Consider the following 72089-nt stretch of genomic DNA (forward strand, 5'->3'; position numbering starts at 1 on the left):
GTCAAACTTTAAACTCAGATTTTGATTTTTAAAAAAAGGTAAAATGCTAGTAAATACCACTGTTATTAGAGCTTAAGATATAGTTAATACAGTAGCTCATCTATGTATGTAAAAATGAATATTTTTATATTTATACTTATGTTATACTCCGTTGACTCCTATACCATTCAACCAATTGCGACGAAACCTTTAAGAGTAATTGTATACATGCTCGCGGTGGTTTCTGTAAAAATGGGAACGGGAACAAAAAGGTGCATAAAACTCTTTTCATATTATGATAGTTTTGTCTCACTATTTTGAAATTTTTAGAGTAATAGAATCTCTATTAAATATAATATTGGTATTTACTTGTTGAAAAAAAAAATGGAAAGATATCGTAGTCATACAAGAGAAAGTGACCAAGTGCATTTCTTACAAAAACGTGATCATTGACTATTTGATATCTTACAAGCTTTATATTGCCCTGAAAAAAAATCCCAAAGGATCTTAAACTTGGAAATATAATATATTGACTTGTTAAAAATTATGTTTTTGTTTGTAAATTTTCTTGTCAAGCAAAAGTGACTTAAATGGCTCTCCTGAACATTTACGTTTTGTTAGTTGGTCACTTTCTCCTGTATGACTACGATATTGTCACATTATAAATACAAAAAAACTAAACTAAACTCTTGCTAGTTGCGCTTCCAGAATGGAAACAGATGTAATAGAAAGGGTACATACGAGGGTACGTACATAAAGGGTACGAAATAAATATCTGGGCTGTTGGCTTAGTGTCCGATGGGACGGTGCCCAAGGGATTAAAGTCAGGCTAGAGGCTAAAAACTGCTTCTTCAAAATACGCTAACTCTTTAGTAATAGAAACTTCTACTGAAAATGTAATTAATCATGAAGAATAAATTCATATTATTCATTGAAGTAAGATAGACAAATAAATCACTTGTAATGGTAGAATTTTGATTGTGGAATGAAAAGAAGTTAACACGTTTGGTGTGGCGTACGCACTAAGCGCGTGTAACTAACATTTCCCCGGTGCGGAATACGCGCTTAGCGCGCATGGCTTATAAGTCATAATTTTGAGTAAAATGGGTTTAAAGTATCACTGCGTAGTTTAAATATACCCTTACAGTGTTCACACAATATTTTTGTCAGTGTGTAATAAATAAAAATATAAAAAAATTGTCGGGTTGTGGTCATGTAGTTAGTTTCGCGGAATCTTGAGCAAGAGTTACTGGGTTTTGTAAATAATATTTTTTTAAAAAAACACGGATATATTTATTTTTTAAAACGTTCATGTATTCATGTTATCCCGCAATTTTGTCCGCCTCCGTAGTGTAATGGTCAGCACGCTCGGCTACCGTTCTGGAGGTCCCGGGTTCGATTCCCAAGGGGAGTAAAATAAATATAAGTGATTTTTCACTGTAATATTTATTCAATATTACCCTGGACTGGTACCTGAAGCGGAAGGCTGATCACCTTTCTTTCATGTGTAAATGATCAAGATAACACTGCGTTTATATGACGCAGTGCCCTATGCACCATTGGGGTGCGGAGAAGGGTTTATTATTATTATATTATTAATTATTGTTTTATCTGAATTAAAATTTTAAAAAAATACTTATTTTAGCGTTTTGGTTGACTGTAAATCCAGATATCCTCTCTGTGTTTAATACAGAGAAATACAAAGCTGAAATTCAGAGAGCACTGAAAGATAATGGTATCGATTTTCAGGATGTTAAATATATATATATATATATATATATATATATATATATATATATATATATATATATATATATATATATATATATATATATATACAAATATATATATATATATATATATATATATATATATATATATATATATATATATATATATATATATATATATAAATATATATATATATATATATATATATATATATATATATATATATATATATATATATATATATATATATATATATATATATATATATGTGTATTTATATTTCATTTACTATTATTCTGGATTAAATTATTATAAATCATACCGTTGTGTTTATTATGCTATATTAAAAACCCACGTAAAGGCTTTGCCTACGTAGGATTTTTATTTTTGTTTGACTTATAAATAAATGAAAACATGTGCCATGACATGATGAGAAATGGAATGCAAAAAATAGTAAAAATAAATAAAAGGTAAGACATTCTCATCGTTTTTTTAGAGATTTTTTCTGTATGTAAAAAATTAAAATATGTATATATTTTTTGGCTTCATAACTTGATGGTTCAAAGATTTTTATGAAATATTTTTAACGTGAATTCTCCGAAAAAATATGTCACCACATAGAAAACTTCAAGCCCACGCATTCACGCAGTCGAGCGAACTTTCCTCGATTATTTACTTTGCGTATGAAAAGAGACGTGTTCGGTCCAATTACGGTGAGTACAAGATTAACAAGTAGAGAGAAAATTTTGTTACTTGATATTTAATCACCTTTAATGTTGAATCCATACATATATAATTATTAGATGAAAACAAAATTTTAACGAAATACAGATATTAAAAGTTTAAAAATAAAACACTTGTTTAAGATCATGTATGAGTTTTTTTATGTAAATAAAAATATAAATGAAATCAAAAATTTTTTCTTTTACAGAAATAAACTCAAAAATTGTCTTTCGTAAGGTCATTTTAAATTAAAAATCACTGTTTTTCCTCAAAGTCAAAGTCAATTTTATTACTGCTAACGAATCAAATAAAACTCTTAAATAAAATTGAGTTAATTAAGAGAAAAATATATATTTTTAAAATGTATACACCGCTATTTTTGTGATTCAGTTTCGTAAAATCCCCTTCTTATAAAAACCAAACAAAAATATGATGGTTTTACTACTTAAAAAAATGAATGTTAGTTGATGTTGGTTACATTTCTCTATGGAAACAAGAAAAAAATATACATGATATCGATCAGTTTAATTCGAAATAAAAACATGGGTCAAGTGTGTGTTTTTGAAAAAACTAAATAAATATTGTGATATTTTGTATTACAAAATAACTTTGAAATAAAACCACCATATATCTTATATTGTATAATATAGGCCGTGAGCAATTAAGTAAACAGCTTTTTTCCTGATGTCTAATTAATACTACTTTAAGAGAGAGGCTGTTTGCTTTAAAACCAATCTACAATAAAATAAATATGGATATTTATATATATATATATATATATATATATATATATATATATATATATATAGATATATATATATATATATATATATATATATATATATATATATATATATATATATATATATGTATATATATGTATTATATATATATATATATATATATATATATATATATATATATATATATATATATATATATATATATATATATATATATATATATATATATATATATATATATATATATGTATATATATGTATATATATATATATATATATATATATATATATATATATATATATATATATATATATATATATATATATATATATATATATATATATATATATATATATATATATATATATATATCTATATATATATATATATATATATATATATATATATATATATATATATATATATATATATATTTATATATATATATATCTATACATTTTTTTGTACAATGTTTTTGTTTTAATACATCTAATGTTTCATAATCCATTTCCAATTAACAAAATTGTCGTTTTATAACGTGGTAATATTTTTCTTTTGTAAATTGCGTGTAAATAATATGTAAAGTGGGTGTATAATAATAAAATAAACAATGTGTTGCTTTGTAATTAAAGTTTATTCTTAATTTATCTTTATAATAATTTTATATCTATCTATCTCTCTATCTATCTATCTGATTCTGACAGTCAATAATATTATCGGAAGTCTTTTGTTTTATTCTGAGCGACGCATGCGGCATCTGGTGGTAGAACTGTTTTATGTAGGTACTTTTTGTAAGTACTTAATAAAATGTATAGGTAGGTACCTAGTTATTTTATTACATATATACATATACATATACAAATATATATATATATATATATATATATATATATATATATATATATATATATATATATATATATATATGTATATGTATATGTATATATATATGTATATATATATATATATATATATATATATATATATATATATATATATATATATATATATATATATATATATATATATATATATATATATATATATATATATATATATATATATATATATATATGCGAAGACAAAGATTTCAACGTATTTTTTTGCAAGTTAATCGAAGATTATCTGTACCTAGGTACTAAGTAATTTTCCCATTTTCCAATATCTCAATATCTAAGTCGTTGTTCAATCCTACCCAATGTGCATTGTTGTAGAAAATAGCAGTAAATTTTCAGCAGTATATTTTATCCTGAATAACCTTCAACCTATTCTTAATCCTTTGGCGTCCTGTCTCAGTGCTTCCATTCCGGTAAGTACATATAGAAGCGAAGGCAAACGACTTAGTTAAACGGGTCACGTAAACACAACTGTGTATTTAAGCTCCTTGGTTTATCTTTTAACTCTTTTTACACGAGGATTCTCTTGCAAAGTGCGTGGGCTTTTATTTTTCTTTCGCGAATGGTTCCGATTGAATACGAGATGTACGAGCTGAATTGCTGAATACAATAAACTTGTTTTCAAAGACTTTTTGGAAATATAAGCCCTCGAGAACATGTTGAAATGGGTTATTTACAGCATGCATCAAAATAAATATTCCGCCTTTCGTTCTATACACTTCTTTGGTTGATAAAAAGAAACACACAATAAACTAACAGTTCATCACTCAATCTCGTTTTACTACAAGAAAACATAACACACTTTCCCCTTAAAGAAATTCCTAAGTTGTTTAATATATCTGACAGCGATGTAAGTACAGTAAATTCATCTATGTATTTTATGACAAAATGTGTTACATGTTACAAATTATTTATTTTAAGGGAGTTTCGTATTATATTTTGCAGATATAAAATAAACTTTTAGCCTCTCAATCATGGTTTCATAAACTTTGGTTTAAAATCAATCATTTGATTCTGTTACAAATATTTTTCTAGCACATTATACAGAGAAATATTTTTTTCGTATGAACACATTCATAACATACAAGTAAATCAAGATGGTATCAGTCTCAATATATGATCAAATTTTCTGTGAATGATGCTCATTGATTTTTTACAAATCTAAATTTATTGATTGCCAATTGTTGTTTCTCATGGATAGGAATAATCGTATGAATTTCTATTGATGGCAATCATCTTCTTTAGTGGATATTGTTGTTACTAACTTTCAACATTTTCGTCATAGCTTTTAAGCTTCACGTTTTGATCGTATATATTAAAACAGGAAAGTTTTTTTTAAAGTACAAAAGCAAATATTATGCCCAGTCATGATTTGTTAATCTAGAGCAAATAGTTGAAGTTTTATTTAAAAATTCGTTGGTTCTAAAATTAATTGGATAGCATTGATTTTTTTTAAAGTTATGAATACTCAAAAGAAATCTTTTTAATAAACATAAAATTTTGACGTACCGTGATTTCGCTTATATGATCTAATAAAAACTGACTTTTTACTGATGTATCTTAATAAAAACAGCAATAAAAATACTGTTCGACGGTAAAACATTTATGTCACCTATGATCAATTTATCTACCATATATCGGGCTTAGCTCAAATCATAATAAAAATTGTTTTATTTTATTTAATACGCAAAGAATCTAAAAAATATTATTTAGTATGATCCCTTTTCATAAATTAAAACGTATTATTTCGAATGAATTAAAGTTTTTCTTAACATTTTGTAGATATGTTAAAAAAATTATTTCCTTTCTGTAGTCTGTTTTCATGTTAGTTATTTTTTTGAATAAATTGAAAGTCAGAAAGCGTGATAAACAATTTTCAAATTGTCACATGTCCGAGGAAAGGGTTGTCAAATTTTATTAACCCTTTGTCCTCGCACTCACCGCAAATGTCACTTCTCTACATCCCGAACAAACAAATAAGTAATAAAGATGGAAAACAAAAACAAAATGGTTCAATTAATTACTTATCTGCAATATGTACAGTGAGTTTAATTAAATTCGTAATATTTAAAGGGAAAACAGATTAATTTGAGGTTTCAGTAAAGAATTGAATTCATAAAGAATAGTCGCAAGAGATGACACCATACGTGATTAATGATTTGTATAGTGATGGCCATACATGAATCAGATCGAAAGATATTTCTTTCTAGTGAAACAAGAGGTCTTTTGATATCCGACAACAGTTCGACTTTTACAAGTTTAATGTAATTTTCTTTGATTTTACAAAACTAAATGAGTAGAAGTTCCTCAATTGCACGAGTGTTCCTTTTCAATCGATTACTGCCAGCTAATTCCTCCTTATTATTTTTTTCTTTTTGCTGTATCTTAATTTCATCCAACTATTTTAATTATATTCTTTAGTAAATTACTATCTCAGCGCTAAAATACTTATGTGTCAAAAACAACAGCAATAGCTGTTTTTATTTTATTTAGCGAGGTCTTTGCTAAATAAAAGCTTTCTAAATCCAATCATGGATAATTGTTGTGAACTTAATCAAGAAACGTCATGGGATTGATCATATGTGTATGACTTCTAAGAATTTGAGTAGTGTGGTTGTCAATAATGGGTAAAATGATGAATGTTACACGTTTTTAAAGTGATCACATAACCAGCCTTTGATTGCTAGTACGCCCTGTAAATACCCAGACTTCCATATACTTCTAAATCTATGTCGAGATGTCGAAAATATAAAATAAGTCCAAGAAAAGGAAGAAAAGCAGATTTTAACTGGACGAGGTAAGCTACAGATGGTGAGAACTTGTCTTAAATAACTAATCTTAATTATAAGCTTGAAAAAAAAAGAAAATGATATTTTTTGGCGTTTCTCATGCCTGTGATATGTAATGATTGGACCTCACGCACTAATGAAAGAGTTTCTGCTAAATAAAAAGCTTCTTCTCATCTTACCCATAGATGTCTCTTGTGAAGTTCTAGTGATTCAAGAACAATGTTTCAAAGTTGGTTCATATATATTTAAAACTTCCAAGAATTGGAGTAGTGTGGTTATCAATAATGGGTAGAATTGGTGAATGTTACACGTGTGTAAAGTGATCACTTAAACCAGCCTAAGACGTTCGTCACCCCCGTAAATGCCCAGAATTCCATATTCTTCTTCATCTTTGATGAGATGTCAAAAAATAATATGAAAATAATTCCTGTAATTGGAGATAATCCAGATTTTGTGAACAATTATTTGGGTACACTCAAAATGTTAAAAACTAGTCGTATTTTCAAAATGGAGCTTTCGTTACTTTGTAGGTCAAATAATAACATAATATGTGAATCTGGATATAAATATGTGGAAGTTAAAAATAGTGCACCTCTCACCTTTAAAAAACCTTGGTCTAACATTGGTAACTAAATATAAGGTAGAAAAAATCAGTATTTCCAAGATTTCAGAGGCAGCTGTTAAGTAGTCCAGAGCTGTGGGAAGCAGTTAACGGATTCCGCACACATTCTTCGGGTCATTTATAAGGCAGGGGGTGTGTTGTGTTGGCGGGGTCTGGGGGGGGGGGAGGGAAAGGGGATGAGGGTAGATGAGATTGTTTTATTGTGGTGTATCGTGACAGTCATGTGCCGGATTCCGCCCTAACACGGGTACCAGGAACATGCTAACTTACATAATAATGCTCTTAGCTAAGAGAACAGACGGTATTTCAACACTTAAAATCTCTATTTTTAATAAATGTTTTACTTGGTAAATACCACTATTTCTTAAAATCTACTGTGACACGTGTTTTGACGCATTCCGCATCATTTTCAAACACCGTATGAAAAATGTTTGAAAATGTTGTTTTGAACCGGTGCGGTGTTTGAGAGGGATGCGGAATGCATCGAAACAGGTGTCACAATAGATTTTAAGAAAAAGTGGTATTTACTAATTTTATAATAGTTTTATTTAAAACATTAATTAAAAATGGATAGATTTTATCACAAAGTGACTGCCAAATCAATTAATGAAACTTATAATGTCATTGAATAAAGTAAAATATTCAAAAAATATTTTTTTACATTCCGTTCTACAAGTCCGACAGATGGCAGCATCAACGGACCTCCGCTGTCAATTATTTTTTATTTAAAAAAATGTAAATCTCGAGATGAAGTGTGATAAAGAGTAAAGCCACCCAGAAAACTTATAAAATTGAAGCCTACGAGGGCCATGACAAGCGGCGTTGCATAAGCTGAAGCTAGATTTTAGAGTCACTTGTACGTTAGGCAATTAACTAAAATTGAAGACCTCAAAGGTTTTTATGGGACATACATTGTTATACGAAATTGCACAAACAAAATATAACATTATAAAAATACCTCAAATTTAATTTTAAACCTAATTTATTTCACCTATTAACACATTAGGCAGTACACAACGGAATCGATATGTAGGTGCATGAATGTGGAACAGGCGAAGAATGTTTGCTAAGACAGAGTAGTATTATTTATTGATTCGACATTAACTTTGTGGAATGACATGATTATTTTATTAAAATTAAACACTTGAATAATCCATTTTATCGAGTTTTACTTTTATTTACGACTAGTTTCGAAAACGACAGTTGTTTTCATCTTCTGGTACAAATTAAAACTAACGAATAAAAATATATTTCGGTGTATATATAGGTTAATAAATATAGGGAAGGGGGTTAAGGAACAAGATTTTTAGTAAAAGGAAACATTGATAATAATGGTGACGTATTTTGAAACAATATATTATTAATTATTGTTTTATCTGAATTTAATTTTTTATATATTTCTAAATTTTCTAAATTATTCATGACTTGAATTTTAATTGTAACAGAGTGTAATTATTTAAATGTATGAGAGTCAAATGAGTGGTTAGTTTCCATAATATGATTTGCAAATTCCGAAAAATAATTACTTGTTAGTCCACGACGATGTTCTCTAATTCTAATTCTTAGACTTCTCGCAGTTCGGCCAATAGAGTAGTATGGCGTTCTTTTCTCTCTGCCTACCCCAGCGAGGAAGCGGCGTGATGGTTAGTTGGTTAACTATCAAGGTTTTAAAGAATTTGACGGTGTTTTATATTTGATCAAGATAACAATGCATTATTTTGATTAAAAGTCGTATGCACCATTCGTTAAGGGACAAATACTCGTATGAAATAGAGAAAAGTTATACATAATTGATAATTCGAATGCGATTTTTTTTTGTATTGAACCATATATTATTCCAAATTATATTAGGATTTTATAAAGCTCTTTCTACAACATTCTAGATAAAGTTTTTGTATTTATTTGATAACTGAAAAAGACAGAAAATATATCGTTTCTATTTGTGTACACATTTTTTGAAAGGATCAATTTCTTTGTAATATCTGTCAATTTTGGCTGTCAGTTCCACGAAAAGGGTTATAGATATAAATTTTCAAAGGGAATTGATTCCTAAATATGAAACAATTTAGTGTTTTAATATTTTTTACTTTAAACATTAAACATATTGAAATTCCTAGAAAGAGGGTGTCAGGGTGTGTGGTAAACTCTATAAGTACATTGAAAAGGAGTTATAAATATTACAATTTAACAGTGAGTTTGCTTAGTCCACTTGATCTAACGTTGAAAGCTCACTTCTTGAATTTGAGTGTCTGAAAAACTAAAATGAACGGTAGAATTTGGCTTGTTCTCATGTACAGTAATTATATTATTTATTGATTCTATATTAACTTTGTGGAATGATATGTAGATTGGTTGGAATGTTAGTTTTACTATTCACTTGTAGATGAAACCATCTCTCGTTTTCAAAACTAGTCGTGTGTAATGAAATAAACTCATTAAGTGGTATTATAATACAAGTATTTTTTTTTAAATATGATGAATTGAATTTGATGTACATACAAGGCACGCTTTTTACTTATAAGTGAGCAAAAATTGGATGATATTGGATTGAATGCAGCTGAAATGCGTTTTTCAGACGAATGTACGGCAAAATGATGCATGACAGATGTTCGAGTGGTAATAAAAGGAATATTTGCAAAGCTGTGATAAGCATTGCCAGTTTAGCATAAGCTAAATTGGTAGTACACAATAGAGTCTTGGTACAAACTCTAATTTATGGAAGTGATGCAGTTGACAAAAATATGAAAAAAGGCTGGACGCAGTCGGATTGCGATCTCTCGGACAAATGAGCAGGTAAATGACGTATGATAGATGTTCAAGTGGCGAAATAAGGACAGAGGGCAACATTTGGGCATGTGAATCGAATGATTGAAGAAAAAATAGTAGAAAATATTTATGAGGCACATGAGGTTGGTTATATGAAAACAAAGGAAGACTGAGAAAAACTTGGTATGATCAAGTAATTTAAATACTTGAAAGTTGTCCAGTCAGGATTTGGAATAATCGGTAGTCATGTGTGCGGATATGCATGAATATGAAAGAGACGAAGATAGATTGGTGTGGCGTTCTATTCTCTTTGCCTACCCCTGCGTGGAAGTGGTGCGATGTTCAGTCAATTGGTTAATAATACCTTTTTTCGATTTTTACAATTATTATCTAAATCTGATCATACACTATAAATAAAAACAAGTATCAAATATATAATATATTAGAAGTTTAAATTACGTGTCATTATTTATGTATGAAGAGATGCATGAATATGGAAAAGAAGAAGACAGATTGATGTGGCGTTCTATTCTCTCTGCCTATGCCTGCGGAGAAGTGGCGTGATGTTGAGCCAATCAGTTTTTTCGATTATCATTTTTCGATTTTCACAATTCTTTTTTAAATTTGATCACATAATACAATAGATATCATAGATGTAATAATATATTAGTAGTTTAAACTACGTGTCAATATTTTTGTATGAGTGGATGCATTAATATGGATTGGTGTGGCGTTCTACTCCCACTGCCTACCCCTGCGAGGAAGATGGCGTAGTATTTACTCAATTGGTTAATGTATATGTATTATTTTTTGACATCTCATCAAAGATGAAGAAGAATATGGAAGTCTGGGCATTTAAAGGGCTGACGACCGTCGTAGGCTGGTTTAAGTGATCACTTTACACACGTGTAACATTCACCAACTCTACCCATTATTGACAACCACACTACTGAAATTCATGGAAGTTCTATATATATAAACCAATTTAGAAACCTTGTTCTTGAATCACTAGAACTTCACTAGAGACATCTATTGGACACAATCAAAATGTTGTAAATGTATATGCATTTAAAAAATTTACAATTCTTATCTAAATCTGATCATGTAATATAATAGAGACAGGTATCATATATATAATATATTGGTAGCATAAAATATGCGTCATTTTTTGGTTCTCTAAATCGTTTACCCGAGTAGGAAAGTAGAAAATTCTAGTATAACGGTTGACTCTGTAATGAGCATAAAGGCCTTCGGGCCGAATTACAGAAGCCACTCGTAGGTGTCCCGGCTGGAGTACACGTCCGAATTTGTAAGCAACTAGGAGCGAGTGCCTTTGACTGAGCCGCACTAACGACGTACTAGAGTTTGACCTGGTTTCTGATCCTTCCTCCTTATCTCGGATTACAAGGGTGGCGGAGGATGCCCTTCCGTTTTATTCGCACCTTCATAGACAGATCACAAGTCATTTTTCTTATCCCTCGCAACTTCTTGCTACCTGTTTTGGTTAGGGGCTGTAAGATTCAAGAGATATGATGGAGTAATTAGTAATATTTCAGCGAAATTTGAAAACATTATGATAATCTTAAGAAATAAATACAACGATTTAAAAATGTACGTTCTCAGTTTATTGTATATACAACATTATATGTATATACAATGTAATATTATATTATTTAATATAATATAATATTTTATTTATTTATTATTGTTTATTGTATAAACAATATGCAATATTTTATTATATGTATTAACAACATTTTAAATGTGTTCAAATACTTGTTCACAAATCTGGATTAACTCCAAGAAGTTCATTTTTGTTTCCAAAATGTTGTAAATAAATTGACTGGTCAAATTAAAAGCATATATATATATTTATATATATATATATATATATATATATATATATATATATATATATATATATATATATATATATATTTATATATATATATATATATATATAAATATATATATATATATATATATATATATATATATATATATATATATATATATATATATATATATATATATATATATATATATATATATATATATATATATATATATATATATATATATATATTTATATATATATATATATATATATATATATATATTTATATATATATATATATATATATATATATATATATATATATATATATATATATATATATATATTTATATATATATATATATATATATATATATTATATATATATATATATATATATATATATATATATATATATATGTATATATATATATATTAATATATATATATATATATATATATATATATATATATATATATAATATATATATATATATATATATATATATATATATATATTTTTTTTTTTTTTTTTTTTTAATCATTTCCTCATACCTACACAAATATTATTCTGACTCGTAACCTGGCTGCACCCAAGTATAATAATTGATCACGCCAAGTTTATCTCAATCTACCTCTGCTTCTACTTCCAACCAAATTCGCCACATTACCTCTGATATATCAGTAGCGCGGTTGTCAATCATAGATTTGTAAATGTTACACGTGTTTAAAGCTGTCACTCAAAGCAGCCTCTGAAAGCTCGTAAATACATGTTATTCTTTATATTATATAAATACCTATTTTAGGTGGTGGTCAAAATCTGATACATATATGTATAAACGTGCTTAATTTGCACAAACCCACCCTATTCTTTCAGGCCTCCACCCCATTTTCGTTTTCTCGTTAGCAGTAGTATGAACTTATCAAACTTTGTAATCGGGAACTTCATATCATAAAGGTTCGTCTTGTGTATATTATCACCCGGTTGACAATTTAAGTAAGGGGGGTTTTTGGAAGCCCGTAAATTAATAAGGGTTTCTTCGATAAAAGGGGTACATTACTGTCGAAAGGAAAGGGTAGTTTGTCTGCCAACCCTTATAAGGTGTTTATCAGGTGTTTCTAGCTGAAACCCTCTCTCGTGGTCACAGAGTTTCAACTGAAATTAGGATAATATCATTCAAAAGATATAAAATTTCACTTAGCGTTTCGTAGAATATAGAACAGCGATAATAATTTCAGAAACCTTCCTTGATGAAATAATAATCTAATATAATCATTTATTAATAAGGCCAGAGAGAAGTGTAACGTAATTAACAATACGTTACGATCGAGAGTGGCATATCAAGTTGAGGTCTTATAATACTATTTAAAGGTGTCTAGATATGAAATATGCATTGTTCTTTTTTTTCTGATTTTCCTTGTATTCGTTTACAATGTATGTTATTCATGTACTTATTTTTAATATGGTCACCGTACGTATATGTTGTTTCAATTTAATATTAATTCGTCATTTTAAAGGTGCCTCGAATTGATACGAAATTTGTATCATTGGTTTCTTTTTTATGAAAAAAAGATGGAAGCCTGAGCACCCCAGGGCTTACAATCTGGCATTTAGCTGACTTAAACGATCACTTTACACACTTCGCTCACTCCTTTCAAGAACGTCATAAATCAAAAATCGTCAATTTTCAGTTGTGCATGTTTTTGGAATGCCCAGAAAATGTACTATATCCCAGCAAAAGAGGCATATTTTTAACTTAATATTTACCCGCTACAGGGCAGAAAGTGTTGTTTTTGCATTTTGAAGAAAAGGTATTGTTTAATTATTTTTTTAAATATTCTAAATATTTTTCAAATGGAGAAAAAACCTTCAGGTTTTACCTAAAAAGATCTGTTGCACAGTAAAAAGTTCAAAAAGTGGCTTGATATTTATTTTGAATACATTGCATTATATTTTAAAACTTTAAAAACGATCTCCTGAAAAATCAAGTTTTTTGATTTATGACGTTCTTGAAAGGAGTGAGCGACTTGTGTAACGTTTACCATTATGCCCATTATTGAACATCTATACTGCATAAATTTTTAAAATCTGTATAAGTGTATTAATTTTATATTAATTCGTCACATTAAAGGTGTCTCAAATTGATATGAAATATGTATTATTGTTTTCTTTTTAGAAATCTTAGATCCTTGTGTATACGGGTGAGACTCAGACTTCCATCATCTTTCACATAAAAAGAAAAGTAACGATACATGTTTCATATCAAGTTGTTTTAATTTTAATCAAATAAAGTTGAGACACCTTTAAATTGACATCTCATCCGTAGGGTGAATAATCCAGTGTTTGATTTAATAAAAAATATGACTTTTTTTCTAAAAATACTTACTTATTTCTGTGTCAATTAAATAAAAAGAAAAATAATAAAAAAAAAAATTAAAAAAATCAAATTGTGTAATATCCCTGTTAGGATTCTATGAGAATCGTTAACAATTATTTTTAACATTGTCTTTTAAGAATCTTTCTTTGTGTTATTTGAGGGCATCCATGCAATAGTCAAAGTTTTAACTACGTAGTGTAGATTACATTCTTTCATTTTATTTGTAATGTCTTGCGTTTTTAAACCGATTATCTGTCTGTAATGTCAGCAAATTATTAAAAAAATTACCAAAAAATGTATTTTTTTAGAATGGTTAATATTTTTCGTATAAGGTGATCACTTCAACCACCTTACGACAGTTTGTAAGCTCTGTAAATGTCCATACTTCCATATTCTTTTTCATATATGTTGAGATTTTAATATTTGAATATACATTTTTAAAAAAAATCAAACATTAAAATGATATTTCTAAATGCGGGTACTGAAAAGTTACCAAAAATATAAATCGAGGTACTTTCTATAGAATCATGAATTTAAGATCAGATTATAGAAAGCTTTTATCTGATTAGTGAAGATTTTTTGGAGATAAGCTTTAAGGAATATTCGATTTCAAGGGCAAGTAGTAAAGCTCTCTAGTTTTTATAATGGATAAGCTGAAATTTTAGAATAAATGGACTTTCTACTTTATGAAATACGATTGGTTTTTCAGATAAATTGCTCGCATTCCGTTTTCAATAATCATTTCAACAATTAATCGTGATTTTTTTATCGGGTACTTAACGTGCCCTCTATTAACGCCCTTCATTTTCTCAATAAAGTAAATATATAACACTCTCCTTATCATTTATCGTTGTGTAATACCACTTTAAGACACTTCTTCATGGCTATCGGTTTAGGAATGATCATCCCTACATCCGGTCAAATGTTTCAGTGTACATTATGTATGAATTGATGATAGAATAATTATTTTGAAACCTGCAGTCATGAAGCAGTGTTTCTAAGTGGTATTACATAAAGTGCATCATGAATCATAAGGAGAGTGTTATATAACCATACCAAAAAGTTAACAATTCTTTTAATATGAAAAACAAATTAAATTTAGTTATGTGGGTAAAAATACAAAATTATATCTTCTTCACCAAAATAAGGTCTGCCTTTATGCTCCTTACAAGGGTTGGTACGTCATCGTATATAAGAGCTTAGGGTCTTGAGCAATTTTATATAAAAGTTTACTAAGGGAAATAAAATATTCTGACCTCTGCACGTCCTCGAAATAAGCTCTTACAAAACACATTAAGCTGTAGAGAAGTATTGTAACCTTTTATTACATGGAAATCTGCAATTTCAGAGCTATATTCTAAGACTCACATAACAAGCTAAGAAGTCATTGCATCTTTGATCTTTAGTTATATTCAGGGTTTTTTTTCATATAACTCGGTGGAACGGCGTTCCGGCCACTTTTTTCAGGGATATGTTTTTTTTTAATATTCAAAACTAATTTGAATGTTTATGCTTATGTAACTACAATTTATATTTATGTAATTCGTCAAAATGATTAAATATGGTATTGTAATGATATTTGATTTTTAAGAGTTCCGAGATATTTTCTGGGAGTTTATAAGGGTTTCGAGACCTTTTTTGTTAAAAAAAACCCTTCTTATATAGTAATATATATTAACATTACTTTTTCATAATCTTTCGTGGTATAATAATTTAGATAAAATACATACAGGCACCGTGGCGAAGTTGCATCTAGCGTCAAACGTTCGATTGCCGCCAATTGCAAAATGAATTCTAGAAATATTTATTTCATATTTTTAATATTATTAATATTTTTAAAGCATTTACTATGTTTTTAGTCATGTTTGCTTATTATTTTTTTTACAAAAATGTTAGTAATATTAGTATAACCACTCACCGAGATTTTTATGTCTACCGGTTATGAGACGTACCCGTCTCTTCGTCAGGACAATCACTACCACAGCATGCAAACAATACTACCCTTCACTACCATAGCACTATTATTAAGTACATAACTTAAAAAAAAGTTATACATAACTTATTTTTAAGCACATGACTTTTTAACTGAAAATAGAAATAAATATTATGATAGTGATATTGTGATCTGTTTTTCATATTAATCGTTCTTATCCTTACTATCCTATCTGCATACAAGACTTAGAAATAGAGGCTTTACGGTTTATTAATTTAAATAAGAAAAAAAGCATGATGTCCATGATTTGTAATCGATAAATTCGGCATATTTTTAGTAGTCATGTAATAATTAAATATGCTACCACATACATAAGTGTTTCGACTTAAAAGTGATATTTTAAAAATAAACAAGGAGTTTTTGCTATTTTGAAAATACAAACATGTACTTGGAGTTTTGGAAGGACGTCTGTAGTTTTCAAAACTAGTTGGTTTTAATAATGAACTCCAAAAATGGTATCATAAAAGTGGTAATTTTTTATGTTAAAAATATTATGTTATTCCACAAATTTAATGCCAATCACTGAAAAATATTTGTTTTTTTTTTAATTAAAATATCATTATGTGCGTGTCAAGGTTCGAATTGTAAAAATCAACAATCAACAATCTATTATTGTACCCGTTAGATCTTAAAAGTACTCTGATATAGATCGCTCTGGTTCTCATCCGAAGCTAAACTTGCGAGTATCTAACGAACCCGAGTACTAAGATTAGCAAGAATTTCACGAACGAATGGTTAATTCCTAGCCCTGGGATTCCAAACGGAAGTTAACCTTTTAACATCGCAGTGAAGATAACTTTAACTTAGCTTTTTTGTATTTTTTTTTCTTCTTTTATTTTGGTTAACTTTAATTCCTGACAGAACAGATCTATGGGACGGTTTCAAAAAGCCCATGTCATAAGATATAAAAGTCTGTGTTTGCAAATAATCTTTGCCTCTTCCACATTCCTACATCTCCTTACACATACTCGCCGATTATTCCGACTCTTTATAAATTTAATTAACTTTGTTTTCACCACTTTTTAAAATTAATTAAAAATAGAAAATAAAAGTGGTGTAAGCAAAGTTTATTAATTTTATAAAGATATTATAAAATGTGGCACAAAGTATCTGCGGAAAACATTTAAGAAATTCGCCTCATAAATTCGTTTTACTATTATTTCTTTCCTCATTCGATTCACAAGCCTAAACCATCTCGACACACCTTCCTGAATTTTTTAGGTATATTTTTTTTAACCTTTTCAAGTAATATAAAAGTAATATATTATAGAACGTTTTGTACCGTATACATACATATTTAAAAGTAAACACAATTGAAATCGCGATGATTCTCGTTCACACCTCAGTCAGTATCTCCTCATATAATTTGTATATTAAATGCTTCGTTAATTTTGCGGTATGGTAATATAACAATCCACTTATCATTCACAGTTCACTTTTTGTAATACCACTTAAAAATACTACTGTATGACTACCGACTTCGGAATAATCATTCCATCATCAGTTTACATTTGACCTGAAAATGGAATGATTATTCCGTAACCGGTTGTCATAAAGTAGTATTTTAAGTGATATTACACAAAGTAAACGATGAATGATAAGGAAAGTGTTTTCTATAATTAAAATGTAACTTTGTTTTAAAATGACCATAAATATTTTATTATATCTAACTTAATTATAATGTCTACCGGTTTCGAAGCTAATCGCTTCTTTATCAAGACTGATTAATACTAAAACTCTCTCTATTGTTTAGTAGATAGAGTTTTAGTATTAATCAGTCTTGATAAAGAAGCGGTTAGCTTCGAAACCGGTAGACATTATAATTAAGTGATAATAAAATATTTATGGTGATTTTAAAACAAAGTTACATTTTAATTATAAAATGAAAAATCAAAAAGTAAGTTCTTCAAAAAAAAAATATAGGGTGTTTTCTCTTCATATATTTTGGTATTCGATATTGCCCGTAATATAATATGATAAGTAAGGCTAAGATTACAAATGCAATTATGCAAAGTTGTATTCAGAGTTGCAGAGGACATGCTTTAGTGGCTACCTGTACAGTCGACGGCGCACAGTACAGGGTGTACGGGCATAGCCAGCGTCTGGGAGCAGTCGGCCGGAATGGGCTTGCATTATGACGGAGTTGAAGATTTATCCTTAAACCCCAGATTAGGTAGTGCTATATTATTGTTATGAGCTCAGCGCTTTCAGCGAGGAGAAATAATAGGATTTATCGCCTCAGCTTAATTTTTCCCAAAAAAGCTTATTAATTTATTATACAGTATTTTGAGTGTGTCTAAATCTTTATTCACAAATCTGGGTTTATCTTCCTCTTTTATTTATTTATTTTATGACATACATAATCACAAACTACAAAATATAAAAGGGCCGTCACTGATTTTTCCCGTGGTGAGGATACATTTTATAAAAATTATTTTAAAAATTATAAAGAAAGAAAATTGTTTGTACCAACAACTACAACTTAGGTGAGTTAAACGATCTATTTTAGATCTATCCACTTCCATTATCCATTTATGTATAGATCTTTTATATTCAGTTTATATTTTTAGTTGTAAGTATTTGTCCGCCTCCGTAGTGTAATGGTCAGCACGCTCGGCTACCGTTCTGGAGGTCCCGGGTTCGATTCCCAAGGGGGGTAAAATAAATATAAGTGATTTTTTCACTGTAATATTTATTCAATATTACCATGGTACCTGAAGCGGAGGGGTGATCACCTTTCCTTCATGTGTAAACGATCAAGATAACACTGCGTTTATATGACACAGTGCCCTATGCACCATTGGGGTGCGGATAAGGGTTTTTTATTATTTTTAATTACCTTATGGATAATCGAAGCAGGTTGTACAATTTTATTGCATAAAAGTCCTTTTGACCAAAAGAGGTATGTATTAGATTTTGTTGTTGTTGATATGTGTCTGTGTTTTGAATCGTGTAGTTTTATATACGTCACTAACCTAATCGTGATTTGTGTGCTTTGATGCTAGGTGCTTTATTATGCAAATTAATGTTATAAATATTCTAAGTACGTCCAAATTTTTACTAACAAATTCTGTGTCGATCTCCACTCCAATTATTTATATTAATATCTCAACATAGATGAAGAAATATATGCAAGTCTAAGCATTTGCAGGGCTTACAGCTATGACAGATGTAATCCCTATAAATGCCAAGATTCCCATACACTTTTTTATCTTTATTGACTGAAAAATATATATGTATAAAATATTCAACTTGAAAAATAATCCTCATAATAAGGTTAAAATTTTGACCAGTGTCACTTGTCTGTTTTTGGTTGGTTGGTAGATATTGCTACTTAGCAATAAGCTCGCCAATTTACATATATTCTGAGCAAAATGTTTAAAATATAATTAAAAATAAAATAAGCATAGGCAAAAAAAGTCGTTGGATTTTATCTTTTTTCCCTTTAAGGCATTTTAACCTTGTGAAATTTTTTATGCAATGAAAACAGGATTAATTTTTAAGAAAAATCATAAATTTAATTATTCGAGCTAAATTGTCTCGAAAGCGTTCATTAGCATTTTTACATGCTAATTAATCCGTAAAATTCCAGGCGTCCTTCAGCGTTTAACGTACCATAAAAAGATACGTTAAATTTTGAAGGGATTGACATTTGAAATTACGGCTGAGGAAGCACTTCCGGCCTTTAGTTAAAATAAAAACATTTTTATAATCCGAACGTGTCGAGTGTTGAGTTACGGTAATTATTTACGGGGAAAACGAATTTAATTACGTCATTATTAGAGTAAAGCTGCTTTGTAAATAAATTGGGAGAGTAACGATGATGCTTTCACAAATTCATTGAACAAACAATCATTAATACATTTATTATAAAGCTCAATTAAAATAATTAACTCTTTTATTGACAAAATTCGACCATTGAAATGAAAATATAAGTAAATCAAAAACGAGGAGAAATTATTTATGCATATTTTATTTTTATTTTTATTAATTTACATATTTATTGATCGTTACCACAAACTTGGGGTGAAATTTGCTAGCGTCTAAATTTCAAATGGTATGACTAGATGTATGGATGTGAAGGAAGCTACATAGGAGTGTATGTCAGAACAGACGAATTTGGAGTACCATTGTCTCTGCCTAGTAGTCATTGTAATAGTATGATAAAATCATTATTTTTCGGCATTCACTTTGTGGTATGACATGATTTAATTTAAAACAAATCACTTGTTTTTTATCACTTACGTTTTATATTTTGTTACTGGTAGTTTCGAAAACTACAGATGCTTCCATCTACAGCTATACATATAAACTGTTTATACAAATGTTTATATTTATACATATACGTTTAAACGGAAGCATGTATAGCTTCTAAAACTAGTTCTGATAAAATATAAAAGTAACGTGGAAAAAATCAAATGTTTAACTTTTTATTAGATCATATATTGTAATTTATCGATACTAGAGGTTCATAAAATAAACAGTCAATATGATTAAAAAAATTGAATTTGTAAATACCAATATTTCTTAAAATCTACTATGACACGTGTTTTTTATGCATTTCCGCATCATTTTCAAACACCGTATGATGCGGAATGCATTGAAACACGTGTAACAATAGATTATAAGAAATAGTGGTGTAAACATTAATTAAAATCATTGTATATAAAGGAACAAGTACCGGGTGGGTATACCTATATCTTTTATATAGATAATTGGATATACGTATATCTTTTCTATGGATAATTTCGTTTCTATGGCCCCAGGATATCTGAGCACGTCCTGAAGCTCAGGGTGAGTTTTTATTGGCACCATTAAGCCAATCATAGGCAGTTTGTATTTTTGTTACAGCTCCACCCCCCGAAGTCTAGCTGCACGGAGGGTAGCAGTTAGGGTATGCATGAAGCCGGAACAATGTATTATCTGGAACAACTCACTTGAGATCCCGGTAGAGGTGGCCGGTAGAGGTGGCTCTTGATTGGCAATTGCACGCATTTTGCCTACGAAATAACAGGAAATGAATATTCTTTTCGAATTCTTAAATACTTCCTGGATAAAAATAAAGAGCATTAAATCGAGGATGAATATAAATAGAATAGGGGAAGAAAATGGAAGAAACACGATAATGTTCGATGCTTGAGCAATGAAGTTTAAGATATACTTTCATTGTTTTTTGACGAAATGATGTACTGTTCCTGTTGAAGCAAAAATAATGTTAGGATAAATGCATTTGTACACACCAAATTCATAATAATTTAGTTTTGTATAATAATGTTTATTTCGGCTTAACCAGCTGTATTTTGTGTGCAGGATTTTTTTTATGTAAACATTGATGAAGAAGGAAAAACAATTAGAAATTTTAATTTTTTTACTTATTTATTAAAGTTTACAATAATTTTTTTTTTCAAGCATAAGATTTTTTTAAGTAAGCGAATTTTGCAAACGGATTGTAATCATTCTCCATTTTAATTAGAGAGAATATGTTTTTTAAATATATTTAAAATAAGTAGAGGATGCAAAATACTTTGCGCATGAACGTGGTTGATTTCTAAATATGCTTTAACATTGAATAGTCTCAGTCCGACAGTCTTATTTCTATTACAGAAAAGCAGTTATGTTAAGTAAAGTCCATGCCTTGAAAATATCAGCATACCGATAAGGACGCTTTCCGGAAGTCGAGATACGCAACATTTGTCTCTCTCCGGGAAACTTTTATCGAGCAATCTCGGAACTAAGCATAAGGAAATGATCTCCACAGCTGGTGGCTAATTTTATTGGAATCATTAGCAAAACTCTCATAAAAGTAAATTTAATATCAGCATTAAAACAACGGAAGAGATGAAATGGGTTATATTAAATTCCTTACAGAATAATTAAGAAGCATTGGAATTTTGATAAAAAAGAAATTCATTAAAAAGAAGCACTTATTGATTTTTTTTTAATTACCTAACTTCTAAGTGACCCTAAAATCTAGCTACAGCTTAGGCAACACCGCTTATCATGGCCCTACTTAGGCTTCAACTTTATAAGTTTTATAGTCTATACGTACTTTTGAGTGGATTTGCTTGTTATGTTTAAAGTTACTATAATTTCATATAAATCATGAGTGGAAATTCTAAGCAAAAACACTCGCTCACTTAACTTATTGTAATCGTTTTTATTTAGTTTTGGAAAGGCATTTTTTAAAATAACATCTCCATTATTGTATATGCTTGTACCCACCTCTATATTTTGCTGAATATTTTTTTGCTTGTAAGTTTTTTTTAAATTATCTGTCGATGATAACAACTGTAGTTTTAGAAACTAGTGGTGTGTAATGAAACAAAACTCAAGTGGTATTTATACTGGTGTCAAATTTTTAAATAATTTACTTTTTCCTCATCAAGTAAAATAATAGTTTGTTTTTCTACTACAGTATACATATTTTACATAATTCTCATTTGATTTTTTATTCGCATATTTAATGCTCAATTAGTGGTAACACATATCTCATCCCCTCTTTAGAAGTACGTGAAAACAATATATTTTGTAGTTGTACAAAATGCAGTCGAGAAATGACTTTTTTGAACTTGGTGTCAGACAGCTTTTCCAATTGCCAAAGTAGGTTTGAGTATTCAGTGCGCGTCTTCGTAATTCGTTTCAGCTGTACCGCACACCGGTACGCTAGATCTAAAATTCTTTTACAATGAGAATGTCTTCCTTTTTCTCTATTTTCATTAAACAAAACATACAAATATTGTCCACTGTATTTTTTTTTACCAATGCAAAATACTGCATTACAAATTGACATTTAAAACTTGAGAGAAAATAGTTTTTTAACTGCCAAAAAAAACAGTTATCTGTCGCTAAAAGATCATTGTCGCATACAAAAGAAAATATATAAATATATATATATTTATATCCGCTCTATCGAAAGAGCATATTTACGTTAATAATACAATAGCGATATTTAATTTAATATGGGTTTAAATTATTACAGGGATAAAACAAGATAATATTCTGTAGACTACGAAGATAAAAATAAAAATAAAATATCCTTGCCATTAAATTAAATATTATTCGTCCACCCAGAAATTAATCGGAATTCCACTTCAAGAAACTGAGCAGATGAACGAGAAATAAATTCTACGGAAAAACATTAAACGAAGATAATTATTTTAAATACCTATGAATTTTGTTTAGGAGGGAATTGTTTAATGATTTGTTTGAAAACTCGAAAAATAAAGGTTTTCATTTGCAATAAGTGGAAACAATACAGATTTTAATATCAATAAAATTATAAGTAAGAGATGGGATTGTACTCACCAAAACTACATTTTATTCGCATTTTATTTATTTCTTCATCTTGCCCTCATCCGTTCCCAATGGTCCACAAGGCATTGCATCGAATTGATGCAATGTTAAATTGATCGTTAATTACAGGAAGGCAAGGAAACAGTCTTATCATTCAAGTATCAAGTTCAGGGTGTTTAAAATAAAAATTAACAATTTAAAAACAGTATTTGATATTTATTTTGACTGATGATCATTCTGACCCGATCACCCCATAGTATTTGAAATACTTGAACATGTCAAGTTTTCCTCGGTCTATCTCTACCATGCATCACATTAAATAAAATTTGTATGAATATTATTTTGTACATTGAAAACAGACAAAATATTATACATCTATGTTTACACGAACATATTTACATATATACATTAAGTTACATAAATAAATTTCTTAAAATCGTGCTTCAGATACGGGCAATGTATACTTTTTCATACGTCAATAAGACAATTGAATCCCGTGTTTCTCGAGTAAAAATCTAATCAATTTCATTTTATGTTCTGACTTTCTTTGTTTATTTTCTTCTTAGTTCAAGGATTTAAGCTAAAGTAAAGAAAAAGAAACTTAACTTCCATTGATTGTGCCTCACAATGTAAGCTTTTTCTGGTTCTCTGTCAATAGGGTTAAGAGTCCTCTTCTTTCTAATTAATTACCTACTTACTTAACTTCTAGGAAACAATAAAAATAGTTATAAACGGTGAGCCAACGTTTTTATTAATTACTTAAAAATTACAATTCTCATTTTTTTTTACAGTAGAATCCCTCAGAGGCTCTTCTGGAATAAGAATAATTGATGACCAAGTCACTTAAATTTGATTTGTTTCAAAGTGATTAAAAAAAAATAAAATCCATGAAGTTAATCATCATAGTGAAGTAAATTCATAAATTTAAATGTATATATTATCCGTCACCAAAGTGTAGTGGTCAGCGCGTCTGTCTATTGTGCTGGAGGCCCCGGGTTCGACTCCAGGGCGGGGTCTCAACAATATAAATGTATGTGATTTATCACTCTAATGTTTATTAATGTACCGGGTACCAAAAGGGTAGGGTTGATCACCTTTCCTTTGTATATTATTCGTTCAAGATAACACGGTTTCTCTATGATGAAGTGCCCTATGGATCATTGGATGTATATAAGGGTAATAAGAGGTATATATAGTGCATGCGTGAAAATACGAAGCTGTGATCCTTTTAATTGTTTAATATGATCAAACTTCATGACATATTTGTTTCTATACATGTATTTTAATTCATAAATATGATATTGAAATACTTGTATGATATAATTGTTGAATTTCAAAGTATGTACACCACTTCTATCGAGAATTTCAGATGTTCTCTTCTGCATGTAAAATTAGAAGCTGATTGACGCATATTATATGAAAAGTGGTTTTGAACGGGTATTTTTTTTAACTTTTTTATTTAAATCATGTTTTTTTACAAGGTTAACTTAAAATTTTCCGAATTAATCCTTAATATTTCGTTTTCATTGGTGCTTTAAAAAGATATAAAATAAGTTATTTAAATGTATTTTTTTTATATAGTATGGACATACAATCTATTACGACATATTGTATTAAGGCATTATTTATTAGCGAAACCGTTTATTCCAGATTCGCAGTTGGGCGTCTACTCAACAACGCCACGACGCAAGTCTTGAAACTAATATCAAATTTCTTTAATTTATTCTGGATACTAGCTACTATGGCGTGGGTTGAAAGTGTTACGTTAGAATTGGATAAAAAGTGTAGTTTGGTAAAAAAACATTTTCTACTTACGTTAAGTAATCGCTTTCTCACATTATCGTAAAAATCATCGAACTAAGAACACGCCGGTAATATCTTAAATATTTATTTGAATGGGCCAATGATCAAGAGTGCTTCGATACCTTTAACCTCTTCAGACCTATCGTCAGGAGACCTCTGAAAATATTTAAGACAAAAAAAAATGTTTTAGAAATGAATATTCAACCACATAATAACTTGTATTTTTATTTAATCTATCGTACACTGAATTTCCCTCCCTACGGATAATGTATCAATATATACATATTACAGGTATTTTAACTGGAACGAGGCATCTATTATTGTTTTTATACAAAATAAGGTGGAAGTCTGGGGCTTGCAATGTGGCAATTAGGCTGATTAAGGCTAAAATTTTATGCACTGGTATAACAGTCACCATAATGCCCTATATTGAACATCCATATTACATTTATTGTTGTAAAATGTTTATGGGAACTATTCACATACAAAAAATATTATTCACATGCATTATTAGTCTATCCGAAGATCAAATGCGCTGAGAGTGTATATCATAAGTAGGTCAAGAATCTGTAAGATGGGTTTGCATGCTGATATAGTGAATATACAAACGAGGAAACGAATACATCTCGATAACGTTAGACTTAAGTTTTAAACTAAAAGATTTATTATTTGTTTATAAAATTATATTTTAAAAAGATATTCACTTTTTAAAATGTGTGTTTTCACCATTGGCATTATTGTTCCAGCATGTTGGAAGCGAAAAGTCACATATTTTCAAGATGTTATAGATATCTCAACAGGCACGAAGATGTTTTTTTTTAAAGAGGGAGTATAGAGGTCAGGGTATTTACAAGAATTATATCTAATTAGCTGGTGTAAGTGATTGTTTTATACACTGTGTTACGTTCATCATTCGGACCTTAACTGGATATCCATGTTTATTTTTATTTGTATTTTATTTAACTAGTGACCTGATTTCATCGTTACCGACATCAACTACTTAATTATTTAAGTTCACATACAAAAATCCATTTTATCTCTTCTCAATATTCGTGTTCGGTCTGAAGAGGTTAACATGACGTCACCGGCACATCCCTCGGCGGGGAGACTTGGATAGTGCTGCGCAAAAAGGGGTGAGTTTCTTTGAAATGGTGATTCGCTTAGTGAACTCATCTTCTCTGATACCTTAAATCACTTCCAACTCCGTGGGAGAACGTAACCGTATATTGGCCCCAGCCCACCCTCTCTCGTCCTTACATCCCCGACCAAATTACGTTTGGGATCTAATTTGTATTTTAGCAACCTAGTTTTTCCTACTTTAAATATGTAGGCAAAAGGTACTCGCCATAACTTGGGATCTTCTTGAGAACCGTATTTCTTGGTAGTCATTAGGTTACCTTGCACACTTATACATATATATACATACATAGGTGTACCGCGGTCAAATTCAATATATTTGACATTTTATAATTTTTCATAATGAATAATTGGTACAAAATGACAAAATATTTTTTATAAAATTGTCTATTTTTGAAAACGTAGTAGAGAATAATTACTAAATAATATAATATTTATGCTCCAGGATACGGACCTCATATACAAATATAAGAGACTCTGCTCAAAAAAAATCACTTTCTGCTTCTTCATCTCACCAATAGATGTTTTTAGTGAAAATTCTAGTTATTCTTATACAATGATTCCGAACTGAATCATTTATTTTATATAGAACTTCCAAGAGTTTGAGTAGTGTGGTTGTCTATCATAGGTATAATTGGTGAATGTTACACGTGTGTAAAGTGATTAAACCAGCATATGACGGTCGTAAGCCCCGTAAATGTCCAGATTTACATATTATTCTTCATCTTTGTTGAGATGTCTAAAAAAAATAAAATGTAGTTTTATTCAATGGTCTAAATATTTTAGCCTTTGATATGCAGTAGAATTCTAGGTAAAAAAAATGTATGTCGTAGGTGAGAAAAGGTTGCGGGGCACTGCCCTAATGGAATGGTGTGGAACGTTTTATATAACGTTTTATCGATATTAGAATTTTCGTACATGCAATATCGAAACTGAGCGAATAGAGATTGAAATGTCAAAATAGCTCCAAGCTAAGGCGCAAGTGACATGCGCATGCCTTCATCCGTACGTCAAATATTTCAGAATTAGACAGCGGCACCTATAGTATACACAAACATAACTATGAATTAAGGCGGATTTACATCGAGTAAGTTATTGACGTCAGTACTGGCGCCGAGAGCTGACTTAAACTGTTTACACGTAGTCATCAGTCGAGGTTTTTATTTCTCGGTGCCCACACGCTATCAGAGTCGTGAGGAAAAGAGAAAAAAGAATTCATTCTTGATACGAATCAATTATTTGTCGATAAATGTTTCCTATCTTCTATTATAAGAGTAACAACATTTTGAGTGTGTCCAAATACTTGTTCACAAAATCTGGATTATCTCCAATTACAGGAGTTATTTTCATATTATTTTTTGACATATCATCAAAGATGAAGAAGAATATGGAAGTCTGGGAATTTACGGGGCTAGCGACCGTCATAGGCTGGTTTAAGTGATCACTTTACACACGTGTAACACTTAAACCAGCGTGTATCACTTAATGACGGTCGTCAGCCCCGTAAATGCCCAGACTTCCATATTCTTCTTCATCTTTGATGAGATGTCAAAAAATATTATAAGAGTTCACGAATAGCGAGAGTTCACAGTTAGAAGAAGAGTTATCTTTATCGACCATAAAATGAAAAGAGTTTGGATAAGGAAGTAGATAAACCGTACCGTTGATAAATGATAGCGTTGGACATCCTATAACGCTAAGTCAGCAACTGACAAAATACTGATTTGTTATTTAGACGATGTCAATACTACTTGCATAGGTGGTGGGGGGAGCAGACTGACTTTTAAAATAAACACCGAGAGTATTGAAGTCAGCACTGACGCGACAGCGCTGTACTGACGTGAAATCAATTGATAACTTGCCTTGTATTTAAAGTCAGTTTCTGACCCAATTAAATTTATCTTTTATTTATTGTTTCGGCATTAACTTTGTGGTAAGACATGTTACAATAATTAAAGAAAACACTTCGTTTTTTACCACTTAAGTTTAATTATAGACTACATGTTTCAGAAGCTAAACTTCCATCATTCAGGTCTGTATAATAACTAAAATATAAAATATAAAATTGTTCTATAAATAAGGATAGGGGGAAAGTAAGGGGAAGGGGTTAGTCATTATTACTAGTATTTTAGTTATTATACAGACCTGAATGATGGAAGTTTAGCTTCTGAAACATGTAGTCTATAATTAAACTCAAGTGGTAAAAAACGAAGTGTTTTCTTTAATTATTGTAAATTTATCTTTATTCTAAGAAGGTCAATTATACATGAACTTCCCAGAAGGTTTTAATTATCGATTATTCATGAACTTATATTTCTTTTCATTTTAAAATATATGAGGGGTAGTAATGGGTATATGAAAATTTGAGTTAATATGTTCCAACATGCGAATAATATATATTTCAATTCCCAAACATAACTTGCATTATTTCAATATACCTATTATAATCAATGGATAGTACGAATACAAAAATTATCATGAGCACACGTTTTTAAATAACTCATAAATAAATTAATCTATACTTTCTTTTAATTATAAACAAAAACACTTGTTTTTTACCACTTGGGTATTATATTGTTACAACTAATTTCGGAAGTTAAAAATGCTTCCATCTACGGGTTTGAATATAAACCCATACATATTGGTGTATCCAAACCCATAGATAGAAGCATTTGCAACCTCCAAAACTAGTAAAAATATAATAAGCGAGTGGTAAAAATGTGTGTTTTTTTTAATATAATTTTATCATGTCTTACCACAAACTGAATACCGAAGCAATAAATAACAAACGCTTTATTCTCGATATTATTAATATTTTAAGCATTTACTTTGTGGTTAGTAATTTTTACTTTTATTTATTATTTATTATTATTATTTAATATATATTAATAATATTAGTATATAGAATCAAGTGCATGTTTAACCTCTGCTCGTAACGCATGTTTGTGCATGTTGGTCTTCGGGTCAACCAAAAATCGCATGTGTTAAACATTTTGTGTAGTTTTAAGTTTGTAAAAGGTGCTATGCTGGTGATGGGTGGTATTGTTTGCATGCTGTGGTAGTGATTGTCCTGACGAAGGGACGGGTTCGTCTCGAAACCGGTAGACTTAAAAAATCTCGGTGAGTGGTTAAATACTAATATTATTAACATTTTTGTAAAAAAAAATAAGTAAACATATGCTTTCTTTATTGATACGCGTTTATAGCTTTTAAATGACCCAAAACGATATTAGTAACCAAATCACTCTTTTTCCCGTTAAAACAGGGTGAAATGAAATATTTTAAATTACATCTACAAATTTTGGTTGATATACAATCATAATGTGTATTCAGTTGTACTATTTGATACGTATTTCCCCTCTGAATTGAACTTCCGAATTTATTCATAAGCGTATCATTTCGGAATAATTGTTAGAGGCGTTTATTTAGATAAACAAGTATCATGGATGCGCCACTCCGCCCCTAAATTACATTTCGCTTATTACGGCGAATTTCAAGCTTCTAATTATAATAAAGGGACTGAAGTTATGATATCAAGATGTGGTTAAACTCGAGCAAACGATGATGGAAATCACAATTTATGAACCCAAACAATTATTCAGCCTAAGGGAAGGGTTTTTATTTAAAGTAATTAACCTTAATTAAATGCTATCCAAGAATCTTTCTTTCCTTGTTTTTTATGTAAATATTTTTACTTAACCTCTAGTACTGCTTACCTTTTTATCTTTACTATTATGCTCTTAGATTTACGTGTACAGTTAATTAAATTTTCACTTGTTTATTTGAAATTTAATGAAGTTTTTTTCTTCATTGAATTTCAAATTATCGCGTGAGGAGTAATTTTTTTTTGTTATAGCAAATTTATGATGATAATGAAACTTTTCTTTACTTTATTTAATTGAAAAACATAATTTATTTAATACAGATACTAAAGATATATTTTCCGAACCTAACGAAAAGTGATGTAAGTACAGTATTAAAGATATTTCTATTAATTTCAATGTACAATTTCAATTCTTACAGAAAAATATGAAATCGGTTTGGGTGTATGTACTGTCCGTATTGATGGTGTTTCTATTGTACTTTAATTTTATGAATTTTCATAATGCACTGCCTACACAATTGTATGAAAAATATAGGAAAAAAATAACATAAAAACAGCACAAAGTAAGTTTTTTTAACAACTGTAATTTTAGCAACGTATTACTCTTACTCCTTGCTATTCTTAACGCGAATAGAAGTGGCAATATAGTACAGTGTCCTATGCACCATTAGGTGCAGATCAAGGCAATAAGAATAAGAAATACAAATATTACAACAATAACGTAGTAAACCTAAAAATTATTATTAAGAAAAGTCAACTAAAACATTTTGCAGGAAAAAAAAAATCTTTAAAAAAAACTATAATTAACACTTAAACAATGACTAACGCCACTCCGCTTTTGCATATGTAACATTAATTAAAAAAATAATACAAAAAAATTTAATTTAGAAACAGTTTCTACCCCCTCTTCATCCTCCAACGTCTCAAGGACACAACTCTAAAATTTAGACTTATCTTCACATACGGTGCTTGAAAATGATGCGGAGCGCATCGAAATACGTTTCACTATAGTTTTAAGAAACATTGGTATTTACCAAGTAAAACTTAAATTAAAAAAAATGAAGAAACCATTTGAATATATTTGTAACAAAACTGTTGATTTAAAAAAAATACCGGTAACATTTTAACAGACAGTAAAATGCGTTAGTATGTAATCAAAGGACGTTTATATCACTGGCTCTCCATAAAATGAACATCAAAATGAAAATATGTCGTCGGATTATATAAAACGCGCTATAAATCGCCTTTTATCTTTTTTGAGGGCATTTCTCCGTCTTAACAAACGAATATTATTTTCTTTTCTCGGTAAAATTATTAAGGTGGGTAAGTCTGAATTTCTCTCCTTCGTTCAGATAAAGGGCCTCGCGAGGTAATTCTTCATTCAATCGTTATCATGGAACTAATGCCATTCCGGCCATAATAATTTATGAAGCGAACCGAGGTGAGAGTATCTCATTCAACTTAAATCGAATCAGGACATAGCCGATAAATTTTATTACCTTTAATGCCTGAATGTTTGGACAGCGTCATAAGGAAAAATGTGATGGAATGAGATGACTTCATTATTATATGTACTACTCCCTTGTCACAACTGGCTACTTTATTGATCACTTGTGTGTTATCATTATCGTACATTTTCTCTTTCTTGTAGGTGTAATGATAATACGGATACAAACCAATCCTTGTTATGTATATGCAATCTGTGCAATAGATTTCAACTTCATTGTACAATAAACGTATAGTGTCAAAAATGTTTACTTTCTTGTATTAGTGTGCTATGTGATAGGTAAGATTCTTGTAGGATTATTATTTGTAATATTTTATGTAGATGTATAAATTGTTGAGTTGTCAAATTTGTTTAGTTTAATTTATTTGTATAATTTTGTATGTACTCAGCATCATAATTGTCATATTTCTTGTAGATGTACAATATACGAGAATTAAATCATTCGTGTCATTAATGTGCACTTTCTCATAGATGTATAATATGTAATTCTTTTTAAATTTGATCAGTTTCTTTTAAGAGTATAATTTTGAAATCCGTGTCATAAATTTCTACTTACTTAAAGATGAATGACAAGCAATTGGCCTCATATATGTTCAGTTTCATAAAAATTAATAGGTTCGAATTTTGTGTTGTAAAAGTCATATATTAATAATAATAAAAAAATGATAAAGTAACTAACTAACTAACTAACCATAACGCCGCTTCCCTGCAGGGGTTGATAGCAAGAATAAAACGCCACAAGAATCTGAATTTTCAATCAATATTTGCCTGTACATGTGTAAGTATGAGTTAACATATACAGACATACATTAATTATTGAGTGGATTTAAAAATCTGTCGTTTTCATCAACTCCCGAGGACGTAGCTTGCGGCTTAGCAACGGATTTTATTTATTTATTTGAATGCTTATTTTCTGTCCGATTCGCAGGACAATCGATGGAAAGTAATGGATTCGAGCAAATAAAGCGATCCTTTCTAGGCGACATAACACTTCATTAAAAAAGTTTCACGTATTCGCGCGTCACATCCCCGACGGATAGCGAGGGCGACTACAAATGTCTGCCATTCAGCGCTTCCTCTACAAGTCCACGGGCTGACAATATTATTTCTGAAGCCTTTCTGAACAGCTCAATTGATAATAAAGGTCTTTTGTCACGGCGCTCTCCTCCGACATTCTTCCCTATTCCCGAGCTTTGTGACTGTCGGATAATCCTGGAATACACGACGAGGAGCCAGCCATACAGCAGATAATCCCACATCTATGTACGTACAACTCGCCCCTTATACATTTATTTGTCCAGCAAAAAATAAGTATAGAACACACCCTGTTAATGAACTTTATTTATTATTTTTTGACATCTCATCAAAGATGAAGAAGAATATGGAAGTCTGGGCATTTACGGGGCTTACGACCGTCATAGGCTGGTTTAAGTGATCACTTTACACACGTGTAACATTCACCAATTCTACCCATTATTGACAACCACACTACTCAAATTCTTGGAAGTTCTATATATATGAACTAATTTAGAAACCTTGTTCATGAATTTAATTTATTTTTATTTAAGTTTTACACAGTAAATACTACTATTTCTTAAAATTTATTGTGATACGTGTTGCCGCATCATTTTCAAAAACCGTATGTGATGCTAAATTTTAGAGTTGGGCCCCAGGGACGTTAATGGATGAAGAAGGGGTTGGAGGTGTTTTTTTCTTCATTTCTTCATTCTTTTTTATTTTTTATCAATGGGAACATAGACGAAATAGGGGAGGCTAGTACAATTTTTAATGGATTTAAGTTTTGTACTTATATTTCTTGGTAGAACTGCATTTTATATAATAAAATAACAACCACGAGTATTTAATTTAACCATTTCAAATAAAATATATGTGCAAATAACTTTATGGTTTTTTTTTATTATATTAAATTGATAAAATGATCTCCTTATGCATATTTTAGAACCTCGTTTATTCATTCATGAGAGTTTTATTAAAACTTAATAAACCATCAGAATACCATGGAGAAATACGCATTTTCTTCTGTCAGTCTATTTTATTACACAGTAACAGCTGTTTTATTTTGTAACTTTTCAAATTACTAAAACTTCTATTGGATAAAAATGTAACTTTTATTTTATGTAATTTTTTACATTAGACTAACGTTTTGTGTTTATATTTCTTGATGGAACTACATTTTATGTAATTAAACAACAACTATTTAGTATTTTCCCAAATTTATTTTTGTCACTTTGTGGTAATCATTTCTATTAATTTTAAATTTAAGCTTTACTTGGTAAATACCACTATTTAATGTTATTTACTAAGTTAAACTTAAACTTTATATAAAATCAATTTGTTTGGTATTAGAAAAATAAAAGCTTTCGGATAGATTAGAAAACTGTTTGCTTTTCAAGGAAATGGCGCAAATGATATTTGGGGACAGGGCATTTGACAGTTTAATGTGACGCGTAATGTCGGAAGGCATGTAGTACATAACTTTATCTTCAAATATTCATTTCTACCTGGGATTTTTCACGTCAGGCGAAATCTGTTGGTAATGGCGGCTCCCAGAGCGCTAGAGAGATAAAAATGATTGCGCGACATAAATTGCTTTTTTCATCTCCGCCAACCCGAGGTTTCTTTTATTCATCCGAGGGCACATATCGGATGCCGCGTCTTTAATTCATCGCGAATGAATAAAAATGAGGAATTCGGTCCGGCACGAACTGGAGATACATAATTCAGAGTCCGGGGGTAGTAGAGAACGCGCTGTTCATTGAAATCTCTCAGCTAGTTAACCATTATTCGCCCGAAACATTTCGCCTACATCATAGGTCGGCAAAGTGTGGCTCCGGAGCCGCATGGAACACTTTGACCTTCTAGAGAAGTCTAGTTTTATTAATTGATTTGGCAGTCACTTAGTGGTAAAATCTATCCATTTTAATTTTAGTTATTTTTTTCCTTATAATGGTATGTTTATAATGATAAACATGATACAATAAATGATAATAATAAATAATACAGCGCAACACAAATTGTTTGAATGTTTTTCATCAATTAGATGAGAACACAACGAGCTTATAGAAACAATAAAGGTGCAGGTTAAATACTTTTACTTAGTAAATACCACTATTTCTTAAAATCTACTGTGACACGTGTTTCAATGCATTCCGCATCATTTTCAAACACCGTATAATTACGGTGTCTAAAACACACCGTATAAACACCGTATAGTTATATAAGTAAAAAATTAATTATAAAGGGTCTAGTTTTTTGAAAAGTTCTAATGGTAAGCATTTTATCCTCCCCCCTGGACTCACCCGATTGGTGACATTTTTTTTATTTATCATTTATCATTTTCATTTTCATCACGTCTGTATAAGCACCCTTGAGGTAGTATTTTAAGAAAATGGCACAATATAAATAAATAACTAACTAAATGTTAAGTCAAGTCCACTTTCTTCTTGCGATTTCGAGAAAATATTCTTCTTGCGATTCATTGGTCTTCTTTCTCATTTTCAAAATTTTATTTTTGTATAAATATCAAACCGTAATATTTTCATTTTAGTCACCTGATGATGGAATGATTATTCCGAATTATCGCTTATTAAAGTGGTATAACATAAAGTGAACGATGAATGATGAGGAGAGTGTTATATTGCACAATACCATTGCACAAAGTTAACAATGCTTTTAATATACAATAAGGTTGCCGACCACTGGCCTTCATCGTTAATAATTTTGAGTTGGTAACTGGAATCTATGTAACTAGCCAACTAGCCAACGTACCCATCATACCACTTCTCCGCTGGGGTAGGCAGAAATCTAAATCACTCTCTTTGCAAACATTATTCGCCTCTTCCACATTCACGTATCTCCTCAAATATTCTCACCAACTCCTGACCTCTTTTAAGTTTTTAATGTACCTACTTATTCGTATTAAGTTTTCCTCATACATAAAGTTAAGAAAGGAGCGTTCAGATGGTTTGGGCATGTGAATCAAATGAGTGAAGAAATAATAGTAAAACAAATTTATGAGGCGAATTTGATTAGTAATAAAAGCCAGAAGAAGACCGAGGAAAACTCGGCATGATCAACTTTTTTTAAATACTTGATAGTGATCAGATCAAGGAGTTGGAATAAAAGGTATGTATGAAGAGATGCATGAATGTGGAAGAGGTGAGGATTGCTTGCAAAGATCGATTGTTTTGGCGCTATTTTATCTCTGCCTACCCCCATTGGGAAGCGGCGTGATGGTTACTCAGTTAGTTATTTAAATCTATGATTGTTAGAAGCGTTTCGATGCGGTATTTGATAGTGAATTCATCGAAACACGCGTCACAATAGATTTTTAATAAATAGTGGTATTCACCAAGTAAATAGTTTTTAAAAAATATTTTTTTTTCAACTAAAAGTATTTCAAACATAATTACAAGCCATGACTCATTATACATTATAACTCATGACTGAAAATCTCAATTTAATAAATAATTTATTTATAGATTTGGCGTTTACTTGTAGAAATACGTTTTAAAGTAAGTTAAATCAATCACTGATTTTTCGAGTCTACTATGTTTTATTTTATTGTAAAAACAAATGACATTTGTTTGACATTTGTTTGAATATCCCATAACTAGGCGAAACAACTGTCGCAAAATAGAATTTTTTCAACAAGAAAAAACAACTTATTAGACTCAAAAAATCAGTGTTTGATTTAACTTTTAGAACATAAATGTAATAAATTATATTATCTGAACATTATATTGAAATAATATTTTTTGTTGTTTCGAATTGAGAATGGTTATAATGAATTGTATATTCCTTTTGAGTATTTACCAAACGGATCTCCATAAATAAGGATGTACCAAGATAAGCGGAGAAGGTAAAATAATACGAAGCAATCAGTCGTAAATTATTATTGCGGCAGGGGAGAAAATGTATGGCCTGTATCTCAAGACGAAACATTAATTAACGTCAACATTTACATCACAACAGATGCTGCGTCAGGGCTGGAGATGTTCCGCTTGTATCAGCCGGAAGAATTGAACTGAGTAATCTTAAAATGTTATCATAGGAAAGGGTAGGCGCCCTTATAATTCCGGAGCTTAAATATAAATTAGCGGCAATTTGTACTGACGTGGAACTGTCAGCTGTATCCCCGCCGAGCGACAATCACCTCGATGAAAACATTTGTATGTGTCAGGTTGCAAATCTTCAGTTTCTTACATTTCTCACGAGATAATGTCGTGAAAATATTAGCTGCGATTTAGTATCGTATTTCCCTTTGCTCCTCATTCCTTCGGAGTTAAGTAAAAATTGTCAAGCGTAATGTTTTACTTGCGTTTCACATGCGGGCTGAACTAGCTACCTACGCGCGACGCATCAAGTGATAAGGTATCTGTGCAAACGACGCCTTCTGATACAACGTAAATAGAGGAACTTTAATAACAAACGCCTTTGTAAGTGGGCTCGTTACATTTCTCCCGAAATCTCTAACCATTTAAATTACTTTTTAACATAAACTTATTTTCAGAATGTTTCCTTTTTTATTGTATACGTAAATATTTGTTTATTTGTTACAATAAAATTTATTGAGTAAATCCATAGATTGCCTAAGAAATATAATAAGGTTTCTAGAATGTTTTTCGCAGATAATGTTTTTTTTTTATAAACTTTATAATATAAAACCAGAACTTTGTTTTTAAACACTTTTGGTTATACATAAGTCCTTTCCTTAAACTGGTTTTGAAAAGAACCTTGTCATCTTCAGGTATAAACATGTACATGTTTATCCTTGAAGATGACAAGGGTCTTGTCGTAACCGATTGGAGAAAAGTACCAATAAAAAAGTGGTTAAAAAGATAGTATTAAAAAAACAATAAAGTAGGTTGACAGATAATGAAAGTAAGAAAAAAATGTAATACGGAGATGATATTAATTATTTTAGAATCGTGCGCGAGCACACACGTGCGCGCGTGTGCGTGCGTTAGTGTGCGTGTGTGTGTATGATGAAAAATTTAATTTGTTTTCAATTTATAAATGTATTATATATGTATACTAATATTTAAATGTCAAATTCAATGACATCTTTTAATAATTACTATAATATATAATTATTATTTGTCATTTACGTTTTTTTCCTACAGAAATATAATACTCCATAATATTTGACAGGTTTTTTGTTAAACTCGTAGTTTTTTTTATTCATTCTTCATATTTTTAGACGACTCATTGAATAGCTTTTAAACCCTATTTACCTGAAACAATTTCATTAAAAAGTAAAAAAAATATACGGTATTCTTTAAATCATTTTGGTTATAAAATTAATAATAAAAACTTTTCAGGATTTGAAGGAATATTATTTATTATTATAAGAAAGATCAAGGATTTTGTTACATTTATAAAATGTATTTTAGGGTTGGTTAGTTACGATCTAGCTATTACATACAAGGTCGGATTGTTTGAGATTTATTTTCTTCCCTTGAAACAGCATTCGCTTTTTATCATCCTAAATAATAGATCAAAAAATCAATTTAGTTCTCATTTTTTACCATTAAATTTCATCGTCAAATAAATTACAAAATTTGATCAAAAATCAAAATGAAGAGTCCTTTCATTTATTATTTTAATTATGAGGCACTGAATTTTCACTCTATGAATGATATGTCAATACAAATACTTGGTATCTAAATTATTGCTTTCAACCAAAAACAAAGTATCTTTCGTTTTTCCTTGAAAAAAAATGGAAGTCTGAACACTCCAGGGCTTGCGATCTGGCATTTGGCTGGCTTCAGTGATCACTTTATACACTTGTGTAACGTTCTACATACATCTTATCCATAAAACATCGTTTTTCGAAAGATTCAATGTGTTTTTCTGATTTTTTTTCGAAAGTTGGTTGTAATTTTTAGAGATATGAAACTTTGTCTTACGGTTGTGTCCTTAATCATCCTGGCAGTGATCACTTAAGCCAGTAGCCAAATTCACTGGGATGCTCAGATTTCATCTTGTTTCTGACAAAAACGAAAGATGCTTTGTCTCAAGTTCAGACACCTATTGTATAATACAAAGAAGATTTTTTCTTGAAACGTTTTTATAAATTCATTGTTAAAATACTCAATATTTTGAAAAAATATTTTTTTAATGTCACACCAAACTTTCTAAGAGATTTAAGCTTTTTTTACCGTCTGAAGTGTTTGCGCGTGTTTTTGATAAGAAGTTAATTGGGAATATCGAAGTGCTGATCGTATTATTTCATGGCGCAAATTTCTTCGCCTTTTTTATGCTTTGGCTTCAAAATTTCTCTCGACTTGAATTACACACCAGCGCTTAGCACAACTTAACACCTAAAGCGCGATGCCCTCAAACAAAACGCGCCCAGCGGTGGTGGGTCTGATCTGACCCAGTACAGAAATCGCCTTTTAGGCGTTTTTTGTCGGGTTTTTATATTTTATATATTAATCAAAATAGGCTACATAGCAATAGGATAATGTGTCATAAGTTTTGTATGAGAATTTTCAAGTTTTTGATAGTTTTGAATTTAAATTATCCAAGCGCTTCATTTTACATGCGAACTCGACCGAGCGCAGCTGCTAACTACCACCGCGTAGCATGTCGCATCCGCGTGAGGCATGATCGGCATGAAGCAGTGGTTGTAAACATGTTTATTTTTACTGAATTCAAATAATTTGTGTTTTTAATTTTTTAACTATATTTTAAGTCAACATCATAAAAGATAGAATTTTTAACTTTTATTTGTTATCTTCAAATATAAAACGTGGCGGTTAGCTCCAAAAACCACAAAATGATTCTGGGATTTTGACTTGAGTTCATAATTCAAGATAAATTTTTGTCCATAATGCAATTAAAATTTATTTTAAATACAGTGAAAATGGTAAATTTTTCATTGAAAAATATAAACAGAATTGCCCAAAATGGTGTAAATATTCATTTAATGTTCGCCATTTCTTACATAGATTTGCGGGTCTTAGAAATTATTAATATAATTTTGTACGGTACTAAATAAAACTAATTTTTGTGTATAAATTATTTTTATATACAAGTTCGTTAGACATAATAGGTAACAAATTTAATTTTAATATTGACAAGTAAATTATTATCAAAAAATCAGAAGACAATCGCTACTTTTCTTGTTAAAATCGATGTCTTCATCACTTACTGACATTTCTTACAAAACCAAGTTTTCTGTTTCACTTTAAAATTCTGTATCTAAGGTTTTTGAATTCTAAATCACTGTCATCTACACTACTTTCTCACTTTTCTTTCAATTTTAGAACTGTCCAAAAGTCGTCCAATCTCGTTATGAGATATTTATTTTTTTCCTGCCATTCATTGTGGTAAAGTGTCGTAAAGATTTTTTTTTTAAAAACTAGAAATTGTTCAAACATAAAACAGTTTATTGTGAAGTTTTGAAGTTAGTAACTTTGTGTATGTCGGTGTTGTATATATACATAAATCTATTATATACTATATATTACCACTATTTGCGGTATTTTCTAAGTAAAACTTAAATTAAAAATGGTTAGATTTTACTGCCGAATCAATTTATGAAAATATTAACAACTTATGTAATAATTACACTTTTTTAAACGTGATCCTTAGTATTTTTCATACAAGTAAACAAATAAATCAGTTTAAAACGAATGTAAAAAAAACAATATACAGAATCAATCGCCAAAGATTGACAATGTTTGCTTTTGTTTTGGGGAGTTCGAGGGCACGGCAGACGGCACACTAACACATTGATAGCGAACAACTGACCTTACTCAATATGATTTTTGATCTTTTATTTGTTCTTTTTTTTAAATAACTCATTTGAATCTGGTCCGATAATTTTTGTTTATATCTCAATTTGTAGGTAATTGTTTGAAGAACGATTACACTGAAGGAAAACGACGTAAAAAAATTACCTATTAAGTAATTAATAATTTTCCGCGATGGTGGGTCTGATCAGACCCACCATCGCAGAGGAGGTGTTAATGAATACTTTAAAACATCTTTAGAGCTCAATAAAAAAACTTTGATTCCATTTTAAAAATATATTTTTCACGAATATTTCATGAAATAAACTATTCTAGGGAAACTTTATTTGTTTTTTCAGTATAAAAATGTATTCGATTTTTATTCATTATCAAACTTTTTTCATTTTAAATAAAAATTATTACATCTTCTCTTGTTTGCGTTTAAAATATTTTTTGTTGTTTGATTAGATATTTCAATAAAGATGATTTTTGTTTATGGGGATATAAGAATGGTGAATGGCACAGTGTATAAAGTGATCACTTAGGCCAGTCAATTACAGGTCGTAGCCTCTGTGAATGCCCATACTTACACATCCTCTTCACAATAAATGTTGTACATTGTGTTAAAAATCATCTCTCAGTGCATGCTTTGCGAATTTCAAATATCTTCCTATTTAGCAGGCTATAATAAATGAACATAACAGCGATTAGGGGGATATACCGCCATATTTACCGGTAGTAATTAGCGAGACTTCCTTCCGTAATCTGTCTTTGCCAGGATTGTAAATTAAAAATCATATTTTCGTTCAAAGTCTCCCAGTATCTTCAATCTTTCAAATAGGGATTTTTTTATTCCCAAAAACCCGATAAATTCCATGCGATACTAAAGGAATTTATGAAATGAGATTTTTTTATAAAAACATTTTATAAATACAGCCGTACATGTTTTTCGTAAAAGGCTCGTGAAGAAGATTGATCGAAAGGTAAAAATAATTAGCAGTTTGATGAGCTTTCTATTTTGTTAATGTATAAAGTTTCTATTCGATACGTTCTACTCTTCTCATTTAGGCATTTGAGTCTATCATAATAAAAAAAGTGAGAATGTAAGTTTTTTAGTAACCAACATTGTTTGGATGGGTAATGTAATAATATAAAAGTTGACCAGAAGTATAAAACTTTTAAAATATTTGAGGTCATATCAACAAGGTTTCTCTTTTATTTATTTTTTTGTAGAAGTGGAATTTATGTAATAAAACAACCACTTTTTAACTTTTACGCTTTTATTTTATTTGCCAAGCGAACAAACTTCATCTTTAACATTTTTTGTTTATAATTTCCTGACAACATTCAATAAAAAATAATATGATTTATTTTACAAATACGTTTTTTTAGCAACCGTCAAAATTATTGAATTTGAGTTTCTTTGTGGAACTGCATAATTAATAATACATATAATAATAAAACAACAAATAAATGCCTTTCCCCCCTTTTATTTCATTTAACTGGCAATCTCGTTTAATTGTTACTTACTAGTATTTTGATGTCGGTAGCGAGGAAACCCGGTATTTGGCCAAATAAATAAAATTAGAAAAATCTGTATCCATAGTTGTAGAGATTAGATTAGTTTTACATATTTTTACATAAATTAATATATGCAACGGTGAAGTTATTAGCTAAGGTAAATGTTAATAGCCAAAGTAAGTGTCAAACGACGATTTAAGAAGAGGGTAGATGATATGACATATTCTGCAGCATTACGACCATACTCCAACAACAATAGAGGAGAAAATTGAATAAAGAAAATGGGAGACCAAGAAGGAGTTATGTGGAGCAGTAAAAAGAGATGGCAGGCGTCGTGTCGTATAACGATCTAAAAAAATTGTCATTAGACGAAAAGTGGTGGAAGGTGCTGCACAGACAAGAGCTTAGCTTTTGTATTGAATATGTGAAATATTATTTTATAGTTTAGATATTACGAAAATGCAAAATAATGACATTAGACGAAAAACGTCTAAAAGTTAAAAACTAACATTTAAATACTTAACTTGAATTACATATTTTATCAGTGGTATGTAGGTATCCATATTATGATTAAAATTTTCACATCTTAACTTCTTTTTTGAGAAAAAATATAGGTACATTTGTTTTTATTGAATACTCTGATTTTTCATTTCAATACAATTTTCGTGAACCTAAGCGAATCATTTTTAAAAATAGGCAACAATACCAAAGATCGTTTGCAAAAACAGATTGATGTGGCTCTCTTCTCTCTCTGCCTACCCCTGCGGCGTGATGGCTATTTTTTTAGGTAACTAATTGTGATGGAATATGTTCGAGGCAGGCCAGAAACCCGACTAAGAATAGGCAACACTAACCACGGGACCACAACCCGACTTAATCTATTACCAGTTGTAAATAATAAAAAAAAATTAACCCTAGATTATTTTTAATAAATCGCTATTATAGAACATTTATTAATAAACATAGTTTAATTTCAACCAAACTTATGAAGAAATTAATATTTTGATTTCTGAGTGCATTTTCTAACGAATGCCCAAAAGTTTAGTATGTTTGAAATACCGTAAGAGGACCAAACAATCAAAAATCAATTTAGTCAAATGTTTTACTAAAGATTTTAAGTGTGAAAAAATGTCTGATTTCTGCAAATATTAAATCAATAAAACAAACACCGTCTCACTTTATAATTTATGGTCCAAGAATAATATAATAAATCGATAAAATCATTGTACTCGTATATTTGAGGGTTTTAACTGAACACACTTCTCTCTTTCAGATACAAAATATTTTTCAGTTGATATTAACCAGTATTGCAGGTAGCATAATAATTCACCCTTATCCACAGTTTAACAACCACCACCAAAGTAAATTATGGAAACGAGTTGGAAAAATAGCGTCTCTGTAGATAAAAACAGAAATTTCTCTCGGAAACATGATACGATCCAGTGTTATGATAAATATTTAAATTGAAGCTTACATTTTTACAGTTATGCTTAGTTTAAAAAAACAAATAAAGAATGTCATGTGATGCCGAAGGGATAAAATATCGCCTGTAAAAAATAGTCCAGTAGCCGTATAATTTCAAAATTGTAAGAATTAAATACAGACATTGTTGGGTAATATATTCAAAATAAAACAAGGTTTGTTGGATTTAATTCTACATTTATTTATGTATATGTTAATACAAGACGCGTTTCGTCTTCTTAGGACATTATCACACACTCAATGCTTGTTTGTCAAGAGTATTTGATAATGTCCTAAGAAGATGAAACGCGTCACGTATTAAGATATACATAAATTAATGTAGAATTCAATCCAACAAACCTTGTTTTATTTTGGATATATTACCCAACAATTCAATATGGAATTTTACCAACTGTCTGCAGTTACAATAAATAAATACAGACAGTTTTTTTCGCGATAGAAAGGGAGGGGAAGGGATGTTTGGCAGTTTAGATATAATTTTTTGGGACTCAACCCTATTGCATCAGCTATCATCTTAGATTACGCCGATTTTTAACATTACTATGAAAAAAAAATGCAACTTGGCGACCATAGATGCAGTGAGAATTGCAAACCTGATAACATTACAGAAAGGTCGCTCTACCTTGAGCCGCTATCATGAATTTTAAATAAAATCGAAAACACGCGACATTATAGCATATGACTGACACAGACTAGTTTCTGTGGTGTGCAACCAAAAACCAACAGTGCCTGGATCGCAAAATGCATTAATCAGAATTATATTTCATTCGTCAACCATATTTCCGTCGTAATAACAATAATAATTTACAAAAACGGACGAAAACTGTAAACGAAATAATTTAGCTTTTAGGATTATGTTTTGTTTTTTTTTATTATTTTTTTGACATCTCATCAAAGATGAAGAAGAATATGGAAGTCTGGGCATTTACGGGGCTTACGACCGTCATAGGCTGGTTTAAGTGATCACTTTACACACGTGTAACATTCACCAATTCTACCCATTATTGACAACCACACTACTCAAATTCTTGGAAGTTCTATATATATGAACCAATTTAGAAACTTTGTTCTTGAATCACTAGAACTTCACTAGAGACATCTATTGGTGAGATGTAAAGAAGCTTTTTTATTAAGCAGAAACTCTTATATTTTATATTATATTATATTATTTATTTTATATTATTTATATATTTTTTTAAAGATAATTTCATTTACTTAATACTTAATTTTGCGCCACCTAATTTTGTTTGTATACTGCAGCTGTCTAGTTCACAAATCGCTCACTCCTTTCAAGAACGTCATAAAACAAAAAATCGTCAATTTTTAGTTGTGCATGTTTTTGGAATGCCCAGAAAATGTACTATATCCCAGCAAAAGTGGCATATTTTTAACATAATGTTTACCATAATTAAAGAAAACACTTCGTTTTTTACCACTTGAGTTTAATTATAGACTACATGTTTCAGAAGCTAAACTTCCATCATTCAGGTCTGTATAATAACTAAAATATAAAATATAAAATTGTTCTATAAATAAGGATAGGGGGAAAGTAAGGGGAAGGGGTTAGTCACTTTAGTTACTTTCCCCCTATCCTTATTTATAGAACAATTTTATATTTTATATTTTAGTTATTATACAGACCTGAATGATGGAAGTTTAGCTTCTGAAACATGTAGTCTATAATTAAACTCAAGTGGTAAAAAACGAAGTGTTTTCTTTAATTATTGTAACATGTCTTACCACAAAGTTAATGCCGAAACAATAAATAAAATATAATGTTTACCCGCTAGAGGGCAGAAAATGCTGTTTTTTGCATTTTGAAGAAAAGGTATGGTTTAATTTTTTTTTTAAATAAACTAAATATTTTTCAAATGGTGAAAAAACCTTCAGGTTTTACTTATAAAGATCTGTTGCACGGTAAAAAGTTCAATAATTGGCTTGATATTTATTTTTAATACATTGTGTTAAATTTTTAAACATTAAAAACGTTCTCCTGAAAAATCAAGTTTTTTGATTTATGACGTTCTTGAAAGGAGTGAGCGAAATGTCAATTGTGATAAACGTACGACGCCATTTGCAAAAATTAAAGCATCTTCCGACAGGGTGAGTAATTTTGTGCCATCCTGTATATATCTATTAATTTTTTCATAAATATAAATCAATATTGCAGATAAATCCCAATAAAATAAAGCACGTTGCGTATTATCCCCAAATCCGCCAGATTGCAATACATATTAGATATAATATACCTACTGTACAAATTTATGGTTTGAAATTGTAAACCACATATGGGCACGCATGGGTCATAAATTATAATTCAATATATACATAGGAACCGTACAATGTAAATCCCTTCCCCGAGATAGATTAACGGCAGCAGTCTATAATTTGTCTACAAATCATTTCGTATGGCGATGCGACGCCAATATTGACCGAATCTGTATTTAATAGCCTAATTTCAAGTTATTTATTGATATATCTGTACATATGAAAAAAACCTATTAATATTATAAGTCTTTTGAGTGATCTTCTTCTCTAGTCTTCTAATCTCCACTGCTGGATATAGGCTTCTTTCGTTTCCTTCCATTTCCTACGGTCGGTGGCTGTTTGCAACCAGTTTCTACCCTCTACAGCGGATATGTCGTCGGACCATCTATATTGGGGTCTTCCGACGGCTCTTTTATTCTCCTAAGGTCTCCATCTCAAAATGTTGGGGTCCATCTTATGGGGTCCTGTCTTGATATATGTCCCTTTTAATGAGTTCAATGAATGTTTCAGTGATCACATATAAATAAACGATTAAAAACAACAAAAAAAACAGAAAGATGCAAACAAGTAAAATGATTCTTACGCGTCTACTAGGTGTAGGTATATTGGAAGCTGTAATAACTTGTAACGATTATCATTATACAACATTTTGAATGTGTCTAATTACTGGTTCACATATCTGGATTATCTCCACTTGGAATTTATTATTAAATTTTTGACGTCACAATAACCATCTTTGTATGTTGGATTGAGGAAAGATTTTATTTTGTATGCAAGATCCGAAAACACTGGATTATAATATTCACACACTAAAAACAGCCTGAAAACATGATTTTTTATGTAGCTCATTATTTTACTACTTACTTTATTTACAACATTTTGAGTGTGTCCAAATACTTGATCACAAACCTGGATTATCTCCACTAAGGAGTCATTTTTACATTTCTGACATGTCAACATAGATGAAGAATATAAAAGTCTGGGTATATACGTGTGTAAAGTGATCACTCAACCAGCCTATGAAAAACCCTGTAAATACCTTAGAGTTCCACATTCGTCTTCATCTTTGTTGTGATGTCTAAAATGATTACTAGATTTATATTATCCACTGACACTTCGTGATGGAATTGTATTTTTAATTTATTATTAGATTAAAACCAATATTTTTAGCTTTTCCACATGAATTGATTTTACTAAGGTGGTAAAAAGAACAAGTGTTTTCATTAATAATTTCATCTTGTCTTGTTAATGCCGAAACAATAAATAAAATAAGTTTGTTGTCATTCACTCAGTATGTTGAAATTTTGTCAGCCCTCAACGCGATTGAATCCAGACATTCGCGTCTAAGAATCTTCTCGATGTATAGTGCTATGTCGCAGGTAGCGGATAGTGCGGTAGGTGGGCCCTGTAAATGTCGGCTAATATCGTTCTCTTCCGGTTCAATGATCAAACCCCTCGTCGTTCATGCGTTAGTAAACGTGTTCGCAAGCCTTTCCGTGGTATAATGTAATAAACTTTAAATAGCTCCAGCCAAAACTTGTGTGGACAAATAAACTAATCCCTTACATAAGGGTTTCTACTCCGGGGAATATTATGCCCTTAATATCATTTATATTAATTTCGCCTTTCAACTCTAACGCTGATGAGGCAACTTTTATTGAAAACGCCAGAAGTAACCCAAGTTTCATTTATTCATTGAATTCAAATTTGCCTTATAATTCAATTATCTGTTATTAAAAAAATTAAATGTTTGTATGTTCAAAATATAAATTCTCCAAAAGTTATTCACCGATTGCTTAAAATTTTAATATAACAATGCGTGCATGCTTTTACTCGTATCTATCAATGCATTATAAATAAAAATGTAAATGTCGGTTTGTTCAAAATCTCAAATCTTTGAAAGTGATTCACCAGTTGCTTGGAAATTTTGACACAAAGTTGCATTTAAATGAGCGCCGGTTTTTATTCATCTATCTCTGTAATTAAATAATATACATGTTCGTTGGTTCAAAATCTTAAATCACTAAAAGTAATAATTGATTGATTGCTTTGAAATTTCGTCACAACGTTGGATTCGCTATGTGTCAAATGAGAGCTTAAGTATATACTTCTTCTTTAAACCCTTATCCATACCCATTGGTGCATAAGGTACTGCATCATAAAAACGTAGTGATATCTTGATCGTTAACACGCGAACGAAAGGTGATCTGCCCTCCGATTCAGGTACCAATCTAGGGTAATATTGAATAAATATTAGAGTGAAAAATTACTCAAATTTATTTGACTCTCTTCTGGGAATCGAACCCGGGACCTCTAGTGCGGTAGCCGAGCATGCTGACCATTACGCTACGGAGGCGGACAAACGTGTTTACAGAACTGGACAAATGTAAGTTAAATATATCAAGTGTACAGCAAAGGTACTGGTAGATGTATAAACTAAAAACCATTTCAACAAAAGTGTATGAATGTATTTGTTGAACTATTACGGTACAATTCCGTATTATACCTTTTGCATATAAAATCAGTTTCTTAGAATATTTTCACTATTCTCTCACACCTACCCAACAAATTACCGTTTTTCACAAACTACAATTTAATTAAAATTTCATTTATGTTGAATTCTCAGAAGGGATATATATTTTTATCAAAACCTTAAAAATGTTGGCACGTGTTCAAAGCTAGAAAACTATATAATATAATATTTAGGCTGTTTTCAACGGGATTTAACAATATAAAAGTTTTTTCGAAGATATTAATTTACCTGTTTAAAATAAATCTATAAATATATTCAACTCTCTAAAATTCATTTAATCTGTATTATTAATTTTCATTTAAAATTTTGTTAACTTAATATCAAATTTGCTTTATCTTAATTAAACACAGAGGATTTTATCGTCTTATTAAATTTGCATCATCGTTATTCATTATAATTTTTGGTGCCTTTTAATGTATTCAATACTTTTTTTAATTGTTTAAATATTAAGAGACTGAATAGAAACACAGAAATTCGGAAAATGTGTAGTACGGAAGATATCGTTATATGAAGAAGATATCGAAGACTATCTCGGATCTGTAAGAAGGAAGAAAAAGATAATCAATTAAATCTTACACTTATCCGCACCTCAATGGTGCATAGGACACTGCTCATATAAACGCAGTGTTATCTTAATCTTTTCTTCATGTTAACACATAAGAGAAGGTGATGAACCTTCCGCTTCAGGTACCAGTCCAGGGTAATGTTGAATAAATATTACAGTGAAAAAATCACTCATATAACCTAATATCTAATAAATACAACACACAGACAAATAAATACATAAACACTCGTATAATTCGCATAAACGTTACACAAGTGTATAAAGTGATTAATACTACCAAATTCCTTGTCTTAACCTTTGGAATTCTAAGATTTTTATTTTTTCTAGTATAAAAAATAAAAGATGCTTCATCTTAGTCGAGACACATAAAATTTACATGTAAAAAATAATAAAAAATTATCAAGTGTAATTTAAATGTAACCATGTTTTAAAATCACTATAAATATTTTATTATAACTTAATTACAATGTCTACCGGTTTCGAAGCTAACCGCTTCTTTATCAAGACTGATTAAAACTATTAGTATTGATTAATATTCGGTTCGCTTCGAAACCGGTAGACATTATAATTAATTTATAATGAAATATTTATAGTGATTTTAAACAAAGTTACATTTTAATTGTAAAATAGAAAATCATAAAGTTAGTGCTTCAAATATACATTATAAATTATCGAGTAGCTTAGCGATGGATGAAGTGGAACAGAATTGCCAATGTTCGCTGGGCGTGAGTATTGAATTGCAGAAATACGCCATTATTTCTGTTTTGAAATGGTTCCATCTCTCCGCAGTAATATCTGGAAATGTGTGTCACAAGCGTAATGGGATTCTTTCATCCGCCGCATCCTTTCACATCCGAATATCAAAGGCAGAACAACCAAAAGCTTTGTGGGTTAAATTTTGAAAATGACTTGGCAAGAATCCGCTAACAGAGTCTCTGCGCGACACGCCGACGCACACCGACCAAATATGTACGTAATGACAATTTTTTTATACTTTAAAAATAAACTGAACATTTACAACATTTTGAGTGTGTCCAAATACTTGTTCACAAATCTGGATCATCTCCAATTAGAAGTTATTTTTTTAACATTATTTTTTTCACATCCAACATGAAGAAGAATATGGAGGTATAGGCATTTACATACAGGGGTCAAGACCGACATAGGCTGATTTAAGTGATCACGTTACACACATGTAAAATCAAGTTTTATCAATATGTCTAGAAGTTCAAATAATTATAATAGTGTGGTTGTCATGGGTAGAATTGGTAAATGTTACACGTGTGTAAAGTGATCGCTTAAACCAGCCTATGACGGTTATAAGCCTTGTAAATACCCAGACTTCCGTATTATTATTTTTCTATGTTGAGATGTCAAGAAAATAATGTAAACTGAACATCGTTTAACAGGCACAAAAATAATATTTACACTATGCATACTCGTAAGTACCTATACTTGATGTTTGGTTCTATAATTTTTTTTAAACATTTAAATCGTTATTAAAGCAGTTGAAAGGGTTATGTTCACTCAGCTTAAATATTTTGAGGTTGTGATAAATTTTGTGTAAGAGTTTAGGAATTTTCAAAATATACTTTGTAATTTTTTATGTAATTTTTTTACATTTACCCCCAGAGGATTTTTAAAAATATCGAGGAGTAAAAAATATAATTATTTATAATGTATAAAAAAAAAACATAAAACAGATTAAACACTTCAGTAGAATGAAATAAATACTCTAAATTTTTAACCTCGTATTTCTTTCATAGAAAGATTTATCGAAACTTTAATTTACTTTAAGTACGAGAATGTATTTATAAACGTTTTAAAAGTATGTGAACAATCTCTTATTTTTTGTTTCATTCACATTTCAAGCATATCAGAAATACACTTGAACGCTAACATTAATTTAAGGCTTTGAGTGGATTTCCAGAGAATAAACACAGGATTCTTCAACCCACGCAACGCAGGTTTAACCCTTAAGTAAACTTGTAATCTCAATAATGTTATTATATTTATTTCGGGTAAGAAATTTAAAATATACTTTTCTACCACTCCAATTATGTTAAATAATCGATACACGTGTCACAATAGATTTTAAGAAAAACTGATATTTACCAAGTTAAAATTTAATTTTAACAGAAAAAGTTCCCTATTTTTCCTTTTTTCACCTTCGTCAAACCTATTGATGTCACTGGAGTTGACATGGTATTAAAATAATGAATACGGTGACATTTGATATTCAAATTAACATCGACTGTCAAACGATGTGTTTTTGAGTTGACAAGCCAGCGGTTTGGTGTTTTCATATAAATAATTTTTAGATGGCACTTACATATTTCAAAATAAATATTACGATCTAAATAAGACCAATTATGAAGTATGTCGTGGAGACAAGAGCCAACACAAACAGAACCAAAAATCTACTCAGAACATCAGAAGAGAAAGTCTTAAAGAAGACGTTGAGAGACAGAATTCGAAACGAAGATATTAGGTGGACGTGTGAGACCGAAGATGTCGTACGATGGAGTAGAGAAAAAAGAAGATTTTGGAGTGACCATGTCAACAGGATGGATGAATCAAGGATGCTATATATTGTGGCTAACGAGATACCAATGGGTCACCGTCTTCACGGAAGACCATCAAAGAGATAAAAGGATAGCTGGGAATCACAGGAGGTATCACTTTCTTAGGGAAAAAACAGATCTTCAGATCTTATATAAAAAAAGATGAAGAAATATGATTCAATTTTTTTTATTATTATAAATTGAAGCAATTCAGCAAAATTTGCAAATTTAAAATCAATTCAGCCAAGGGAAATGGATCAAAATTAAGATCATTTTTGAAAGATACGTCAAAATCGATACCGCATAGTCGAAGTAAATAAAAGCTTTTGCATAATCTAACGTATAAAATATTCACATGAGATACAATAGGAGCACATTTTCAGAATAAACGTTGGCACCGTTAGCAATGTTCTAGCAAATAATACAAAAAGGTTTATATTTATGTATGTAAATCTCTACGGAGATATGCGTTGCGCCATGTGTGTATTATCGCTGTATAAATATAAATACGTTCACAAATACTCGCAGGATTCTCCACTTTTTCTTTTAGCAATCCGAAGATTTCGTTCAGCGATATTATTTAATTCTCGAGAGAGTTGAAAAATCAGGCGTAGGTATTTTTGAGGCGAGGCTAATATTATTTCCACCACCGTTACCGCGCCTTGTGAGCTTTTTTCGCTTTTCGTGAGCTCGAATGTGATATTTACCTCGTGCTTCTTCTTCCACTACATAACTACCGCGTATCTTGTTACCCTGAGTAATATGCAAATGTGTTCTTGGAGCCTTTTTACTTTCTTATACAGTACAGTATACAGTCATTACCGCGACTCGGCCCACTCCAATGGCGTTGGTTTGTTTATCTGTCGACCGGAAAATGTTTCACGTCTCTTTGCGCTTTACGGGCGTCTCATGACTTTCACTTTTTTTTCGTTAAATTATTTTTTCTCAAAATAAATACCCCTAAGAAACAATTTTTGATAAATAATATTTCTGACTTTTTTCTTCGTTATATTATTTTTTCTGAAAATAAATACCCTCAAGTAACAATTTTTGATGATGAATATTTCTGACCGTATTCTATATATAAAACAATACTTTATTCGTATATACATAAATTATGCAAAAAATACTCATGATTCGAGGACAATACAATTTAAGAACGAAAATTGTCCTTAACATTATTAATGTTTTAAGAAACACAACCGCTCGTCAAGTGCCACATCTGTAAATTATAAGTATCTTCTATAATAATTCAAATGCAATATTGCAACATCTTAACCTCATATTAAATATGGTGTATAAATGTATATTTATTTTTTTTTGTGATTTTCACATTAATGTTCATTTAATACCATCCTGGACTGCTACTCGAAGCGCAGGACTGAATAATTTGACTTTGTGTAATCAACGATTAATAAAACATAATTTTTACTTGGTTAATACCACTTTTTTTTAAATCTATTGTGACACATATTTCGATGCATTCCGCATCATTTTCCAACATTGCATGTGAAGCTAAGTCAAAATTTTTCTGATGTTATTCGTAATAGGGGTATTTACCAAGTAAAACTTAAATTAAAAATGGATAGATGTAACCACAAATTGACTTCCAAATCAATTAAGAAAATAATAAATATAAAACTGCATTACTTCTGCGCAGTGCTTTATGCACCATTTTGTGTGAGTGTGGGTAAGAAGAAGAATAAATAATGAATACGTGTTCTACTATGAGTTGATAAATGAGGGTTACGTGCAAAAATCAAGATGAATAAAAAAAGGGTTTATAAATATGATACTCGTATATTTAAGAATAATTTCTTTTAGATAGCGTTATTATTAGCAAATATGTTTGTTTATGAAGTCAGACTTAGATTGCAAAAAATGGGGGGCGTGCTCAAATGAATTTAAATGAAAGCCGAAAGCTCTCGACTTTACGGTTATTAAATGTCGATAATCTATTACCGAAGTTTTAATGTATCAAAATTTCAATACGCATTCTTTGCAAGCTCCCCTCCATTCCTGTGAACCCCAATTTTGAATAAGAAAAACTTTGAATTAATAATAACCCTCCGCCTATGCAATTTCCCTGGGGTGAGGGAAAATCTTCCGCCATGTGGACGCCTATAAAAGTACGCTGTACAAACGGAAGGACAATAGAAAGCCTCTGTAGAAAAGCCGTTATCGCCATTCGACATTCAGAACCTTGTAAGAAACTTTTATCGAAATTTTCAACGAAAACAAGCAATGTGGAAATATATGAAATTGTAATAAAAAACACTTGTCTTTTACCTCGTGAGTTTATTTTATTATAACGACTAGTTTCGGAAGGTATCCTTCCATTTTCAGTTAATTTCTACTTTCATGTTTTACATGTATTTCCATTTATTGTTTCGGCATTCACTTTGTGGTAAGACATGATGAAATTGTAAAATAAAACACTTGTTTTTTACCTCGTGAGTTTATTTTATTATAACGACTAGTTTCGAAGGTATCCTTCCATTTTCAGTTAATTTTTACTTTCATGTTATACGTGTATTTCCATTTATTGTTTCGGCATTCACTTTGGGGTAAGACATGATGAAATTGTAAAATAAAATACTTGTTTTTTAGCACTTGAGTTAATTTTATTACAACGACTAGTTTCGGTAGCTTTGCTTACATTTTCAGGTCTAAATATAAACTTTGTGTAAGTTTGTATTTAGACCTGAAGATGGAAGCACAGCTTCTGAAACTAGTCGTTTTAATAAAATAAACTCAAGTGGTAAAAAACAAGTGTTTTATCTCACAATTTCATCATGTCTTACCACAAAGTGAATGCCGAAACAATAAATGGAAATGCATGTATACATAACATGAAAGAAACTTGTTATTAAATCACTTCACTTGAAATCAAACAGCTTCTTCCACAAGACTAATTAATATTTTATCTTCTTTTTCATCTTTCAATTTATCCTGTGGATCTGTCTCTGCCGCCGCCTGTTCCTCTAAGGATATCGACTGCCAGATCTCTTCACATTTTCTGTTTTCTGCCTGAGGGTCTACGTTCTTCGGGGTTAACTTAAAGAGTAATACGTGGAAGTCTGAAACATCATATAATAATAGTCTGAAACTTATAATACTCTAATATGTGATACTTTTATGAGATTTATTTTTCTCGTTTGTTTTTTGCAAATACTCTGTGGCACTTTTTATAAAACTTTAGAAAATAAAGCTAGAACTTTGTTTTTAACCACTTTTATTTTTGGTACTTTCATATCTATCTCTAAAGATCTATGATATTTATCTCTAAGGTTCTTGTCAAAACCGGTCGGAGAAAAGTACCAAAAATAAAAGTTGCCAAAAACAAAGTTCTAATACAGTTTTTTTTAAAGATTCATCAGTTAAAAATTATTTGCAAAAAGAAACATTCGAAACCATTATTATCTTGTCAGCAAGGTTTTTTTTCTATTGAGAAATGAATTAGAAAAGTTTTCTTGATTTTTAAAAATTGATTGTAAGCAGTAACTTTTAAATAATTAGAAAAAAAGCCCTTAGTGCTAGTTAGGTTGAAAATTTAATTGTCACTTAAAAATACGCTACCACGTTTTGAAATTTAGAGCAATATGCAAGTTAGACGCTGAACCCATTTCTGCATTCCCAGTAGACATATACCGCCAATAAAATTTTAAAACTGCGTTATTATGCTTGCGTAACTTTAAATTGAGTTTAATAATTCGCAGTGGTTGAAATTTACAACCTTTTCCATTGAATTTCACTTAAAAGCCGTTTTCTATTAGTCAGCCTGACGCAAAAATTATTCAATAGAAATATCTTTCAATCCATCGTATGGTTTTAGGTTTGTAAAAAACATGTATCTCTTTACAAGAGCAATTAAAATCTAGAGCGCAGAATAAATCACCTAAAAAAAACTAACTAACTAACCATCACGCCGCTTCTCCGCAGGGTTAGGCAGAGAGAATAGAACGCCACACAACTCTATCTTTGCAAACATTCTTCGCCTCTTCCACGTTCATGCATCTCCTCATACATACCCGCCGATTGTTACGACTTCTAACCAGACCACTTTCAAGTATTTGGCATACCTGATCGTGCCATGTTTTTCTCGGTCTTCATCTGCTTCTTTTCCCAATTACATTCGCCTCATGTATTTGTTTTACCGTTCTTTCCTCACTCATTCGTTCTACATGTCCCAACCATCTCAACGAACCTTTCTTAATTTTATCGATAATGCTTATCTCAGCTTTGCATTCCTTCCTTAATTCACTATTCGAACATCTATCTTACATCTTTATGTCGCACATCCTTCTGAGAGATCGCATTTCGACTGCATTCAGTTTACTTTCATCCTTCTTTTGCCAACTCCATGTTTCACTTCAATACATTAGAGTTGTAACCAGGACTCCGTTGTGCACTGCCAGTTTATCTTTGAATTTATTATCTATTTATTTATGAATCACCTTACACTCATGTATTCGAATATTAAGTTAATGCCGCTTCGGGTTACCGGGGTCGCCTACGCTACATACAGTAAAGATATCGGCAAATAAAAAGTGCAGTTTGTACTTGCCGGACTATTTATGCATACTGTGCACCATTTGGTTGTTTGGGGACATTAGTGCTTAGTGCATGGCGGTACTAGAGCGGGAAACTACGTACGTACTTGCATTCCGTTGTCAGTGCAATAAAACCAATAGCTTCTATTATTGTATTCGCTGAGGACCATTAACTCTTGGCCTTAAATGCAACTTCCCCAATATGATTAAATCGGATATCTGATACTTACATAATACGTCTGATTTTTTTTCAGTAGTTTATAAACGCATATCGTCCGCCTCCGTAGTGTAATGGTCAGCACGCTCAGCTACCGTTCTGGAGGTCCCGGGTTTGATTCCCAAGGGGGGTAAAATAAATATAAGTGATTTTTTTACTGTTATAATTATTCAATATTACCCTGGACTGGTACCTGAAGCGGAGGGCTGATCACCTTTCCTTCGTGTGTTAACGATCAAGATAACACTGTGTTTGTATAATGCAGTGCCCTATGCACCATTGGGGTGCGAATAAGGGTTTGAATTGAATTTTATATATGTTTATAATATGGTTTATATAATAAGTGTTTTTATTTTAAGATTTGCTTCAACGCTTTATATTTATTTACCCGAGAATGTCAAACTTTCAAGCGAAATTTATCTTAATATATTTCAATGCTACCTTCAGCTAGCTTTTCAAAGGCTAAATTGTAACGTTTGTGTAATTAATTAGAGAGTTTTGCATAAGACGAAGTTAGCTTTACATTTCACGTGGTGCGAGTGTCCTAGCGCTTCTCCTCAATCGTCGGGACATAATTTAGAGCAATATAAATAAACCTTTGCGAAGAAAACAGAATCAAGAATTTTCAGTCTCCGTTGATTTGCTTAGGTAACCGCATCCGAGGGATGACGGACTTAATTTTAAATTAAAATAAATGTTTGTTTTCTCGTCCGCCGCTTAATGACCGAGAATTATGACTCTCTCAAATTCAAAACAAAAAGATTTCATTTGTTAATTTTCTTCCCCTCGTAATGAGAACAATGGACTGCGATTTAAGCGTGGCGTTACTTTTCTTTGGACGGCTGGCTTAAATTTAAAATTTCAGGCTCCGCATAATGTCCCGTGCGGTTCTGATGTACGTAATATTGCTTATTATTAAAATAAATGAGGTTGCCGGAGTTCTTCCGAGCTATTTATTATTTTCCTCCAAGTCCTCCGAATGCTTTTGCGGGATTCATCGCTTTTTATTATTTCGAAGACAAAGACAGACGTATTCTGGATATTACTGACAGGTTACTTGTGAAATTTCGTCACATCCAACAACCTCGGATTATAATCATTTTATACCACGACATTATATATGTACAGAAAAAGAGAGATGTTTCTCAATTGGCTCAAAGAAAGAAAAAATAAGGTAATTACATATTTCAACTTCTCAAATATACATGTAATAAAATACCTAGGTACCTACCTATACATTTTATTAAGTACTTACAAATAGTACCTACATAAAACAGTTCTACCACCAGACGTCGCATGCGTCGCGCTGAATAAAACAAAAGACATCAGATAGAAAAAATATAATATTCTGAAATGTCAGAATCAGATAGATAGATAGAAAAATATTATAAAGATAAAGCAACACATTGTTTATTTTATTATTATACACCCACTTTACATATTATTTACACCCAATTTACAAAGAAAAATATTACCACGTTATATACATATATAGAGTTTCCAAGAATTTGAGTACCTAATGTGATTGTCTTGGGTAGTATTAGTGAATATTACACGTGTGTAAAGTGATTACTCAAACAAGCCCATGACGGTCGTAAGCAGTGTAAATGCCCAGACTTTCATATTCTTCTTCATCTTTGATAAGATGTCAAAAACATAAATGAAATTTTCTATGTAACCATACCAATCGATTTGTTTTCTTAATAAAACATCTTTACGATAGTGCCAGTGCTTTCATTTTACGCTCCATTAAAGATGAAATTGTAGAAATTGGAGTGCATTTTTATCGAAATTGCAATTCTTGTTTCCCTTTATATTTATTTTCAAAGTATAACTGGGAAATATCCAGACGATTCCACCAAATTCAACTCCGAGTGATATAAGGTTAATGTTTATCGCTGCACATTAAATTAAAGGGTTCTGCCGTTCTGAGTGCAGATTTCATTCAGTCTGCAGTAAAAAATCCATAAACTGCAATGACATCCATCGTCGAAGATCTTCAAAGGGCTGGCGCTAAAAGATAATTTGTCACAGTAAAATACCAAAAGATGATGATGAAAGTGAAGTGAAAAATCTGTAAAACCCAACTATCCTCTCTTGGAAAAATGCCTACACTTGAGCAATGACGATTTCAAATTAAATGAGAAGTAAATTAATTTCATTTTAAATAAAAAATTTTACATTGTTATATTTTATTTACAATATTAAAAAATAAAAAAAAACCGTAAGGCATACTATATTCTTGGGTGTACAATGTAGTATAATCAAATAATTATCAGATTTTAGTTTTGTACTTCTCTCTCTCTTATCTCTTGGTGGAACTGCATTTTATATAATAAAATAACAAGAAATAATCAGACTGGTCTAATGATGTCGGTTACGATGAAATCCGCTTGCTGGTCAAATAAAATTCATGTGGAAAAAATTACATACCTACTAGTTGTTATTTTATTAAATAATTATCATTTTCTAGCAAAAAAGTTGGTGTGCATCCAAATATTAATATTAATAAAAATGTTATTTGAAAAAAAAATGTAAAACAGGAAACATTTAAAAATAATTAAACAGAAGCATGAGTAAATAATATATCTAAGAATAGGAAAAACGCCAATTAATAAATATGATGTGCTTAACATGAAACCCATTTTTAAAAAAAATTTATAAAACTAAGTGCATCGAAAATAGCGTTATACCTTATTATTCCTAAAATAATGTTATAATTGTTCGTCGTGTAGTCTGAAACTCCAAAATTTATTAGCATTATCGAGATATTGATTTATCAGAATTACATAATGTTTCATTCTTGTAACATTCCCAATATACTCGTTTCTTAAGATTCATCCTTCTTTATATATTATTCTTCATTCCTTAATCTCAAAAGTGTTTATTTAAAAATATATATTTAGAGGTTGTATACAATCAAGGCTGAATAAAAATGAGTTTTTTACGATTTTGTTTGCGAATAGAGATTTTTCGAACACCCGTCAAATTATGCCTGTCATTTAAAATTCTTGATAAAATCCTAAAAATACACGAAGAATGCTGAATATTCGAAACTAGGTTAGACTCTTTCTGAAAACTAAATAAATATATTACGTAGACGGGGTCCTTTGAATAACAAAAGGGCCAACCGTTATTCAGTAGCCTGAAACCTTTCTCCACTTGAATGGTCAACTTCAACATTCACGGAAGCATAAATATTTTGTTACTTTTGACATATTATTATAGTTTCCCACTTACTACTATCTGTTGAAAATTCAAGACTCCTACAGTACATCTTGTTATTACTAGAAATCCACAAAATGAAACATGTGTTAAGTCATATTTTACAATGTGTAGCAGCTAATATGCAAATGAGCTTTATATTTCATAACAGCTATAGTAAATACGTCAGTATGATAAATATTTAATTTTTATAATTTATTTATGAAGATTGTGATTTTCTATTTTATAGTCGAAATTTCACCTTGTTTTAAAATACAGTGATTTTAAAACAAAGTAACATTTCAATTATAAATTAATTTTTATATATAAATATAATTTACAAATCTAAATCAATGCGTGAACCACCAACACTTTTTTGAAACCGTGTTATATTACCTCCTATTAAATATATTTAAAAAAAACACTTAGCCAGCTTATGACAGATCATAAGCTCTGTAAATGCCAAAAAATCCATCTATGTTTATTCATCAAAATTTAAAAAAAAATAGCTCCCAAGTGGAGATAATCCAGATTTGTTAAGAAATATTTGAATACATTCAAAATGTTGTAATAATTTAGATAGATGAAGAAGAATATGGAATCCTGGACATTTACAGGGCTTGCGACTGTCATAAGTTTGTTTAAGTGATCACTTTACACACGTGTAACATTCACCAATTCTACGCATGATTGACAATTACACTACTCAAATTCTTGAAACTTCTAGATATATTGATTAAACTTGAAAAAATCGGAAAAAAACTCATAATTTAAGATAATCCAGATTTGTGAACAAGTATTTTAACATTTTCAAAATGTTGTAAAAAAGTTATATAAATAAAAGTGAAATTGTAAATAAAATCGAAAATTGGTTGTTTTTATCCGAAATTCAATTTTTTATAAACAATATGTTACTTTGTGCGAGTACGTACGCTTGTATACACGGTATATAGAAATTTGAAATACAATTTCATGTCGTAAGAGAGAAATGCGAGTAATTGTGAAATAACTCAACCAAATATTTACATTAATTCATATTTTATGTTCTCCAAAACAGAGAATAAAGCATTCTTGAACAAATAGCAAAATAAGAACCGCTTTTACATACGAAACATTTCCATGAACCCAATTTACAACAAATTAAGTTAGCAATTATTAATTCGGTTACTCTTTCTCTTTCCACCGACTCTTAGAATATGGGTCAATTTAAAAATGAAATATTTCGTAACTTTGCAACATGGCATTTTATTCAGGCAGACCAAGGATAATAATTTTAACGCCTATTTATACTTATATTTCTACTTAAAATATATTTGTTATAAAATTGCTTTATATCTTCTTTTTATAACTTTTTTTATACCGGTTTCGAAAAAAACAGCTCCTTACTTAAGACTAATTTATACTAAAAACTATAATTTTTATCGCTTCCTTTAAATCATGGGTCGGCAACCTGCGGCCCGCGGGCCGCATGCGGCCCGCGAGACATCTTGGTGCGGCCCGCGAGATTCTCGCCGCAACGCACATGACGGACGATATTATACACAATCGAGTGAAAGGAAGCGAGAAAGCGAGCGAAGGGAATCTCATTGATTTTATTAAATACAATAAATGTCGTTAAAATATACACTTAGCGTTTTATTTTTAAAACTAAAATATTTGTACATAAATATTGTATGTATACCTACTGCAAGTGCGACCCGCACTGATCCCCATGAAAAATATTTGGCCCTTTTCCTACAAAAGGTTGCCGACCCATGCTTTAAATAAAAAGAGATTTTGTGACACGTATAGTTTTTGTCCCAAATTCTTTGATTGTCAGATCTCAATAATGAGTTAATACGTCATGACTATACAGACAGCTTAAAATCAATGGAAAAACAGATCCCAATTATTCTTCAATTAAAAAGCAGCATTATAATTTATGGTACGAATTGGATTAATAACCATAAGCTAAATCTAAATAAAAATCCCAAACTTGGTAGAGTAAAGCCTGCCAAAAGGCTTTAATTTCCATGAACCCTTATGATGAAACAGGATTGATTCTAAAATAGCCAAAAGGACCTACATCCTCAGCCTGAATAAATAAAAGATATATCTATGTAAAATAAAGTGTAGGAAGATATGAAGAAAATCCAATCCTTACTGATTTTTTTAAAAGATATGGTTGAAATATTAAAGATTATTTCAATAAAAATTCAACCAATTTTATTACATGAAGTATACATTGTTGTACTAAAAATTTTGGCCTCCGTAGTGTAATAGTCAAAACGCTTGGTTACTGCACTAGAGGTCCCAGGTTCGAGTCTAAGAGGGAGGTCAAATAAATAATAGTGATTTTTCCACACTAATATTTATTCAATAACATATTCCTCTGGACTGGCACCTAAAGTGCTGAGGGCTGATCACCTTCCTTTCATGTGTTAACGATTAAGATAACACTGCGTTTATATGATGCAGTACCCTGGGTGTGGATGAGGGTTTCAAGAAGAAGAAGAGAATACATACGTATTTTACTATAGTTTAATACTGTAAATTGAGAAAACCCTTATTAAATAATAAAATTGTCGGAGGAGAATTGAGTAGAATTTACTCATAGCAATAAAACATTAGTCCATTTTGAATGTAAATCGCCATTCGTCGGACGACCGGAAGCGAGTTTTCCTGAATTTTCCGATTCATTTGACATCAACTCCGGAGCGGGCTGCCATCCGTTTATGGCACTAGGGGTGCAAAATCACATCCCCGACCGGGAACAAAGGGATGCCTAATGTCCGAAATCGGTTACCTACGGCAATTCCGGACTAATTTATTATATTCCTAGGAAACGTATGTGGGTCACTCCAGATTACTCGGATGCTCCTTTATCAGGGCGTTATGCGGAAGATTTATTTTTATTCCGCTTTTAGCGCGTAGTCAATAGTCATTATACCGGCCGACAGTCATTTTGGAGAACATTCCACCACCCACTGTGTGTAAGAGCACATTCGGTCTTGCTTAATGGATTTTCTCAAATTTTAAATGGATAATATTACCTTACGAACAATTCCATAAATCTGTAAAGGTATTGAAAACCTTCTCCTTTCAAAACTTCAAAAGCCATTTTTCATATAAATTTAACACATTAAATTGTAAGTCACTGATATTTTGTAAGGAGCTTTCTTTGTTGGAACTCATGACACATTAAATAAAATATTTTCGAGTATATTATATCGTGGGTGTATTACAAAAAACGTAAACTCGAAAATATGCAATTTTGACTTGATGATGCAGTAGTAGTTTGAAATGTCATTTGTATGAGGTTTTAAAAGGAAATTCAACTTAACGCTTTATAACGGGTATTTTATTCAGGTTAAAAGCTAACAGAGATTATTCAAAAAGGAATTTTAGAGTTACCGTTTTTTGCCAGTATACTTACGATATCATACTATTTTGCTACTTAAAGGTAATTATTTTTCGCATACTTATAAGATATCTTTTGAATTAATTCTCAAAGGTTTCAAAATATTCGGTTAATAAAAATACAGTAAAATAAAACATTCAAACTTGAAAATAAATGCATTTCATTAATATATTAAAAATATGGATACACAGCTGGGAATTGACATCGCCGGAGGCAAATCCCTCTCAAAAACAGGCCACAAGGCCTACACAAAGCAGAAGAAGACGAAGAAGATATATTTTTTTTTGCGCGATAAAAATTACACTGGTACTCATGTTTTATATTATGATTCGCCCTTTAAAAGTTTTCGAATCCCTTTACAAACCAAAACAATTGTAAATAAATGTAGATCATTTAGCACAACGCAAATTTTATAAATTATAATATAACTTTTTTTTTAAAATCACCACCGCCTTTTTATAACTTAATTGTAATGTCGACCATTTCCGAAGCTGACAGCTTTTTTCTACAAGATTAATTATGGTTTGGAAACCGGTCGATATTTTATGATTAATAAGTTAAAATAAGGCATATGTTAATTTACAAAGATATTTTATATATAGAAGAGCGCGTCGATTTCAAACTTTGCTAAAAATATTCACATTTTGTAATGCAAGTTTGTTGAAATGTTGAAAAATTTCGAAACAAATTCGCATAATTATTTCAACTTGGCTTGAATTATGATACTTCAACATACCGCTGATATTACAAGAAGGTACACTCGGAATATAATGCAACTGTTGAATCCAACATGCAGCAACTTTGAAATTTATAGGTAAACTTCCTCCGTCCAACTATTCTTACATTATTTGATAAAAGAACAAACTTTGACCTCGCAGGAAAAGTTACATGTTCTTTCTACGTGAAGATTTTCATATGAATACAATGTATGAAGGCAATTCGCAGGCAGCCCGGCTTCGGAATAATGTTGTGGAAAAGTTCCTACTGCCCACCGGCTTCAGACACATTTTCATACTAAACCCTCGTTTATTCTCTCCTTTCTTTTCCCTTACTTTTTTTATAACGATCTAACTTTTTACAGTGACAAAAAATTATCAGAATGATTCCTAGGCTTATGACGTGTGGAGCAAACGTTCCTCGAGAGATTTTTTCCAGTATTACCTGAACTCTAGATGTATGCTCAAAGGTGACTTGTTAGAAGAAAAATCTGTGCATAAATACATCGAGAAAATTCTTACTCCGTGTATACTATCACCATCCTTGTAAAACTGTTTTTTTGTATAACAAATTATTATCTCGAGACCTTTTTACAAAAAACCTAACCCAATTTTTCAACAAAACGATACGTTACTTTGAACAAGATTTTTTGTAAAGTATTTTATATAGTCTGCTTTTATTTACATGCAAATTAATAACGTTGAATTTAACGCATCCATTTTTTTAAAACAAGTATTGACTATAATTATTTCTTTGATAATATAAAATGAACTCTTATCTACCTTTGTTGGTACCCGAATTAATAATTCAATAATAAATTTATGATAAAAATTAATAAATGATAAATAAAAAAATCAATCTGAAATAATACAAAAATCACGGATGTAGACGGGTGTGTGTCTATATAAAAATGTAAATATTTGTTTGTTTAAAATATAAATTCTCCTAGAATTTTATACCAATTTCTTTTGACATGGCTTTGCATTCGAATACACGTGTCACGCGTGTTTTAATCAATATATCTTCATAAATAAAATGTCAAAGATTACAGGTTACTTTTTTCAAAATGGCAGTGCCATCTTTTGAACATTATAGCAACACACGCAATACTAAACATTGTTCATGGTGGATAACGTACTTCTCGATTTTTTTTTTATTTAATTTGTTTTACAAAGATTATCTATATCTATATTTCCATGGTTTCCCAAGCATTTCCTAAGTATGTGAAATTAAACAAATGAGAAATGTGTGATTTCTATTTCCTTTCTTTTACATTTGACTAGACTGATCTACAATGCTAAGCCAATAATAACAGCTCACAATAAATAAATCTCTAAACATATGCATTTTTGTGCGATGTTGTTCAGCTGAAATGTATACCCTACATGAAAGAAGAATCTTTCAGGTTTTTATTCTGTAGAAAAAGTAAGGTCTCTTGGTTTCTTGTCGACCGATAAATGAAAATAACTGAAAGATTAATTGACTCACGTATCCACTGATGCAGATCTTTTGAATGACCCGATCTCAGATACTTCAAGAAAACCTTTCAATATTTTGAAAAGTTACTACTTTGTTTGATGGCTTCAGTTGATATAACGCAGTATGATAATATTTTCTCTTGCTTTTACTCCTTATGACACTTTGTTATTTTATCTTGAGCTTGCAGTAAACTGCATCGACTACTTTGAGTACACTTACATTAAACTCCAAATAAGATTAAATTTCAACAAAGACAACTGCACGTTTCCTTGGATCATGGGTGATATTACAAAATAAGCTTTTGTTTTAATAAAATTGTTAGATTCCTCTGAGATTTTTAGATTACTTACTAACCTAATAAAGCCTGTATTGTTGAGGATTTTATTTTTTTAATGTTCAAAAATACATCCAGAAATATATTCTTAGTAATAATTTATTAATCATGCAAGGGGTACTGCATCGTAAAGAAGCATTGTTATCTTGTTCGTAAATACATGAAAGATAGATAGATAGGTCAGCTTTATCAGAACAAGGTTATATTAAATAAATATTACAGAGAAAACTCACTACCCCTCCGGAAATTTATCCTGGGACCTCCAGCCTGGTAGACAAACGCACTTACCACTACACTAAGGAGGCAGACAAAGAATAATTGTCAATAAATAACGCGAATCTAACAAAAACAACAAAAAAAAACTAACTAAAACTAACTAACCATCACGCCGCTTCCCCGCAGGGGTAGGCAGAGAGAATCGAACGCCACACCACTCCATGTTCTTTGTAAATAACTGTTTATCAAAAACAGTTATTTACAAAGAACAATAACAAATGGAAATCAGAACCATATGTTAATAAACAATATGAATCTTACAATAACATCTGGACATTAAGAATAGTTATCAACAAATAACATGCATCTTACAATAACATCTGGACATCAAGAATAGCTGTTGTCAATAAAAACATTAATCTTAAAATAACAACTACATTTTTAATTACATTATCAGCTACTATATTTATCCCGTGATAGGTTATTATACGTATTATTTTAGACTTAACTTCACATATGGTGTTTGTAAATGATGCGAAATGCATCTAAACACGTGTCACAATGGATTTTAAGAAATAGATGTATCAATCAAGTAAATAATTTAACATAAAACTATACATGTTCGTTTATAAATTAATTTTATAATGAAGCTTTTTTAATAAAAAAGTTAAGTAAATACCACTATTCATATTAAGTGGTAAAATTTGTATTTACTAAGTCAAATTAAAATTAATAATGTAAAGAAATTACCACAAAGTAACTGCCGAATCAATTAATGATTTTACAATTTTCACAATATTTTTCCAAATATTTGAAAAAAAATTACAGCAATTTTTTTTTTAATAAAATTTTGAGGTAGTTAATATCGCCGCTTTATACGAACGCATAATAGTGTTAGCAATATATCGTATATACTAACGTATTTCATTAAATCGCGAGAAAGTAATAAACATCTTTTACGGAGGTGTTTAGTGCTTCAAGAACATATTTCACGTCCACTTTATTTTTCGTATTTCTCGTGTAACCCGGGAATATTAATTAATTTACGATCAGTTTATGTTAATTCGCCGTATACAGATTGCGGCGGCGAAGGTGTAAGCCAGGGTGGTGTTGAATAAGCCGGGATAAATATTAAAGAATATCCCGGGATGCTGACGATGTATAAGAGATTTAATGAGGCTGCCAGGAGCGTGGCGTTGCGCTCGCTGTTCGCCGTTCGCCGGGATAATCACCTTCTAGGGAAGAAATTCACCTCTGTTATATATAATTGTTGTACTCGGTACTAGCTCTACATGCCTACCCTCTAAACTATACCGGTGGAAAGGAAGCTACAACTAAAGGGGAAATCTTTTTTTCTGTTCTGAGGCAATGGGTATTTTTTTCTTTTGATCTCACTGATTAGTAATTAGTATTGGTATTCCTATGATTTGTGACTGGATAATTTTTTTTCGATTAAATTTATATTATTACGTTGGTTTCTGCAGAGGTAGGCAGAAATATTAGAACGCTACACCATTGTTCTTTGCAAACACACATTCACATTCTTGCATCTTCCGCATACATATTTGTCGATTATTCAGATTCTTGATTTGACCACTATCAACCGTTCTACATACTAAATGTTGCAACATTTCCCCCTATTTCCTTCAGATCGTTTTTTCAATTGCATTCACTGCATAAATTTGTTGACCCTTGATTTCCTCACTCGTTCGTTCTACATGTGCAGACCATGTAAGCACGCCTTTAAAAAAATGATAGTTGATGCTTATCTTAGCTTTGCATTATTTTCTTATTTCGTTATTCGAACATCTATCATACCTGATTGTGAAAAAAATCTAATTTTAAATTTTGAGTTGAACTATGCTTTGTTTTACTGTCTTTTTTTAGTTTAAAATTATTTTAAGCATATTGAAGTCGCATTTTACCATCGCAACCTACACTTTTAATTATTTATTATAAATATTTAAAGAACAACTTTACTGAAAAACTTTTTAATTAATTTAATATTTATATCTTATTGAAAACTTAATTATATTGTTGATTGATTTTGAAGCAAAGAGCTTCTACCGCAAGACTAATTATTATTCATAATTAGTCTTGAGGAAGATGGTGTGTGCTTCAAAACAAGTCAATGCTATAAATAAGTTATCTCTTATACGGCTGTGAAACATGACACCTTACAAGGGCCCAGAGCAGCCGTGTACTTTGAGAAAAGGTGTCTGCGAAGAATTTTAGGCGTACGGTGGTTTGACTTTGTGAGGAATGAAGAGATAGGCATAGGACGCAACAAATCTTGGTCACAACTGTCGTCTAGAAAAGGCGATTCAATTGGCTTGGCCATGCCTCCCGAGAGCTTTTGTGAAGCTTGCCTCATTTACAAGGCATCAAGTCAGGATGACCACTGCTGACAATTCGTCGGCAGTTCTCGTCAGAACTTCGGGGCGCAAATCCTTGAGAGGATGCAAAGGAGCTGGCAGCTGACAGAAAAGCTTAAAAGACAGTTTGTGGACTCCTTATGCTCCACATAGGAAGCGGATATAGTTTAATTAAATAAATACATTATTATGAAGTACGTAGTGATTTTTTAACAAACTAAGTTTTAGGTTTGAAAAAATATTACGACCGTTTGCTTTATTTGTAGGAGCTCCACGTATTCTTAACACAAATATAGTAGTTACAGTTCGCATTTGGGTAACCATATGGCCCCCATTCTGTTGAAGTGTTAAGATCTCATTTAACCTGTGCGTGATCTACAGGGGAAATAAAACAGTCGGAGAAAGCGTGCTTTCCTTCCACTCTCCATTCCACGCGCAAGGAATGTTGCCTGAATTATGATATCTTATCATCGTACTACCTGAGCTTTAAAAAATGGTCTGGCTTGAATAATTTGCGAGTTATTTTATCGTATTAAAAATGGCCATTAGGTCAAAAAGCAAGTAGCAGATGTTCGCATGGTGATATAAGGAAATAATGCAAAGCTGAGACGAGCATTATCGATAAAATTAAGAAAGATGTGTTGAGATGGTTCGAACATGTGAATCGAATGAGTGAAAAAAGAATCGTGAAACAAATTTGTGAGGCAACTGCAGTTAGAAACAGAAACAGAGGAAGACTTTCAAGTATTTCAAATACTTAATAGTGGTCAGTCAGGAGTCGAAATGATCGGCGGTTATGTAAAAGGCATACATGAATGTGGAGGAGGCGAATTTGCAAAAGTTATATTTGTATTTTTTAATTGGAACACATCAGAATAGCTTTAAAGGAGTAAGACGTTAATATATTTTATGATCATTCGAAGAGTTTTGAACATTTTTGTAGAAGTATGGCGTTTGTGCGATATTTTCACCCCAACTCTATGTGTATATACTGTTTATACTGTAGATGTCATCACATGTATACATATATGTGTATACAGCGCAGCAACAACACAAGCTTATTGGAATAACATAATTTAATACCTTAACAGAAGAAATAAGTTCTATTTTAAATTCAGTTATAAAGTTTGTAAAACGAACTCCCTCCCATGAGCAGTAGTAAGCTCTATTAGAGAGAAAATACTGTAAAATAAATTAATGCATGTATCATGAAGTATATAGTTCTCATAATTATCTATAGAGTGAGCAGTCACTTTGTGATAATATTTATTTATTTTTAATTTATCTTATACTTAGGTTATACCACTATTTCTTAAAATTTATTGTAACACATATTATGATACATTCCTCATCGTTTTTACGGTGCTTGATGGGTAATGCATAGAAATACGTGCCATCGTGTCATTATATATTTTAATAAAAAGTGTTATTTTCCAAGATAAACTCATAATAAAAGAAATTTCTAATACGATATATGATAACATTTTGAGTGTGTCCAAATACTTGTTCACAAAATCTGGATTATCTCCAATTACAGGAGTTATTTTCATATTATTTTTTGACATCTCATTAAAGATGAAGAAGAATATGGAAGTCTGTCTCTAGTGAAGTTCTAGTGATTCAAGAACAAGGTTTCTAAATTGGTTCATATATAAAGAACTTCCAAGAATTTGGGTAGTGTGGTTGTCAATAATGGGTAGAATTGGTGAATGTTACACGTGTGTAAAGTGATCACTTAAACCAGCCGATGACGGTCGTCAGCCCCGTAAATGCCCAGACTTCCAAATTATTCTTCATCTTTGATGAGATGTCAAAAAATAATACGATATATGATGTTTTGACTGTATTGAAATACAAGCCATCGTGTCATAATAGACTTTAATAAAATGGTATTTTCTAAATAAAACTCATAATAAAAGAAATTTCTAATACGATATATATAGGGTATACACTAAAGATCTGTTAACAAAGTGATTCAGCTTCCGAAGGTTAAATGCGTGTTGTTAGATGGTGAAGCTTTAAACTGAAATCACACGGTTTGTCTCGCAGCTCGCAACCTAGTCACGTTATTGTTGGAGCCATTTTAACTCCCTGCATGTGCTTTAATTCGTAGCGAACCAAATATTTCAGCAGTAAATTAATAAGAGGCCGCGACCGGAGCGGAAAATTAATACCCTTGTGAAGGAGAAATCTCCCGACTTGCCGACGAATTTCCTATGTAACTATTACATCCCCTACGTCCAAGGGCCTATTACACTAACAGTATTTTTTATATCTCAACAAAGAAATTAATGAATGTCCAGGTGTAATTATTTTATTGTTTAACTTTTACACTGTAAATTGTTACTGTATCTATTGTATGTAATGTATATAATCTAATAATAAAAAATTAAAAAATATTAATAAAAAATAAAATAAATTGTTTAGACATGTAAGTATTTCGGCTCAACACAGGCCATGCCTAAAGAGCCGTAATACATATAGTATAAAAATGTATGTATAAATGAAAAAAATATAAATAAAAAGATAAAGAAGAATATGGAAATTTTGGGGTATTCACAGGACTTTTGACCCGTCATAGGCTGGTCATATATTTGAGTAATCACTTTATATGAGTATAACGTTAATCTTCTCTTAATCCATACAAATATGCTTTTATAAAATAAAGAAAACAGAAAAAAAATAAGGAATGGGCAAACGATCAGCAGTTTATATTGAAAATTTGTAATATTAGTTTAGTGATGTGTGCGTTTGACTACCATGCAGAAGGTCCCGGGTTCGATTACCTGGTAAATGTAATAAAATAAATAAAAGTGATTTTCACTCTCATATTTATTTTACAACACCCTTAATTAATTCATCCATGAAAGTAACATTGCATTGATACGATGCACTGCCCTGTGCACCATTGGGTGCATATAAGAGCTAGAAGAAGATAAATACTTCCACAAAAACAAAATCCAATCTCTATCCATGTCCAAAAATTATGTAAGTATAATTTAGTAGCTTGAGCATTCACCCAGTTTCCAAAAAGAATTCACGTGGCTAACTGAAAATTAAATAAATTCATTATAAAGAAATTTGTTTTATATTCGCACGTGGTTTTTATTTAAACTACCATTCTGAAAAATCCTCGAATTTTATAATATAAAAGAATAAGCCCTAATATCGTAGGACGTAATATAAATTACGCTAGGTAAAGATTTAATATAAACTAAATCACTACGTAAATTCTACCTACTACACAATTTAATCGCTTTAAGTAGGTGGGCTTTGTTCACATCGAGGGCTCCGCCATTATCATATAAATTAAATATTATTTATGGAGACACGAAGTATCCGGCATGAGATTAAAAACGTAATTTTATTATGCATATTAACTAATTAATTCTTGCTGAAACACTCGGTGAAAAGGACACTGGAAATTGACACATTCAATGTTAAAAGTGTCCAAATTATTTGATCTAACTTACGCGAAGTATGTATATAGTTTGACGTTGGAATATCGTGGGCATGTCATTTATTATTCTGAATATTATTCATATTGAAAGCATTTACTTTGTGGTTGGTTATTTTTACTTATTTATTTTTTTAACAAAAATGTTAATAATATTAATATATAACCACTCACCGAGATTTTTATGTTTACCGGCATTATTATTTATGTTATTTATTGATTTGGTTCAGACTTAATTTAATTTTTTAGTTTAATTATAAAAATAAAACAGATGTTAGATATCACTTTTGAATTTATTAATGTAAATACTAGTTTCGAAATTAAGATCACCAGGTGAAAATATAAATCTTATGTTTGGATTTCCACTTTATTTGTGTATGAAAACATTTGTAGTTCTCAAATGTGGTATTGGGAATTACGAGTTTTTAAGTATTAGCTTGAAATTTTGTTGCAAACGTAAAAAGGTGCACAGTAACTCTTATAAATCGATACAATTTCATCCGTTGAAAATGGTTCTTAAGGGTATCGACCCAACCAACTTTATTTTGAAGTCCATTGAATAATTCGAATCCATTTCCTCAGACTTCGCTCACTAGTGACGTATTTACTTTTTTGAAGCACTCGATTTGCGTTGTAATTA

Source organism: Brachycentrus maculatus, unplaced genomic scaffold, assembly GCF_059751285.1.
Source record: "Brachycentrus maculatus isolate JH-2025_06_01 unplaced genomic scaffold, ASM5975128v1 h1tg000183l, whole genome shotgun sequence".
Taxonomy (NCBI): domain Eukaryota; kingdom Metazoa; phylum Arthropoda; class Insecta; order Trichoptera; family Brachycentridae; genus Brachycentrus; species Brachycentrus maculatus.